We start from the raw sequence: 72,089 nt of genomic DNA on the forward strand, positions 1-72,089 counted from the left end.
AACACACATCTTTCTAGACTTATTTCACTACGCTTTGCCAAATTTCGTGCAAATCGAAGAATATTTAGGGACTTTGGTGCACCATTTACCTAAAATCGGGCAAACCATATATGGGAACATTTAATACACATCTTTCTAGACTTAGTTCAGTACGCTATGCCAAATTTCGTGCAAATCGAATCATTTTAGGGACTTTGGTGCACTATTTACCTAAAATCGGACGAAAATATATATGGGAGCTATATCTAAATCTGAACCGATTTTCTCGAAACATGGCACAGATCATTCTGGACCTAATTCAAATCGAAAGATATATAAGGACTTTGGTGCACCATTTACCTTAAATCGGACGAAAATATATATGGGCCCTATATCTGAACCGATTTTTTTCCCAATTTCAATAGGGTTCGTCCTTGGGCCAAATAAATGAGCTGTGCCAAATTTCATTCAATTCGAATCAAAAATGCGACCTGTACTTTGTTTACAATTTAACATGTACAGACAGACAGACGGACGGATGGACGGACGGACATGCATAAATCGACTTAAAAAGTGATTCTATGCATATTCTCAAAAGGAACCATGTGTCTATCTCGTTTCCTTTTGCCTGTTACAAACATATGCACAAAGACATAATACCCTGTGCCACAGTGTGGTGAAGGGTATAAAAAGGGGGTTATATGGGGGGGACTACCCCAAAAAGGGGGGAATATTAATAATTTTTGGTAGGGAGATTTGTTACCATATACGACTACAAAATACGAGAAAAGGTAGAACGATATCTACAATTTTTAGTAGAGATATTTGGTACCCAATTGGAACCCAATGTACAAAATTTAAGTTGAAAAATCGTGCTCAAGAACACCAAAATACCGAAAATTGGGGGATTACCCTTATATGCGAGCTATGTCTAAACGTGGACCGATATAGCCCATCTTCGAACTTGGCCTGCCTGCAGACAAAAGACTCCAGCAAAATTTTGCCCATATATCTAAATTCGTTGAGAGATTAGAGTGATTACAACAGAAAGACGGACATCGTCGTAGAATTTTACGTTGATCAAGAATATATTTACTTTATAGGGTCGGAAATGATTATTGCGATGAGTTACAAACTGAAAAACAAAATTAATCTACCCTCCATACTACGGTGGAGGGTATAAAAAGGAAAATAGTAATCCACATTACCCGAAGTTCCACTAACAGAACAAATTTATCGATGTATATATAAATAGGTATCTGCCTCTTTGCTGATATTTTACAAGTTTTATCCGCATTTTCCACCGATGTTGCTGAGTTTGCTATTCGAGCTTTTTTTGTGGGTTTTAGTAAGTAATATTTTTAACAAATATAGATCATACTTTCAGATACAGCCTATCTGTCCATATCCCCTAAAAACCAATGCGTGATTTTTATTAAAATTTGAAATGAGTCAAATTGGGACCGCCAGAACTTATTTCAAAATGTTTATACCCTACACAATTATGTTGTAAGGGTATTATAGCTTTGTGCAGCCTCAAGAGTTTGTAACGACGCGAAATATTGGTCCTACACCCACCTTTAAGTATACCGATCGTCATATCTCGACTTGCTGAGTCGATCTAGACATGTGTGTCCGTCCGTCTGTCCATTATAATTTGTAAACACGATTCTGGCCACAGTTATGGACCAATCTTCACGAAATTTTCCATGTGGGATTGGTTCTATTGTTTGGGTAAAGATCGGTTAATATTTAGAAGATGAAATGGACCAAAACCTTTATTATTTTGCGGAGCGACCAGATGTTTGCGCTTTTTTACAAGGAGAAGGAGTTCGGGCCAAAGGAAAACCATGCCTGTTTTGATAAACATCGGTCAATATTTAGCGGGTCAAACGGACCCTGACTTTTGTGTGAAAAATGACAAAATACGTATTGTATGGCATATATATTTACCCCTGAATGGCATAGACCCGAGAAGTTGATAGTATATCCAAGAGGAGTGGTTGACCTTTAAATTGATACCATTTATAGGTCGTATGTACACAGATGTGAGAGTTACACTTAAATATTTACAGGTGCTTAGGTACTGAGATATTATTTAGTAACCCATTACCACACTAGAGGGCGGAAATATAGCCTGATCGCTTTGAAATGTTCCGTGAGGTTCCTGTTATGGTCAAGAACAATGCCTATAATTTTCGATGATGATCAGTTAATAATATTGCGATGAAGTGGACCGAAAACTTAATTTTTTGTTGTTTTTCGAGTCGATTTATAGGCCACAATTGAAAATCGAACATCACAACACAACCCACGGTGAAGGGAATCTGGACAAGTAATTACATGGGGTGTACTATTACTACTATTTGATGACATCTAGTTTGTCAAGAGGGTGCAAGTTGTGTAGGGTAATATATGGTCGGCCCCGTCCGACTATACTGCTCCACTCACTGGTTTAAAGAATAATATTCAGTTAATCAAGGAAGCTTAGGCAGATGTTTTATAGAAGTCAAAAAAATTGGAACAAAAATCGATTTGTTTTTTAACGAATGTTTTTAAGGATCATTAATAAGAAGGATATTTTTAGGGACCATTAAAAAGGCGTCGATTTTTTAACAAATTTGTTCACGGTTTTATAAGAGCCCTAGATTTTTATACCTTTCACTACACTGTGGTACAGGGTACTATGTCTTTGTGCATATGTTTGTAAGAGGCAAAAGGAAACGACATAGACACATGGTTCCTTTTGGGAATATGCATAGAATCACTTTTTAAGTCGATTTATGCATGTCCGTCCATCCGTCCGAATGAAATTAAATTGCAGAAAGACATGAGTATGTTCCTTTGAGGGAACATTGACATACAATTGTAAGATTATATATGTACAATATACCCATAGTGGTAAAGGGTACCTTACTGGTTTTATACTGGCGTTGTGGCATCCTTGTAATTCGTTTTTATTTGATGTGTTATAGCCTGTCTTACGTAATGGGGCTGCCATCTATCGTTGCCTAGAAACAACGTACCCTTGAATTATTGTAGTGGTTGGAGCCGTTGCTTAACTAGTGGTGCCATTTTCCTCTGGTTGGCGCTATTTCTCGTCATTCATTTTGTTCTGAGGTTGGTCAATAGAGTATCAGCGGCTACGAACGCATGCCATATGGAGGGGGGAAGTATTCCTCTTCTTACAAATATCCGAAAACAACTTCGCAATAATCGATAATTTTACATTATAGAACATGTTGACATGTACCGCCAAACCAAAGCTCCGCATTCACCAACCGAAGTGACTGTTTGTTGGCATTTCAGAGGATAAATACATTCCGATTTTTTTAGGGACCTACACAAGCGTGGAATTTTTTACATTTTTTTTTTTTTTTTTGATACACAAATAAGCATGACTTGAATTTTGAAAGAGTATTTTAAGTGACCTATACAAGCGTGGAGTTTTTTAAATATATTTTTTAGGGACCAATGAATGCGTAGGTAGTTTTTTAATGAATCGTTTAAAAAAAAATCAAATAAGCGTGGATTTCTTAAAAAATAATTTTTAGTTAACCAAGAAAGCTTAGGCAAACATCTGCCTATAGGATCTTTTTAGGACCCAAATAAGCCTGAGCCTAAAAAAATTGGAAAAAATCGATTGTTTTTCTAACCAATATTTTTAAGACGTCGATTTTTTGAAGGACATTTTTATGGGACCACTTCTTCTTAAAAAACTTTCAAGGTCTACAAGAGTCGTGGATTTTCTATAAGAGGCGTGGATATTGTAAAAAATATTTTTCAGGGTCTACAGGAGGCGTGGATTTTCTAAACCATATTTTTCAGGGGCTAGAAGAGGCGTAGGTATTCTAAACAATATTTTTCAGGGTCTAAACAAGGCGTAGGTATTCTAAACAATATTTTTCAGGGTCTAAACAAGGCGTAGGTATTTTTCAGGGTCTAGAAGAGGCGTAGGTGTTCTAAACAATATTTTTCAGGGGCTAGAAGAGGCGTAGGTATTCTAAACAATATTTTTCAGGATCTAAAGAGGCGTGGACTTTTTAAAAAAAGCATACATTTCTTTAAATTATATTTTAAGGACCAATTTTCTAAAAAATATTTTTCAGGGTCTATAAGGTGATTTTTTAGGGTCTACTAGAGGCACAGATTTTTTTAAAACACATTTTTCAAAATAAACAAGATGTGGGTATTTTTTAGAAAAGGATTTAAAAAAAAATTCAGATTCTATGATTGACGTGGGTTATTTAAAAAAAAAAGTTTTTCAAAGTCTACGAATAAATTCCAAAAATATAAAGTTTAAAACTTCTAGTTAACAACCAACATAATAACGATTAATGATCCCAATTAACTTTAAATAAAATCTACTCAAAAAATAAAAGCAGATTTTAAAACAAGTTTGTCAGCAAGCAGCTGAGCATGCGCATCTCTTTCGAACACAAAACAAATAGTGTCCACATTATGTCTGCGCTAACAAGCGATTCCAATGAAAACTGTTCTCGGAATCAGGCAGCAACAAAAACCATCACAACAAATTTAATTTTTTGTCATCAAGCGAGGCGATGACATTAATTTTGTGGTTGGGTTTAAGGTGATTTTTATTAATTTTTGTGGTAGGATGAAAAAAATAAATAAATAAATAAAAAATAAAAAAAAGTTTTGAAACTCAAAACTCTACAAATAAAGTCAAAATTAATTTAATGTAACACTTTAACACAAACATTTTTTTTTTGATTAGCATTAAATTAACATTTAAATGTTGTTAAAGGAAATGTTGTGATTTTGAGGAATGTGTTGCTTTTCGAATTCAATATCCAAAATAAAAAATTAAAAAAAAAAAACAATAAAAACAACAGCTGTTGTCTGTATATTTGAATTTGAACTAAATTCAAATATTGCCAATAATTCACACAAGTTCAAGTTTTATTTTTTTCAGAGTTTTTTTTTTCATTTTGTTCGAAATAAATTAGCCAGCCAAGTTGATTTGAAATAAATCGTTCGATTTTTATAGCCACTGTTTGGGTTTTGTTGCGTTGGCGAACGTTGTTGGTGGTCCGCTTCGTTGGTAATGGGGCGATAGAATAGCTATTTTTGTGGTCATAAAACAACAGTTTGTTTTTTAATCGATGACTAGATGGAGACCAGATAACACATGACATTAAAGTTATTTAAATGGCCAAACGAGTGCCGCCACAACCAATCGGACCGGTATTCGCGGACCGGTATTGAGAACTCACCAAATAAATCGGCGACCTAATACAAGGGGGTTGATTTTTTTAAAAAAATATTTTTAAGGACAAACACAAGGAGTGAATTTTTAAAAAATATTGTTTCAGGGTCTATAAGAGGCGTGGATTTTTTAAAAAATATTTTTCAGGGTCTATATGGGGCGTGGGGTTGGCGTATGGGATGATAAATACCAAGCAACGGCTCTGATTGGCATTAACATTGCGAAGTCCAGGCTTATCTTGGTCCCTCTTTCATCTCAATTGTGGATACTGACCTCCCCGCGGTGCCACCTGGGGAGCTATTTCCATCACCCGATGAAATAGTGAGTTAATATGTGCAGCTATAAAAAAATGGGTTGAGGTGTCGGGTTAGTTGCCCACACTCGGAAAACCCCACCTACTATGAAAATGCAACGAAAAAGAAAACAAACATATGAAGGTCCGCGATCTGCGAATCTGCACTTGAAATGTGCGCACGTTGTACAGAACAGGCGCATTGTTCGCTTTGGCGGATGTACTTAAGAAGTACAAAGCCGATATTACTGCCTCAGAGGAAATGCGATGGAAAGGGACTGGTGTAAGTAAATCAGATGATTATGCCCTGTATTATAGCTGCCATGAAACGAGACATGAATTTGGATGCGGATTTATGGTTAACAGGAGAATTAAAGACTTGGTCTCCAGATTCACTCCAGTTGATGAGCGAATTTCTATAATCCGTATAAAAGCGAAATTCTTCTACATCAGTCTTATTTGCGCCCATGCTCCGACCGAAGACAAAGGTGAACAGACCAAAGACATTTTTTACGAGCGCCTAAAAACAGCATTACATTAAAATTCTGCTAGGAGATTTTAATGCAAAAATCGGAAGGGAAAATATCTTTGGCCCCACCGTCGGAAAATTCAGCCTCCATGAAGAAACATCAGACAACGGCATGAGGTTGATTGACTTCGCGGCAGCAAAAAACATGGTAGTAAGCAGTACCAGATTCAAGCTTCTCGATATACACAAGGCCACTTGGAGTTCTCTCGATCGATCAACGAGAAATCAAATTGACCATGTTGTGATAGACGGAAGGAGCGAATATCGATTCGGACCATTACCTTGTGGCAGCCAAGGTACTCACCCGTCTTAATATAGCAGAAAATGTGCGATCTAATCTAACACGGAAATTTGACGTCGATTACAGAAGCCTACTCCGCTCAACTTACCCAACTGCCTGACGAAAGCACCCCTTGTCCCGATAATAATATATAAGCACAATGACAGAGAATTGGCCCACTCCCTACAAACTGCAGCAAAAGCAACCCTTGGGTACCAAAGACCACCATCAAGAAATCCATGGTACGATCAGGAGTGTCGTAATGCTACTGATATGAAAAACGCAGCGTATAGGGCAACCCTGCGGACAATAGCAACACGTAATGCCATGGAGAACTGTCGGGAGAAAAGGAGAGGGGAGAAACGTATTTTCAGAAAAAAGAAGAAAGAACAAGAAAAACGTGAGCGTGAGCAAATCGAGATGTACAGGAGTCAGAATGAAGTCCGAAAATTCTACCAACGGGTAAAACACCAAACCGAAGGCTTTGGTGCAGGCACATCCTCTTGTAGAGATAAAGAAGGAAACCAGGTGACAGATACAGACAGCGTGCTGAGGAAAAACTTCTGGTATCAAATAGTAGCGGTGAAGTGGATAACCCACAACCTATAATATATGCCGGTGTAGAGTGTATACCACCTAGCCAAGATGATGTCAGAATAGCAATCAATCGGCTGAAGAATAATAAAGCAGCAGGTACCGATGGGTTACAATCCGAACTATTCAAGACTGGAAGTCAGATGCTGGTAAGGAGCATGCACCAGCTGATTAGTACAATTTGGCTAGAAGAATGCATGCCCAATGATTGGAACCTCAGCATCCTGTGTCCCGTGCACAAAAAAGGAAACAAGACGATATGAGTCGACTATGGAGGAATAAGTCTCCTTCCCATCGCATATAAAGTACTACCCAGCATACTGTGTGAACGACTGAAGCCAATGGTCAATGACATTATTGGACCATACCAATGTGGCTTCAGACCTGGCAAATCCACCATTGACCAGTCTGTCTCAAATCCTGGAAAAAACCCATGAAAAACACATCGACACATTCCACCTATTCGTCGACTATAAAGCCGCATTCGACAGCCCTATCCGTTCAGAGGTGTATAAGGCCATGGCTGCGTTTGGCATTCCTGCAAAATTAATACGGCTATACTGGATTACTTTAAGTGGCACAAGGTCAGCAGTTAAAGTCGGAAAGGACCCCTCGGAGCCCTTCAATACCCAACGAGAATTCAAACAAGGTAATCTTTTGCCGTGTGACCTTTTTAACATCCTGCTGGAAAAGGTCATACGAGATGCAAATGTGAACAGAAATGGCACTCTATACACCAAACAACACATGTTACTCGCCTACGCCGATGACATCGATATAATGCGTCGAACATTGCGAGCGGTTACAGCCACCTTTGAACAAATTGAGAAGGAGTCTGTCAAAGTGGGTCTGGCAGTAAACGGCGGGAAGACCAAGCTGATGGTATCAATGCGCAAGACGTCCAGTAGACTCGGACCACTGTGGAACTTGAGAACTACAGCTTCGAGGTAGTCAAAGATTTTGTATACCTTAGTACCGCCATAAATAAAACGAATGACATCAGCTGTGAAATTCGGAGAAGGATAGTGATGACCAACCGATGCTACTATGACCTGAGCAAACAACTCAAAAGCAAGGCCACCTCCCGCCAGACCAAAATCACAATCTACAAGACGCTTAAACTACCCGTGCTGTTATATGGATCTGAAGCATGTGTACTTACGCAAACAGATGAGGCAGCTCTTGGAGTGTTTGAGAGAAAAATTCTCCGAAAGATCTATGGACCGATCTGCGTTGACGGTGGATATCGCCGTCGAATGAACCATGAATTATACCAGCTATTCTCAGACATCGACATTGTTAGACGTATTAAGCTGCAGCGACAACGTTGGCTAGGTCATGTTGTGAGAATGGATGAAGATGCTCCAGCCCAAAAGGCATATAATAGCGAACCAGCTGATGGTTCACGCAAATTGGGAAGGCCAAGAATACGATGGAAAGATCAAGTCGAAGACAACATTGCCGAAAATGGTCTATCAAATTGGAAAAACTGCGTAAAAGACCGACGCCCCTGGAAATCGTTTTAAGCATATGGCATATGGAACGAAAGTTCTGTCACAAGCCAGTTAAGTAAGTACATAAGGCGTGGATTTTTTAAACGAATATTTTTCCGAGTCTACAAGAGGCGTGGGGTTTTTAAAAAATATTTTCGGAGTCTACAAGATGCGTGGATTTTTTAAACAATATTTTTCCGAGTTTTTCGATTCTACAAGAGGCGTGGATTATTCCGAGTTTTCCGAGTCTACAAGAGGCGTGGATTTTTTAAAGAGGATTTTTTAAAAGTGGATTTTTTAAAAATTATTCTTTCGAGTCTGCAAGGGGCGTGGATTTTTTAAAAATTATTTTTCCGAGTCTGCAAGAGGCGTGGATTTTTTAAAAATTATTTTTCTGAGTCTGCAAGAGGCGTGGATTTTTTAAAAATTATTTTTCCGAGTCTGCAGGAGGTGTGGATTTTTTAAAAATTATTTTTCCGAGTCTGCAAGAGGCGTGGATTTTTTAAAAATTATTTTTCCGAGTTTTCCGATTCTACAAGAGGCTTGGATATTAAAAAAAAAATATTTTTCCGAGTTTCCGAGTCTACAAGAGGCGTGGATTTTTTAAAAATGTTTTTCCGAGTTTTCCGAATCTAGAAGAGGCTTGGTTATTAAAAAAAAATATTTTTCCGAGTTTTCCGAGTCTACAAGAGGCGTGGATTTTTTAAAAATGTTTTTCCGAGTTTTCCGAATCTACAAGAGGCTTGGATATTAAAAAAAATATTTTTCCGAGTCTACAAGAGGCGTGGATTTTTTAAAAATGTTTTTCCGAGTTTTCCGAATCTAGAAGAGGCTTGGTTATTTAAAAAAAATATTTTATAGAGACCTACAGAATTATTTGCTTTTCTCCAAACCCAGAAATTACGAATCGCCCACCATATCAGATTACCCACCACAATTTCCGCTGATTTGCTGTGACCATTATCCAGTGGCAACATGCTGTGGTATATGTTGTGGGTATTTTGCTTATTGGCAACAAACTGCGGTCGCCCATCCGAGATACTGAAGCGATCGCTGCTGCAACACACACACAACCAAACATCTGTTTGGTAGGTCTGTTCGAAAATTTGTCAAAGTGTCAACCCGAAATTTAGTGCGATGTCCATGCTGAGAAAACAACAAATAAAACATAACTACTGACTGTGCGATCCTAACTTCAGATCAAAACAGCGGCAGCAGCACCAAGCGTGGAAGGTAGGTTGGCTGGCTGGCGGGTTAGTTGGTTCTTTGGTTACATCGATTCGACTTTTCAGCACATTGGTGTGTCAACTGGGCTGTGATCATTTCTTATGGTTGTTGTTGCTGTTCTTATTAGTATTAATGTTGTTGTTGTGGCTGTTGATGCTGGCTGCCTTTTTCTGTAAAACAAACCATTAGCGGACATTTAAGACATTAGTCATACTCAATTAACGGCCATAACTGCACGGGCAGAGGAGTTTTGAGTTAAACGCGCGGTGACATGGACAGTGGTATTAGAAGGGGAAAATATATGGTCCCTTAAAAATCGATTTTAAAAAATCCACGCCTTGTTTAGCTGCCCAAAAATCGATTTTAAAAAATCCACCCCTTGTGTAGCTGCCCAAAAATCGATTTTAAAAAATCCACCCCTTGTGTAGCTGCCCAAAAATCGATTTTAAAAAATCCACGTCCTTGTTTAGCTGCCCAAAAATCGATTTTAAAAAATCCACGCCTTGTTTAGCTGACCAAAAATCGATTTTAAAAAATCCACGCCTTGTGTAGCTGGCCAAAAATCGATTTTAAAAAATCCACGCCTTGTGTAGCTGGCCAAAAATCGATTTTAAAAAATCCACGCCTTGTGTAGCTGGCCAAAAATCGATTTTAAAAAATCCACGCCTTGTTTAGCTGCCCAAAAATCGATTTAAAAAAAAACCAAGCCTTGTTTAGCTGCCCAAAAATTGATTTTAAAAAATCCACGCCTTGTTTAGCTGCCCAAAAATCGATTTAAAAAAAAACCAATCCTTGTGTAGCTACCCAAAAATCAATTTTAAAAAATCCACGCCTTGTGTAGCTCCCCAAAAATCGATTTTAAAAAATCCACGCCTTGTTTAGCTGCCCAGAAATCGATTTTAAAAAATCCACGCCTTGTTTAGCTGCCCAAAAATCGATTTTAAAAAATCCACGCCTTGTTTAGCTGCCCAAAAATCGATCCTAAAAAATCCACACCTTGTTTAGCTGGCCAAAAATCGATTTTAAAAAATCCACGCCTTGTGTAGCTGGCCAAAAATCGATTTTAAAAAATCCACGCCTTGTGTAGCTGGCCAAAAATCGATTTTAAAAAATCCACGCCATGTGTAGCTGGCCAAAAATCGATTTTAAAAAATCCACGCCTTTTTTAGCTGCCCAAAAATCGATTTTAAAAAATCCATGCCTTGTTTAGCTGCTCAAAAATCGATTTTAAAAAATCCACGCCTTGTTTAGCTGCCCAAAAATCGATTTTAAAAAATCGACGCCTTGTGTAGCTGGCCAAAAATCGATTTTAAAAAATCCACGCCTTGTGTAGCTGCCCAAAAATCGATTTTAAAAAATCCACGCCTTGTGTAGCTGGCCAAAAATCGATTTTAAAAAATCCTCGCCTTTTTTAGCTGTCTTGTTTAGCTGCCCAAAAATCGATTTTAAAAAATCCACGCCTTGTGTAGCTGCCCAAAAATCGATTTTAAAAAATCCAAGCCTTGTTTAGCTGCCCAGAAATCGATTTAAAAAATCCACCTTGTCCCACTGTGCATCCCCAAACAAAACAAAATGATTTAGTAAAAGTAATTAAATTTGTTATTCCGACATTGTATCACAAAACAGTTTCGTAGAATTTTGCTTCCACTCTTTTCACATTTCATATTGTTGTTGTTGTTGCTCTTGTCGATCCACAGCATCAAATTCGGTAAACCATCTATGTTTTGTTGGTGCTACAAATTTTGAAAATTTTAATCTTTCAACTTTAGTATTGAAATTCGAATAACAACGAAATAAAAAGTAGCCCGAGCAGTGGTAATAGGTAACAGGTTAAGATTTATGCCGGTGATCAGGTCAAACGAAAATGTTTCTGATCATCTGAATTTGGGTTTTTGTTGTACAACAACAACATCAAGAGATATTAAGTTAAATGAGCAAAATTTAGTTCGGTGAGGCCAAGCAAATCAATCACAGCTGTGGGAAAAGTAATTCAAATGCTAAAGTTTCGGAACGAATATTTTTCAAGGGCCAACTGAGGCGTGGATTTATTAAAGAATATTTTTCAAGGGCCAACTGAGGCGTGGATTTATTAAAGAATATTTTTCAAGGGCCAACTGAGGCGTGGATTTATTAAAGAATATTTTTCAAGGGCCAACTGAGGCGTGGATTTATTAAAGAATATTTTTCAAGGGCCAACTGAGGCGTGGATTTATTAAAGAATATTTTTCAAGGGCCAACTGAGGCGTGGATTTATTAAAGAATATTTTTCAAGGGCCAACTGAGGCGTGGATTTATTAAAGAATATTTTTCAAGGGCCAACTGAGGCGTGGATTTATTAAAGAATATTTTTCAAGGGCCATTTTTCAAGGGCCAACTGAGGCGTGGATTTATTAAAGAATATTTTTCAAGGGCCAACTGAGGCGTGGATTTATTAAAGAATATTTTTCAAGGGCCAACTGAGGCGTGGATTTATTAAAGAATATTTTTCAAGGGCCAACTGAGGCGTGGATTTATTAAAGAATATTTTTCAAGGGCCAACTGAGGCGTGGATTTATTAAAGAATATTTTTCAAGGGCCAACTGAGGCGTGGATTTATTAAAGAATATTTTTCAAGGGCCAACTGAGGCGTGGATTTATTAAAGAATATTTTTCAAGGGCCAACTGAGGCGTGGATTTATTAAAGAATATTTTTCAAGGGCCAACTGAGGCGTGGATTTATTAAAGAATATTTTTCAAGGGCCAACTGAGGCGTGGATTTATTAAAGAATATTTTTCAAGGGCCAACTGAGGCGTGGATTTATTAAAGAATATTTTTCAAGGGCCAACTGAGGCGTGGATTTATTAAAGAATATTTTTCAAGGGCCAACTGAGGCGTGGATTTATTAAAGAATATTTTTCAAGGGCCAACTGAGGCGTGGATTTATTAAAGAATATTTTTCAAGGGCCAACTGAGGCGTGGATTTATTAAAGAATATTTTTCAAGGGCCAACTGAGGCGTGGATTTATTAAAGAATATTTTTCAAGGGCCAACTGAGGCGTGGATTTATTAAAGAATATTTTTCAAGGGCCAACTGAGGCGTGGATTTATTAAAGAATATTTTTCAAGGGCCAACTGAGGCGTGGATTTATTAAAGAATATTTTTCAAGGGCCAACTGAGGCGTGGATTTATTAAAGAATATTTTTCAAGGGCCAACTGAGGCGTGGATTTATTAAAGAATATTTTTCAAGGGCCAACTGAGGCGTGGATTTATTAAAGAATATTTTTCAAGGGCCAACTGAGGCGTGGATTTATTAAAGAATATTTTTCAAGGGCCAACTGAGGCGTGGATTTATTAAAGAATATTTTTCAAGGGCCAACTGAGGCGTGGATTTATTAAAGAATATTTTTCAAGGGCCAACTGAGGCGTGGATTTATTAAAGAATATTTTTCAAGGGCCAACTGAGGCGTGGATTTATTAAAGAATATTTTTCAAGGGCCAACTGAGGCGTGGATTTATTAAAGAATATTTTTCAAGGGCCAACTGAGGCGTGGATTTATTAAAGAATATTTTTCAAGGGCCAACTGAGGCGTGGATTTATTAAAGAATATTTTTCAAGGGCCAACTGAGGCGTGGATTTATTAAAGAATATTTTTCAAGGGCCAACTGAGGCGTGGATTTATTAAAGAATATTTTTCAAGGGCCAACTGAGGCGTGGATTTATTAAAGAATATTTTTCAAGGGCCAACTGAGGCGTGGATTTATTAAAGAATATTTTTCAAGGGCCAACTGAGGCGTGGATTTATTAAACGAATATTTTTCAAGGGCCAACTGAGGCGTGGATTTATTAAAGAATATTTTTCAAGGGCCAACTGAGGCGTGGATTTATTAAAGAATATTTTTCAAGGGCCAACTGAGGCGTGGATTTATTAAAGAATATTTTTCAAGGGCCAACTGAGGCGTGGATTTATTAAAGAATATTTTTCAAGGGCCAACTGAGGCGTGGATTTATTAAAGAATATTTTTCAAGGGCCAACTGAGGCGTGGATTTATTAAACAATATTTTTTAAGGGCCAACTGAGGCGTGGATTTATTAACGAATATTTTTCAAGGGCCAACTGAGGCGTGGATTTATTAAAGAATATTTTTCAAGGGCCAACTGAGGCGTGGATTTATTAACGAATATTTTTCAAGGGCCAACTGAGGCGTGGATTTATTAACGAATATTTTTCAAGGGCCAACTGAGGCGTGGATTTATTAACGAATATTTTTCAAGGGACAACTGAGGCGTGGATTTATTAAAGAATATTTTTCAAGGGCCAACTGAGGCGTGGATTTATTAAAGAATATTTTTCAAGGGCCAACTGAGGAGTGGATTTATTAAAGAATATTTTTCAAGGGCCAACTGAGGCGTGGATTTATTAAAGAATATTTTTCAAGGGCCAACTGAGGCGTGGATTTATTAAACGAATATTTTTCAAGTCAAAAATACAGTCATGCTTGGTTATGACGACTAAGAAAAGTTTAGAAGAGGAGATTGAGAATATTGCCACATGGCCTGGTAGACATAGACTTTTGTCAGAGTAGGTATTGTGTATTGGGCTGCAATGGTGTTATCCTTGCACTATGGTGGTTATATCATCGATATATGATAATGAAAATATTTACTCCCACTTTATCCAGGTTTGACTGTAGTTTACAAAATAAAAATATTGAATGTACCACAATTTAACTGACATGGTTGTGTTTTTTCTCAATTATTTTTTTTTTTTATTTTAAACATTATTTTTATTCTTCGTTCGTTTCTCTATAATTAGTTTTGTTGTGGTTTCACATTTTAATGAAAATGAAAAAAAGAAAGCTTTGTTGTTATTATTGTAAATAGTTGTTGTTTTGTTGTTATTATTTATTTTGATACCTTGTATGAATTATTTTAATGCTGTTGTTTTATTATTATTATTTTTTTTTTTGACTTGATATATTTTTTTCTTTTCTTGTTAAAAGCGAGTTCTGTTGTTGTTTTAATTTAGGGATCTATTCGGTTTTTTTTCTTTCTAAATATTTTCTAAATTTTTTGTCTTCTTCTTTCTAAAGATTTGTTTTTTTTTTCGTTTTTTGAGTTTGAAACATTTGCAGCAAATGGAAGGAACAATGGACGATTTCTCAGATAACAACGCAATGAGGCAGGCTGAAGATATTGGAATTTCATGTTTGAGTTTTTTTTGGTTTTGGGAAATTCCATGTGATTTAAAATATATTTGTTTATATTAAAATATTAAGCAAATAAAATTAGTAATGCGATTTGAAGATAATAATTATCACATTGTTTTTTTTTTCTTTTTTGAGGTTAATGTAAATATATTATTTGGTATTTTAGCAAATCATATCAAAAATATTTTTCGTTTTGAGTTTTTTTTTGTAGTTTAATTTTATAGTATTTATTTATTTTTTGTATTATATATTATAAGGGGTGGTGAGAAAATGTAAGAAAAAGAAAACACAACGAATGGATTTTTTAAAACACATTTCTTAGGTGCAGCACAAGGCGTGAATTTAAGAAAAATATTTTTTAAACAACAGCACAATGTGTGGATTTTTAAAAAAAATATTTTTAAGGACCACCACAAGGAGTGATTTTTAAAAAAAGATGTTTTAAGGATCAGCACAAGAAGTGGATGTTTTAAAAATATGTTTTAAGGACCAGCACAAGGCGTAGATTTTTTAAAAAAATATTTGTAAGGGCTAACATATGGCATGGATTTTTTAAAAAATATTTATAAGGGCAAACATAAGGCGTGGATTTTTTAAAAAATATTTATAAGGGCTAACATAAGGCGTGGATTTTTTAAAAAATATTTATAAGGGCCAACATAAGGCGTGAATTTTTTTAAAAAAAATATTTTTTTAATTTTTAGGGACAAACAGAAGTCGTAGTTTTTTATTGTAATATTTTTAAGTGTCAACACAAGGCGTGGATTTTTTTAAAAAATATTTTTTAAGTTTTAGGGCAAACAGAAGTCGTAGTTTTTTAATATTTTTAAAGACCAAAAAAGTCCTGGATTTTAAAACAATTGTTTTGAGGGCCAAACAAAGCATGTATTTTTTTAAAAATATCTTTTAGGGAGCAGCACAAGGAATAGACTAGGATTTTTTAAAAAATATTTTTTAAAGACTAACTGAAGCCATGGATTTAAAAAAAATAACGAACAACACAAGGCTTTGATGTTTTAAGAACTACTTTTTACAATGCGTATTGTTTAAATCGGAAGCTTAAGTTCGCATGACATTATAAAAAAAATAATTTTCCTCAATATTTTGACCATTTATTGGTAGATGCACCAGAAGAAGTGGACTGATATTCCGAATATCCCAATTTGTTTTAATTTTGTAAGAAATATTACGATGTGCAATGTTTAGATGAAATCGGTTACCGTCTTTCGAGAGTTATTGTGAGCACCAGACAGACAGACGGACGGACATTTTTAAATTGGCCCACAATTGTCTGTCTGCCATAAGGCCGAGGGTATAAACATTGTCCTACGATGAACATTTTCTGGATAGCAATTTTTTCTAACCAAGAAAACGTTGCAAATTGAAGTCAATTCAAAATTTCCGAAAAGAGATATTAGACACCCTTCAATAACCTTACACCTATTACGGGGGTAAAATGGGATTTAGTCCCAATAATAGGTGTAAGGTGCAAGGAAGGGTGTCTAATATCTCTTTTCGGAAATTTTGAATTGACTTCATGTTATTCATTTATGTTACCCCCTTGTCCCATTTTCCAATTAAAATATGGAAAATGGGACATGACCTTTATGATGTCAAAACTTCGACCTATATACATCCACCCCTTGCTGAACTCAAAAAAAAAAAATATTCTTTAAAAAATACAACCCTTGCTGAACTCTAAAAATTGTTATTTAAATTCTAAAAAAATATTCCTTAAAAAATCCAATCCTTGATGATCTCCAAAAAATTTTTCTTTAAAAAAATCCACGCCTTGTATTGAATTCTAAAAAAAAAATCTTTAAAAAAATCCACGCCTTGTATTTCTAAAAAATATTCCTTAAAAAATCCACGCCTTGTACTAACCTCTAAAAATATTCTTTAAAAAATCCAACCCTTGCTGATCTCAAAAAAAATTCCTTTAAAAAACTCACTCCTTGTGTTGGACCCTAAATGATATTCTTTAAAAAATCCATGTGTTCGGTAAGTCCCTAAAAATATTTGTTAAAATTCCTCACCTTCTCTCAGTTTGTCTGGCTGGTTGATAATAATTTTTAAGGGTTCCCCTAATCCCATTATTTAAAAAAAACTGTGTTTTTCGGGAACCTGGATTTCTCTTAAGACTATATTCAGGTTCTGTATACTCCAAATCCCATTATTTAAAAAAATTGTGTCTTTAAGGAGACTTGATTTCTCTTAAAACTATTTTCAGGTTCGGCATAATCCGATTTTTCGAGGACCTCAAAGATCTCCATTATACTCAAATTATTATAAAGAGTTTCTTGGGACCCCCACAAGCGTCAGATACTTTAAAATGTTTTTTAAAAATCTGTTTTTAGGAAACTCTAAAATAGTTTTTAAGGGCCAACATAAAAAATATTTTTTTTTTTTTTTAAGAACCATCAGAATAGTGCTATTTTATTTCAGTCATCACGATATCCGACGAATTAAACACATGTCTTAGGTTTAATATTGAAAAATTTGTAATTGTTTCATGAAGCAACATGTGCCTAGAATTTTTAAAAAAAGATTGTAAGTGCCTTTATTAGTCTAAAATTATTAATAATATATTTAAAGGCCACTCAAAAGTCTTGAATTCTAAAAATACCTTTTTTTTCAAGGAATCATTTCCCCTTAATTAAGAAAATAGAAAGTTTGTAAATATATATCATAAGTGCCTTCATAAAAGTATACTATTTTCAAGAGTCTTCATTAGCCTGAAATGATTATAAATATTCTTTAAGGTCCATACACATATCAGGGAGATTATTACAAATATTTTGTTCAAGTGTCAGCATAAGCCTATTATTTTAAATAACTGTTTTCAATGATCAGATATTTTTTTTAAATTAAAAATTTTAAAAAATTGATTTTTTTTAATTTTTGATTCCGCAAAAAAAAAAACTCTCCACCCATATAATATATAATACACATATATAATTTTTTATTTTCTTTTTTTTAATCAATATCAATATATAACAGTATGTCTAGTTTCTGCGCAGCAACATAAATTTCAACTTCAAAGAGTTTTTTTGTAATTTTTTGTTTTGTGTTTTTTTCTAAATCTAATTTTTTCTATTACTAAAAAATATAAGTTTCGTTCTTTTTTCCACTTCAACTATAACTAAATTTAAGTTAGTTGTTGTAAGTATTTCTAATGTTGTTTCTATATACTATGTAATTTATTTTTTTCTCTCGTTATGTTGTAGTAAGTGGTTGTTAAGAAATGTTTTGCTTAGTTAAACACTTAATATGTAGTAGTGTTGCCATGTATGTTTGTGTCTTCGTTTGTATTAGTAAGTCACTTTATGTTGTTGTCTTTTTTAGTATTTTTTCGAATTCAGAATTTTGAAGATAATGATGAAGAAACTTCGAAAATGTTGAAAAAATTATGAGATTATTTAAAGACCTTTAATGGGTCTGCTGTGATTTGAAAACCTTACTCAGGAGGGACCTATATGTATAGAATAGTCAACTAGATACGTCTGGGTGAACTCACGGCTGATTTTATATAGTCAACGGCGACTACATGATTTCATAATATCGACTGCATGGTCAAAATGCAGTCCACACCGAGGCCATGGAGTCAGAGAGTACAGCACCGCAATAAAATTAGATTTCATGAATTGGGATGAATCTGCAAAAAATATACTCCGATTTCGTAAATTCGAAGGAAAGGTAATAACAAGACGGCATTCAAGGGCTAAATGGGGCCTATGTATAGAATACCTTCGATATGGCTTCTAACGATACAAGAGCAGCAGTTGATCCTCTACGGACGGAAGAACTTCTATAGGTCTTCTATGAATAGGAGAGGAAGTTCACTGTGGATAGAAGAAGGATTGTTATGGATATAATACCTTCGATAGTCCCTCTATCAACCTTAATGAGATCTTCTATGAATAGAAGTACTTCAGGACCTATAGAAATGCAAAGGTGAACTTTAAAAAGTCTATGGATAGACTAACTTCAATAGGTCATCTAAGGATAGGAGAACTTCAATATGTCCTATATGGATGGAAGAACTTCAATATACCATATATAATCAGAAGATATTCAATAGGACCTATATGGAGAACTTAATTATGTTTTCCATAGGTAGGAGACCTTCAATAGTTCCTCTATGTATAAAAAAGCTTCAACAGGTAATTTATGGATAGAATACCTTTTATAGGCCTATATGTTCTCTATGAATAGATGACCTTCAATAGGTTATATATGAATAGAAGTGTATATATGGGTTATGTATAGAAGAGCCTAAATAGGTCTTAGAATACCTTTTGTAGGTCATCAATGAATTTTAAACCTCCAATAGGTCCTCCATAAAAAAATGCCTTTAAAAGTTTCTCTATGGGTAGAAGGGCTTCAATAGGTTCTCTATGTATGAAAGACTTTCAATAAGTCCGCTATGGACAGAAGACCTTTTATAGGTCATCTATGGGTATAAGAACTTCAATAGCTTCTCCAATCGCCCTCAGTAGGATATGTAAATTATCAGTTCTAATGTCGTAATGTCAGAGGGAAGTATATTTGTCCGATGCTAAATTCAAGGATTCTATTCCTTGTAGTGAGATGTGACTTTGGGGAATTGGGAAAGCTCATGACTGACTTTATATAATCAGCGGCCATCACATGAGATCATAATGTCGACTTCATGGACAAAATACACTTCATGTCGGCGTCATAGAGTCTGAGAGTAATGAGCCACAGACAAAGTCGTTTTCTTACTTTCCCAGGAATTTATAAGGGATCAACTCCAAGTTAATGATGGATAGAAGAACTTAAATATGTCCTCTATGCATAGCAGAGTTTCATTAAGTCCTCTATGTATAGAAGTTTTGATGATGTATAAATAGTAGACCTGTATAAGGTCTTCAATGGATAGAAGTCCTTCTATTGGTCATCTATAGATAAAATAATATACACTACTATATGTCTTCCATATATATGAGAGATGCTATAGATCTTACGAGACATAAAAGTCTTGATATAAGCCTCCATAGAGATAAAGGACCTGCTATTGGTCTTCAATTAATAGAAGTCCCGCTATATATAGGAGACCTGCTGTGGTTAGAAGACCTGATTCAATAGACAGAAGATCTGCGTAGGTCTATTAGGATCCTCTTAAGGTCCTAGATTTTTTTTTCAAAAGTTAGAAAAATTAAAATTTTGTGATTCAGATCGGATGGTCAGCGATAAGGTTATGGTTAGCCTTTCGATGGTCTTCTAACTTAAATATTTTGGGTGCTCCATTGTATTTTTAAGGATCCAAGACATCTTTATGGCCTTCCGCCTCTTATATTTTTTTCTTATAGTTTATTTACAAAAACAATAAATCTCCGATATCGTTCGCAAGGTTGCTGGATAAAACATGTTATTCATTAGCTTACAAACTAAATCTATAACAAATATGTATGTATACATATATATGTATTTATGTGTGTCTTATGTATATATAGTTGTAATGGTTGTATTTTGCATTTTTAAAAACTACCCGATGCCGATCCTGGCGGCTGATGTTGTTGCTGCTGTTGTAAATGGGCAGCGGCTGCTGCCAGTAATGCCGCCGATGTGGAGGATGATGATGTCGTTGTTGAGGTTGTTGTATTCGCATTAGCATTTGACGCGTTGGAGAACGCCGACGACGAGGATGCACCTGCAGCATTGGAACCTGATCCAGCAGCTCCAGTCGTATTACTGCTACTCGCAGAAGGTGGTGATTTCAACAGGGGTTTTATATCTTCGATTTGTATCAGCTGTTCGATGGGTATCAGGGAGAGTTCACCACCGGGTTGTGGTAGGGGCGGTAGTTTTGCTAAAGCCTAGAAGGAAAAAGAGGAAGAGAAGGGGAGAATTTGTAAATACTATTTTCTAAAGAAACGATTTTCATGGGAGCAGCTGCATGAATTCTATGTCGATTTTATGTACAAAAATGCTAATGCGTGGCAGCCAGGGAGTCAGAGACTACTGAACCGCATTAAATGCTACTTCGACAGGGGTTACTACGTGGAAGCGGGGGCTACAGTGTATTAGAAGCGTCTGCATAAGCTCACGGTTGAATTTATATAATCAGCGGCAATCACATGATATCATACTGTCAACTTCATAGGCAAAATTCAATCAATATGGACGCCAGAGAGTCCTAGAGTAATGAACCGCAGTAAAAACGAAAAATAACGGGAATACTACGCGGCAGCGGGTACGACAGGTGTTTTGAGGGGACTATGTGACCTCACGACCGACTTTATATAATCAGCGGCAATCACATAATATCTGAATGTCGTTTTCATAGGCAAAATACATTCAGTTATCACATCAGGGAGTCAGAGAGTACTGAACCGCAGTTAAAGCTAATACGAACGGGATTATTACGGGTCAGCGGGTACAACAGGGGTTTTGAGGGGACTCACGACCGACCTTATATAATCAGCGACTATCACATGACATCATACTGTCGACTTCATATACAAAATGCAGTCAATATGACCGCTAGGGAGTACGAGAATACAGTTAAAGCTACTACGAACGGGACTATTACGCAGCAGCGGGTACAATAGGAGTTTTGAGGGAACTATGTGTCTTCAAGACCGACTTTATATAATAAGCGGATATTACCTAAGATCTGAATGTCGTTTTCATAGAAAAAATACCTTCAGTTATCACATCAGGATGTCCGAGAGTACTGAACCGCAGTAAAAGGTACTATGAACGGTGTTATTATCGGCAGCAGGTAAAACAGAGGTTTTGAGGGGGCTATTTGATTTTACGACCGACTTTATATAATTAGCGACTATCACATGAGATCATACTGTCGACTTCATATACAAAATACAGTCAATATGGCCGCTGCTACGAACGGGACTATTGCGGTTCAGCTGGTACAACAGTGGTTTTGAGGGAACTATGTGGCCTCACGACCGACTTTTTACAGTCAGCGGCGATCACAGAAGATCTGAATGTTATTTTCAATTAAGAAATACCTTCAGTTATCACATCAGGGAGTCCGAGAGTACTGAACCGCAGTAAAAGTTACTACGAACGGTGTTATTACGCGGCAGCGGATACAACAGGGGTTTTAAGGGGACTAATGATCTCACTACCGATTTTCTACAGTCAGCGACTATCACATGAGATCATACTGTCGACTTCGTATACAAAATGCAGTCAATATGGCCGCTAGGGAGTCCGAGAGTACTGAACCGCAGTTAAAGCTACTACGAACGGGACTATTACGGGTCAGCGGGTACAACAGGGGTTTTGAGGGAACTATGTGACCTCACGACCGACTTTTTACAGTCAGCGGCGATTACATAAGATCTGAATATCGTTTTCATAGAAAAAATACCTTCAGTTATCACATCAGGGAGTCCGAGAGTACTGAACCGCAGTAAAAGCTACTATGAACGGTGTTATTAAGGGCCAGCGGGTACAACAGGGGTTTTGAGGGAACTATGTGTCTTCAAGACCGACTTTTTATAATCAGTGGCAATCACAGAAGGTCTGAATGTCGTTTTAATAGAAAAAAAATACAATAAATTCTTACATCAGGGAGTCTGAGAGTACCCACCGCAGTACATGTTCGCATTATATATTCTGAGGCATTTCGAAGAGTTCTATTAATTTCAACTTACCTTGGCATGCTCTATTGCTATCGTGGCCGCCTTTTCAGCCTCTCTCTGGCGTCGTTCTTTTAACTTCAATGAGAAGATAGCCACAGATCGAGCACTTTTCACCAACTTCTGTTTGAGGCGATTTTTTCTCTCTAGATAAAGAAAATATAATTTTTTCGTGAACAAAAAAGGAGTATTCAGAAAATTGTGTGCACTCCCACCTTTGGCCTCCTCATCTGTGGTATTGCCACCGGATGTTGTGCCTGTCGCTGCTTTCGTTGAGGTTGTAGCCTGATCCTTGTCGTTCGATTGGGATGCCTGTTGTTCCTTCTGTTGCTGTTGATTTAATTGAAATGAAGAGGTCGATGTTGTTGATATGGCCCCAACACTGGGTCGTGAGGTCTCCACGCGTGAAGCTCCACCACCACTGGATGAAGAGGAAGATGAGGCGACAATGTGCGTTGCCTGGCCCGCGGAAGAGCCTGGAGTTACGGCAGCCAGGGGTTGGGCTGCAACAGCTGTTGTCGATTTGATGGCCACATTTGTCCAGGATGGTGCTGGCTTTAAAATATCCATCGTGTCAGTATTGCTTTTAAGCTCCTTTTTTTGTTGTTATTGTTTATTTTGTTTTTATAACAAGGAATCACAGGAAAACCCAAACGAAAGGATGTGCCAGAGACGGAAACGGATATAATAAAAACCACCATACAACCACACGCATAGAAGGGGGAACAAATGAATTTATGGTGGATGAACAGTTGTGCAGGTCCAAGGAGAAAAGTTCACATTTGCATCCGGATTTTTTGCATTTGTAGTGGTAGTGTTGTTTTTGCAGGATAGTTTTGCCATAGTTTATCGCGGATTTGTAACACCATGTTGCACGCATTTGTTTTGTGGTTGGTTGCACAGACACACACCAATGCAGGAAAAGTTAACAGGTTCCCGGAATTGTAGAAAGAATTATAATTAAAGGATTTGGATAGAGATTAGTGTGTATATAAATATTTATGAATAGTTTTGAACAGAACAGAAAACAAAAAATTCCAGTGAAAAGAAAAACACCAACAACAGAAACATTTAAAGCTTTTGACTTAATGAGGATGAAGGATAACTTGCTGGATGGATGGATGGCTAAAACGAGTCAGCATAAATTTGGTTTTTTATTCATGCAGAGCCAATGGTGGATAACACAGACGCACACACATATATTGATATATATTTTTTATAATCTTATACTAATTTTCTAGAACATCTATCAAGCAGAATTGTGGAGTTCGAAGTGGCATCACCGAGTCAGAGGTTCATCACAGAGGTAGAAGCCATTTGAGGAGAAAAAGGAGCTACAACGTGGCAGTGGGGATTCAGGAGATTTAGAGGTGACTACCTGGAACCCAAGCTGACTTTATATAATCAGCGGGAACCACATGAGGTCTTAATGTTGTTTTCACAGGCGGAGTGTATTCAGTAATGATTGCATGAAGGCAGAGACAACTACAATGCAGTAAAAGTTGGTAGCAAGGATTGAGAGTCATCTATGCGGTATCAAAACTAATTAAGCGAAGTCGAAGGAAAGTAAAAGTATTAATGGAACATTTCATAGATTCACAGACGAGTTCTCGAGATTAAAATACGACTTCTACTTCTTGAAGTCAGAGGTGGATTTTTGCATTTTGAGGTAACTGCATTTATTCAATGTTTATTTCATACGAACAAACGCTACTTCGGAGCATCGGGTATTGAAGGGAGTTAGATGCGAGAATGTGGACTGTTTATAAACAGCGGGGAACACACATCGTCAGAATATCGTTTTCATGGAAAATATTCATTTAATACTAACGTTATGGGGTCTGAGAGTACTGAACCGCAGTAAAAGTTGATATCAAGGAGTCAGAGGCATCTATAAGGCATCGAATCTGCTTTTATGAAGTGGGAGGAAAGTTAATGTATTAAGGGGACCTTTAGATTTGCAGACGACTTCTTGATATTAAAAAAATATGACTTTTACCCCTAAAAGTCAGAGGTGGATTTGTGAAACTTGCAGCAAGTACTAGAATTCGATGATGATTTTAGGGAAGCAGATGTTAATACGAGGCAGCGCAGATTGCGGGGATTTAAAGGCGAATATGTGGCGGTATATTGACTTTATGTAAACAGCGGATACCACATAAGGTCAGAATGTCGTTTTCATGGACAAAATGCATTCCATACTAACATCATGGAGTAAGAGAGTACTGGACCGCAGTAAAAGTCGATATCATGGATTCAGAGACATATACAAGTGATCGAATCTGGTGTTATGAAGTGGGAGGAAGGTAAATATTATAAGGGAACATATTTTAGATTCAGAAAAGACTTCTAGAGATTACAATGCAATTTTTACCCCTTTAAGTCAGAAGAGAATTTGTGAGGTTTGAAGCATGTATTCAATGGTGACTTTACACAGCAGCTACTACGTGGCAGCGGGCATTACGGGGATTTAGAGTCGAGTATATGGACCGAATACTGACTTTATATAAACAGCGGACACCCCAGGAGTTCATAATATCGCCTTTATAGGCAAAATCCATTCAATGCCTACGTTATGGAGTCGGAGAGTAATGCACTGCAGTAAAAGTCGTTATCATGTATTCAGAGGCATCTATGAGTGGTGGTATCTGATTTTATGAAGTGAAAGAAAAGGAGCGTTTTTTAGATTCGCAGGCGAGTTATAGAGATTAAAATACGACAGCTACTCTTAGAAGACGGAAGTGTATTTGTAAAGATTCAAGCAACCACATAGATTCAATGCACTCTAGTCAAAGTCGACATGATAGTTTCAGAATCATATATAAAGGATAAAAGTTCATTTTATGGAGTGGGAGGAAAGAAATTGTGCTAAAGGAACATTCCACAGATTCAAAGATATTTCAATGGGAATTTTACTCCTTGAAGTCACAGACTCCTAGAGATTAAATAACGACTTCTATTCCTTGAATTCCGAGATGAATTTGTGAAGCTTGAAACAACTACATGGATTCAATTATGATTTTAGGGGAACAGAAGCTAATACGTGGCAGCCTGTATTACAGGTGTTTAGAGGCGAATATGTCGACAGAATGCTTAGTTTATGTAATCAGCGGAAACCGCATAAGGTTACAATATCGTCTTCATGGATAATATACCTACCATACTAATTTTATGAAGTCAGAGAGTACTCCACCGCATTAAAGTTGATATAACAGATTTATAGGCTTTTAAAAGGGATCGAATCGGATTTTATGAAGTGGAGAGAAAGAAAATATCTTGAAGAACATTTTCTAGACAACAGTCGTTTTCTAGAGATTAAAATACATGTACAACTCCTTGAAGTCAGAGGTGAATTTGTGAAGTTTGAAACGACCACATTGATTAAATGATAATTCCATGGGAGCAGCGGGGATTACAGGAGTTTAAGGCGACTATATGGATCGAATGCTGACTTTATGTGAACAGCGGGAACCACACAAGGTCAGAATATCTTGTTCATGAACAATATATCAGTCTATGATGATTTTATAGAGTCGGGGAGTAATGCGCCGCAGTAAAAAAATCCATAACATGGGAATAGAGACATGTAACAGAATTCGACTTTGATTTTATGAAGTCAGAGGAACCCTTCCGTAGTCTAAAATTCATCTTCTTGGGGTGAAAATCTACTGCTTGAAATCGGATTCTCTAATGGACTAAAATTCATCTTCCTGTTTGAAATCAGATACTTTGATATTTTGAAACGTCTAAAGCAGATACATGAATTTGAATTCTGATTTTATGGAAACAGAAGCTACTGCGTTGCAGCGGGCGTTACGGATATTTAGGAGCGAATATGTAGATCGACTGGTGACTTTATGTAATCAGCGTTGACAGCTAAAGATCGGAATGTCATTGTCATGGACATACTACATTTCATTTTGATTTCATGGAGCCAGAGGGAACTGCATCGCTGTAAAAGTCGATATCTTGGATTTATAGGCAACTATAAAAGATCGAACATGATTTTATGAAGTGGAAGGAAATAAACTTTTTTAAATGAAGATTTCATAGATTCACCGAGGACTCGGAAGCGATTACAAATTGAATTTTACTACTTGACGTCAGATGTGATCTTGTGATGTTTGAAGCATTTACATGTATTTATTCAATTAAATGTTCATGTGGTACTGTGTGGCAGCGGGGACTTCAGGATATTAGAGGCAGCTATGTGAACTCAATGCAGACTTTATATAATCAGCGGTATCTACACAAGGTCTAAATGTCGCCTTCATTGACAAAATGCATTCAGTGCTAACTCCATGAGGCCAGAGGTAACTGCACCGAGGTAAATGTCGATATCATATTGGAACCTAACCGTATTTGACACCTAGATGGACTAAAAGGCAACTTTCTGTTGTGAAAATCTACTCCTTGAAATCTGAAGAAAAAATTCATTTGAATTCTGATTTCATAAAGGCAGAGCCTACAGCGTGACAGCGGATATTACAGGGATTTATAGGCCTCCATTTGGGTAGAATGCTGATTTTATAAAATGAGCAAAGTCCACATAAGATCATAATGTCATTTCCATAAACTAAATTTATTCAATGCTGACCTTGTAGAATCAGGGATTACTGCACGGTACTATGAAAACAAAGGCATATAAAATAATTTAACTCTGATTTTATCAAGATAGATGAACCTAACTATAGTCGACACTTAGATGGATTAAAATACAACTTCTTGAAATTAAAATCTAAACATTGAAATCAGAGCATATTTAAAAAGTCTACAGTAATTACAAGAATTCGGATGCTGATTTCATGGATACAGAAGCAACTGCGCGGCAGCGGATATTACAGGGATTTAGAACAGAGCATGTTTACTGAATTGTGACTTTATTAAATCAGCGGAGACCACATATAGCTTGAATGTCGTTTTCATGGACAAAATGCATTCAGTGCAGACTATATGGAGTCAGAGAGTAATGCACCGGAGTCCAAGTCGGAATTATGGTATAAATTGCGGACAAGTCGAAGGAAAGAAGCAAACATTATGACTTCAAGGACAACTTCCAGGAACTAAAATGTATCTTACATACAAATTTATTTTCGATTTCCCATAAGTTAAATATGATTCTTTTTTGACTTCGATGTTCGAAGAATTCACCCAAACTCCACAATACTGCTATAAATATGCACAACCACATCGCTGACATTTATTTCCATACAATTTTTTAAGCAACTCGATTTTATTTAACTCAATGATACATAAGGCTAAATAACAATCCTAATTTAATTTTTAATATATATATATTTGGGTATATAGTAACACACTCTGACATAAAAATGCAACATGAATTTTTATGAATGATTTTTTCTCATTGATAACATTCAGGAATGAGATTACATTTAACATCTAAATTTTCTCCAACAAGCTAATATTTTTTGCATATTTTTTCAGTAACTTGGGCTAATAACACTGATCTATAATAAACTAGACTATTAACACTCATTACTATACAGTGACAAACAAAAGTGAAGGCAAAAAATTTAATTTAAACATTTTCAAGAAACCACAGAAGCGTGGGGATTTTTTAAATAGAATTTTTCAGGGACCAATTAAGGCGTGGATTTTTTAAATGCAAAATACTCAGAGACCAATTAAGGCGTGAATTTTTTAAATAGAAATTTTCAGGGACCATCACAGGCGTGGATTTTTTAAATAGAAATTTTCAGGGACCATCACAGGCGTGGATTTTTTAAATAGAATTTTTTACCATCACAGGCGTGTATTTTTTAAATAGAAATTTTCAGGGACCATCACAGGCGTGGATTTTTTAAATAGAAATTATCAGGGACCATCACAGGCGTGTATTTTTTAAATAGACATTTTCAGGGACCATCACAGGCGTGGATTTTTTAAATAGAAATTATCAGGGACCATCACAGGCGTGGATTTTTTAAATAGAAATTATCAGGGACCATCACAGGCGTGGATTTTTTAAATAGAAATTATCAGGGACCATCACAGGCGTGGATTTTTTAAATAGAAATTATCAGGGACCATCACAGGCGTGGATTTTTTAAATAGAAATTTTCAGGGACCATCACAGGCGTGGATTTTTTAAATAGAAATTTTCAGGGACCATCACAGGCGTGGATTTTTTAAATAGAAATTTTCAGGGACCATCACAGGCGTGGATTTTTTTAGAAATTTTCAGGGACCATCACAGGCGTGGATTTTTTAAATAGAAATTTTCAGGGACCATCACAGGCGTGGATTTTTTAAATAGAAATTTTCAGGGACCATCACAGGCGTGGATTTTTTAAATAGAAATTTTTCAGGGACCATCAGGCAGGCGTGGATTTTTTAAATAGAAATTTTCAGGGACCATCACAGGCGTGGATTTTTTAAATAGAAATTTTCAGGGACCATCACAGGCGTGGATTTTTTAAATAGAAATTTTCAGGGACCATCACAGGCGTGGATTTTTTAAATAGAAATTATCAGGGACCATCACAGGCGTGGATTTTTTAAATAGAAATTTTCAGGGACCATCACAGGCGTGGATTTTTTAAATAGAAATTTTCAGGGACCATCACAGGCGTGGATTTTTTAAATAGAAATTTTCAGGGACCATCACAGGCGTGGATTTTTTAAATAGAAATTTTCAGGGACCATCACAGGCGTGGATTTTTTAAATAGAATTTTTCAGGGACCATCACAGGCGTGGATTTTTTAAATAGAAATTTTCAAGAAGATAGATTTCATTTGTTTTGAATTCGAAGGGGTTTACCAGGTCGAACAAAACGACGTTTTTATTTCTGATATTTTTATCCAATAAATATATTTTTGAATCATTAAAGGCCGCAGTTTGAAGGTCTCGCGTGTGGTTTTATAAAACTTAAAATACATTGCGGTTGTATGGTTCTCTAAGTTCTGACTACGATCAGCATGGCATGCTGACAGTTTTATAGAAATCTTAGAAGTGGTTACATTTCCGTAAATGAGTATTCCTTATGTCAATGAAAAATGGTCGGAATTCAAACGCTGATGTTGGCTTTAATTTTAATACCGGTTCGGGTATATGCAGGACCAAAACATTGTACCCGAATTGGAGATGTCGTTATTAGAACCACTTTAAGTAAGATTTGAGTGAAAATCAAAATTTTGAAATTTTTATAATTATTTTCCCTGATTTTGTTTCCAGCTACCTTCTACTGTGATCAGATCCAATGCCCGAGGGCCACAACATATGATTGTTTAGTTTACAAGGAAGTGAATCCGGCAAATCCCTCGACAATTCTACGTTCGAATATTTGTCGTTTTATAAATGGAGGGCGGAGTCGTTATTCTACCAGGTTACAAAACCAACAGCTAAACACCGGTGAATGGAAATTATATATAAGAGCCAAACCGGGCGAGGAAGTCGAGGTGATAAGGAATTAAATTTAAATTCGAATAAAATTCAGAATTTCAATTCAATTTTGTTTGTCACTGTAAAATATTTTTTGGCAAAGGATTTTTTTCGCTACCTTGGATATACAATCAATACTCCTACGTAGATTAACATTATCGTTGACTTTTAAACGTGACATCCATTCGGGTGCATGGGTTTTGTTATTATAATTATCCTGTCGTAATTGGATAAGGATTTTAATATTTTACATGGGAAAGAAATTTTAATAATAATAATATATATTGTTGTTGTTGTGGGGTGAAAGGGTGTGATTGAGTAGAGTGAAAGTGTGTGAGGTGTTTTATATGTCAGACATTGAAAGGATCGATTTTGATTTTCTCGAAATTTCATGTGAAAATTTCAAATGTATATGAAAAATGTATTCATAAGAAAGTTTTATAAGAAAGTTTCATATGAAAATTTCATATAAAAGTTTCATAAGAAAATTTCATATGAAAGTTTCATATGAAAGTTTTAGATGAAAGTTTCATAAGAAAATTTCATATGAAAGTTTCATAAGAAAATTTCATATGAAAGTTTCATAAGAAAGTTGTATATAAAAGTTTTATACGAAAGTTTCATATAAACGTTTCATAAGAAAGTTTCATATGAAAGTTTCATAAGAAAGTTTCAAATGAAAGTTTCATAAGAAAGTTTCAAATGAAAGTTTCACAAGAAAGTTTCAAATGAAAGTTTCACAAGAAAGTTTCAAATGAAAGTTTCACAAGAAAGTTTCATATGTAAGTTTCAAATGAAAGTTTCACAAGAAAGTTTCATAAGAAAGTTTTATATGAAAGTTTCATAAGAAAGTTTCATGTAAACATTTTTCAAGGACCAATTAAGGCATGGATTTTGGACAAAGGTTTTTCAGGACCATCAGAGGCGTTGATTTTTTAAATAGGATTTTTCAAGGACTAACAGAGGCGTGGATTTTTTAAATAGGATTTTTCAAGGACTAACAGAGGCGAGGATTTTTTAAGTAGGATTTTTCAAGGACTAACAGAGGCGTGGATTTTTTAAATAGGATTTTTCAAGAACTAACAGAGGCGAGAATTTTTTAAATAGGATTTTTCAAGGACTAACGGAGGCGTGAATTTTTTAAATAGGATTTTTCAAGTTATATCAACAAATTTTATATGAAACTTTCATATCAAAAAATTTCATATGAAACTTTCATATCAAAAAATTTCATATGAAACTTTCATATCAAAAAATTTCATATGAAACTTTCATATCAAAAAATTTCATATGAAACTTTCACATCAAAAAATTTCATATGAAACTTTCACATCAAAAAATTTCATATAAAACTTTTATATCAAAAAATTTCATATGAAACTTTCGTATCAATAAATTTCATATGAAACTTACATATAAAAAAAAAAAATAAAATAAAATAAAAATGAAACTTTCATATCAAAAAATTTCGTATGAAATTTTGATAACAAAAAGTTTCACATACGAAAAAAAAATTCAAATGAAACTTTCATACCAAAAAATGTCATATTAAACTTTCGTATCAAAAATTTGCATATGAAACTTTCACATGAAACTTTCACATGAAACTTTCCCGTGAAACTTTCCCGTGAAACTTTCACATGAAACTTTCACATGAAACTTTCACATGAAATTTTCACATGAAATTTTCACATGAAATTTTCACATGATATTTTTTACATGAAATTTTCACATGAAATTTTCACATGAAACTTTCACTTGAAACTTTCACTTGAAACTTTCATATAAAAAATTGCATATGAAACTATCATATGCAAAATTTCGTATGAAATTTTTATATATATAATTTCTCAATCCTCTTTCATTTCAATATCTGACAGTGTTTTCAAATTTTTTGGGTGAAAGTTCGTGGTGTTTCTATGTGAAAAATTACAACTAAATTTTGGATACAAATGTTATTTATAGGACTCCATAGACAAACTAGGGAGAGGAGGATAGTAGTAGTAGTTGATCCCAATAATAAAATCATAAAAATAAAAATTTTGAAAATTTATGTTCTTTTTTTAAAATATGTATTCAAATATTGATGTCTTACGCTTATATTCAAATTCATGGTACTCTCAGCGGATATTTTGCGGGCATTAAATGGCGGTATTTCCGATAGCTTCGATATTGTGGGTAATTTCTTTTCTTGTGTTATTGTTGTCTGTGGCTGGGAACTGGATGATGATGATGACGTGGCTGAGGCAGCGGCGGGGGGTGGTGTCGATGCGGCTGAGCCAATTAGCGACTGTGATGTTAATTGCGATGGCTGTTGTTGTTGTTGTTGGTGGCGGGAAATGTTACTAGCATTATTATTATTGTTGGAATTGATGGCAATGCCGGTAGTCCGTTGGGGACTACTGCTGGCACTACTGCCAGTTTGCTCGGCCGAATCCGTGGATTTCTTCCGGAAGGGTGGTATTTCTGGTAGATGCATACATTGACGGGTATTTAAGGCCAAGGAACTTGCAGAAGCTCTAAATGTATTTACAGGAGGTTCGATTTTTTTTTTTTTTTGATACAAGAAGAAGAAAGGAGAAGGAGAGAAAAAAATAGGAAGCCAAAAATATAGAGAGAAAGAAAAGAAGCAAAATTGAGTGTAAAGGAAAAAAAGAAACAAAAATGCAAAAGGATAGTTGGAGGAGGAGTATAGATGAAAGGGGAATATGAGACAAGGGACCAAGGCAGGGCGTTACAAAAATATTTCGAAAAAATTGTGATTTTTTTAAAAAAAAAAGTGTGTGAAGAGAAAAAATATTTCGAGAGCAAAATTTCGTGAAGAGAAAAAATTTGAAAAGAGATAAGATATATGGTAATCAAGAAAAAAATCATTAGCAATATTTTCATAAGAAAAATGTAGGTGGAAAATACAACAACTAAAAAACATTTAAAATTAGAAACAATATTATTATTATTTTTTTAATCTGAAACATGCGTTCGTTTGGAAGTTTTTTTAAGTTTTGAAAAAATATCTCTTTAAAAAAAATTAGAAGTTCTTGTAACTATTTGTAAAAAGAATTGAAATCCTTTTATATATATATATATATTTTTTTTTTTTTGAAAAAAAAAATTATCTAAAAAGACAGAAAAAAGCTATTTTTTATTAGAAACAAATCTATTCTTTAAAATATTTTTTATTTATTTATTTTTTTTTAAATAAATATTTATTATATAAATATTTTTATTATATAGGGGATGATAGATACCAAGCAACGGATCTGATTGGCATTAAAATGGTGAAGTCCAGGCTTATCTTGGTCCCTCTTCCATCTCAATCGTGGACACTGACCTCCCCTCCCACCTGGGGAGCTATTTTCATCACCAGATGCAATACTGAGCTAATATGTGCCGCGAGTTCACACATAAGAATGTGCGCACGTCGTACTGAACAGGCGCACATGTACTCGCTTTGGCGGATGTACTCTTCTTGAGTACAAAGCCGATATTATTGCCTTACAGTAAATCAGATGATTACGCCATGTATTATAGCTGCCACGAAACGAGACGTGAATTTGGCTGCGGATTTATGGTTAACAAGAGAATAAAAGACTTCGTCTCCAGATTCACTCGAGTAGATGAGCGAGATGCTATAATCCGTACAAAAACGAAGTTCTTCTACATCAGTCTCATTTGCGCCCCTGCTCCGACCGAAGATAAAGCGCCTAGAAACAGCATATGATTGTTGCCCTGGCCATGACATTAAAATTCTGCTAGGAAATTTTAATGCAAAAATCGGAAGGTAAAATATCTTTGGCCCTACCGTCGGAAAATTCAGCCTCCATGAAGAAACATCAGACAATGGCATGAGGTTGATTGACTTCGCAGCCAGATTCAAGCATCTCGATATACACAAGGCCACTTGGATTTCTCCCGATCGAACAATGAGAAATAAAATCGATCATGTTGTGATAGACGGAAGGCATTCATCCAGTGTTCTAGACGTCCGATCGATCCGGGGAGCGAATATCGATTCGGACCATTACCTTGTGGCAGCCAAGGTTCGCACCCGTCTTAATGTAGCAGCAAAGGTGCGATCTAATGTAACACGGAAATTTGACGTCGAAAAACTGCAAACACATCAGATGGCAGAAGCCTACTCCGCACGACTTACCCACCTGCTTGACGAAAGCACTTCTTGTCCCGATAATAGTATAGAAGCACAATGGCAAATAATTGCCCACTCCCTATAAACTGCAGGAAAAGCTACACTTGGGTACCAAAGACCACCATCAAGAAATCCGTGGTACGATCAGAATATGAACAAGTAAAAAGCGTTAAGTTCTGCCGGGCCGAACTTTGGGTACCCTTCACCATAGATATACTGACAGGTACTAGCAATGAAAATAATGGGAACATACCAAAAAGTGGACCTATACCGACATTTCTAAAAAGGGATTATGTAAACCATAACAAAAAATTCAGTAATTTTTAATGGATTATAATACACTGTGGCTAATTGAATTATCGATTCTAGACCCCATGTATCTTTGGACCAAATGCGCTTCAAAAAATTTAGATTTCATCCAAACTTTGTCCATCTTATTATTTCTTACAATCTTAGTTCAAATTCGAAGATGGGGAATATCGGTCAACTTTGTCTGGAACCTCCATACAGCGACTATGTCTTAATGCGGGTTATAGTCCATTATCGAACGTTCTACTTTTTTATCTCGATATCCTCCGCAGGTGAAATGATTACATCAGAGTCTTAGAACCAAACTCAAAACGCGGAACAAGTCAGATAACCATTTTAATATAAAAACGGGGTTATATGGGGACTACCCTAAAATGGGGGCGAATATTAATAATTTTTGGTAGGGAGATTTGGTACCATATACGACTACAAAATACCAATTTGCAACAAATTCGGCTGAAAAACGCGCTCAAGAACCCTAAAATACCGAAAATTGGAGGGTACCCTTGTGTGGGGGCTACCCGAAAAAATGGACCTATATTCATATTTTTTTGTGGAGAGATTTGGTACATATTAAGAACTCAAAATACTAAATTACAGCCAAAATATTGAAAATTAGGAGGTACCGTTATATGGGGGCTACCAGAAAAAGTGGACCTATACTTTTAATTTTGGAGACATTTAGTACCCAATAAGAACTCAATGTACAAAATTTCAGCGTATTCGATTGAAAACCACGCTCAAGAACCCCAAAATACCGAAAATTGGGGTGTACTGTTATATGGGAGCTATGCCTAAACGTGGACCGATAAATCACATCTTCGAACTTGACCTGTCTGCAGACAAAAGACGACTCTATGCAAAATTTGGCTCTATCTCCATTCGTTTAGACGCTAGAGTGATTACAACAGACAGACGGACATGGCTATATCGTCATAGAATTTTACGCCAATCAAGAATATATATACTTTATAGGGTCGGAGATGATTATTTTGATGAGTTACAACCGGAAAAACAAACTTAATATACCCTCCATACTATGGTGGAGGGTATAAAAACGCAGCGTGTAGGGCAACCCTGCAGACAGTAGCAACACGTAATGCGTTGGAGAACTATCGGGAAAAAAGGAGAAACGTATTAAAAAAAGAAAGAACAAGAAAAACGTGAGCGTAAGAAAAACGAGATGTACAGGAGTCAGAATGAAGTCCGGAAATTTTACCATCGAGTAAAACACCAAACCGAAGGCTTTGGTTCAGGCACATCCTCCTGTAGAGATGAAGAAGGAATCCTGGTGACAGATACAGACAGCGTGCTGAGGATCTGGAAGGAACATTTTGAAAAACGTCTGGTATCAAATAGTAGCGGAGACGAGGATACCCCAGAACCAATAATAGATGACGGTATAGAGTGTATACCACCTAGCCAATATGACGTCAGAATAGCAATCAGCAGGTGCCGATGGGGCGGCTACAAGCCTCACTATTCAAGACTGGTGGTCAGATGCTGCCAAATTGTAAGGAGCATGCACCAGCTGATTAGTACAATTTGGCTAGAAGACTGCATGCCCAATGATTGGAACCTTAGCATCCTGTGTTCCGTGCACAAAAAAGGAGACAAGGCGATATGTGTCAACTATAGAGGAATAAGTCTCCTTCCCATCGCAAATGAAGTGCTATCCAACGTACTGTGTGAACGACTGAAGCCAATGGTCAATGACATTATTGGACCATACCAATGCGACTTCAGACCTGGCAAATCCACCATTGACCGGATTTTCACTCTGCGCCAAATCCTGGAAAAACCATGAAAAAAACGTCGGTACATTCCACCTATTTGTCGACTATAAAGCCGCTTTTGACAGCCCTATCCGTTCAGAGGTGTATAAAGCCATGTCTGCGTTTGGCTTCCTGTAAAATGAATTCGGCTTTGCAGGATAACTTTACATAAGATCTTTCGTTCTCGTTCGGTATTAAAGGGCTCTGAGAGGTCCTTTCCAACTTTAACTGCTGATCTTATGTCAATGATCTTTGCAGGATAACTTTACATGAGATCATTGACATAAGATCAGCAGTTAAAGTTGGAAAGGACCTCTCAGAGCCCTTTAATACCGAACGAGGATTCAGACAAGGTGACAGTTTGTCGTGTGACCTTTTAAACATCCTGCGGGAAAAGGTCATACGAGATGCAAAAGTTAACAGAAATGGCACTCTGTACACTAAACAACACATGTTACTCGCCTACGCCGATGTCATCGACATAATGGGTCGAACATTGAGAGCGGTAACAGCCACCTTTGAACAAATTGAGAAGGAGTCTGACAAAGTGGGTCTGGCAGTAAACGGCGAGAAGACAAAGCTGATGGTATAAACGCGCAAGACGTCCAGTAGAACTTGAGAATTACAGCTTCGAGGTAGTCGAAGATTTTATATACCTTAGTACCGCCATAAATAAAACGAATGGCATCAGTTTTGAAATTCGGAGAAGAATAGTGTTGGCCAACAGATGCTACTATGGTCTAAGTAAGCAGTTTTTTTTAATCAAAAAAATTTTTTTTGAATTTTTTTGTGTTTTAAAATTTCCGTTGGATAAAAATTAATACAAAATACCTAACCAACATTTAATAATGCAATTTTCTGTCTTTTCATTTATCCTTTAAAAAAATTATTTAAAAAATATTTTTTTTTTTAATTTTTACAATTTCAAACTATAAACAAAAACGATTTTTTAAGATATTTTGATTTTTTTTGTAATATTCTTTTAAAAAATATTGATTTTTATACCCTACACAACTATGTTGTCAGGGTATTATAGCTTTTTGCAGCCCCAAACGTTTGTAACGCCGCGAAATATTGGTCCTAGACCCACCTTTAAGTATACAGATCGTCATATCTCGACCAGCTGAGTCGATCTAGACATGTGTGTCCGTCCGTCCGTCTGTCCATCATGATTTGTAAACACGATACAGGCCACAGTTATGTACCAATCTTCACGAAATTTTGCATGTAGGATGGGTTCTGGCCAATGAAGACCCCTATTGTTTTTGGAAAAGATCGGTTAATATTTAGGGGATGAAATGGACCAAATACTAAATTTTTGTCGGTTTTTCTGGTCGCTCCAGAGGCCGCAATTATGGCCCAAACACCGCGAATTTTTGCATGGAGAAGGGGATCGGGCCAGAGAATAAGCATGCATGTTTTGATAAAGATCGGTCAATATTTAGCGGGTCAAATGGACCCTGACTTTTGTGTGAAAAATGACAAAATTTGTATTCTATGGCATATATATTTACTCCTGGAGGATGTAGACCCCAGGAGTTGATAGCATATCCAAGAGGAGTGGTTGGCCTTTAAATTGATACCAAATATAGTGATGTATCTACTCAGATGTGGGAGTTACAGTCAAATATTTACAGGTGCTTACGTATTCAGATATTATTTAGTAACCCATTACCACATTAGAGGGAGAAATATCGCGCTGATGGCTTTGAAATTTTTCATGAAGTTCCAGTTATGGTCAAGAACAACGCCTACAATTTTCGGTGATGATCAGATTAAAATTTTGGGATGAAATGGACCGAAAACATAATTTTTTGTGTGTTTTCGAGTAGAGTATAATCCGAAAATCACAACACAACCCACCGTGAAGGTAATCTGGACAAGTAATTAGAAGGACTGTACTGAATATTCGAAAAAAGTAAGGAAGAGGTGTTGTTAACCTCTAATCGGACAAGAGATCGCAAATATCACGAAATATTACTCAGACTCGGAATAAACATCCTCAGAAAGTTAGAGTTCGTGGTAGTTGTGTAGGGTATCGCATGGTCGGCCCCGTCCGACTATACTGCTCCGCTCACTGGTTTATTTATAGATTTATTTTTTGAAAAATAAATACGAAAATATGAATTTTTTTATAATTTCAAAAAGAAAATAAAATCCATTGCACACACACTCTTTTGAACATCTATTTACACACACACATTTATATACATATGTATCTATAGTTATGACTTTACCCCGTTAAAGCGTGCAATCTTTGTATTGGTATGGAGCTTAAATTACGAACTGAATATCCATGAAATGGGGGTATTTCCGGTATTTTCTTTTTCTGCTTACAATTTTTGCATGCGCTTTTATTTTCGAAAAAAAATTACGAAAAATTGACAAAAAATTATAATTTTTAAAAATTTAGAAAAAAAATAAATGTAGAAAAAAAATATTAAAATTTTTATAAATTGTAACCCATTGTGTGTAAGTGTTTTTTGGTATTGTTTTTGTACTTAAAAAAGTGCAAGAAAATTAAAAAAGGAGAGGAATAGAGGAGATTTCTAATTAAAATAGAAATTTGAAAGGATTCAGATCTAGCCTTTTATTTATAAAAAATATATTGCCTTTACATTTTTACTACTCTAATGATGTTTGGAAATGAGTATGGAATATATTGTACCATGTTTTGTTTGGTATAGCTACAAGTTTGGTATACTGCACCAATATTCGGCATATTGGATAATTTTCCTAGAGAAGTGGCTATAATTTGATATTTTGGGGGTCTAATTAGGTAGCAAACCTCCCTAGCAAGAATTATGAATAATGGTCCATTTTTTCAGGTCGCCCCCACATAAGGATATTCCTAAAATGTTAATATTTGTAGGAATTTGGAGATGTTTTTTTTTATCGAAGTGGCTGTTATTTGGTACCAAACCTCCGTACCAAAAATTATAAATATTTATATATTTAATACTCGGCATTCGCAATCTAACAACCTAAAGTCTTTGCTGCACCAATCACAAAAATCGGCTGAATATATATATATATATATATATGGGGTCTATATACGTCCCAATATGTATGGAGCCGAAAAATTCAATGAAGCCCCTTGGATGATTCTATGGACAATTCTAAGCAATTTTGGCGAAGGAACCATAGGTCTGTCTCGATTTTCGAGTCTTCCACTTTTCAAAAAATGTTTTTTTCCTTATAACATCATTTTGATTCAAAATTTGATTTTTTTTTATCAATCTGGCGGTGGTCATAAGTAAAAATAAAGATCAGAAATGAATATTCTACATATCTATGTCTTCTAAAAGACGTCACCTTTTCGAAGAATATTGACCAAACTTGAACAAACTCGAATATGTGATATTTATGTCTTTCTGGAACCTATTCAAAATTTCATTTCATTTCGGCAAGTTTAGATTCGTTTTGCATACAATGGAACAAATTTCTGTAAATCGATTTAGAGCAAACTTGATACACGCTATTCTGCATCTGCACCAATTTCAACAAAACTCAATAACGTCATTCTAGTGTCTCAATTCGATACGTTGTGCAAAATTTCGTGTCATTCGGTGCACCATTTACCTAAAAGCCAACGAAAATATATATGGAGCTATATCTAAATCTAAAAGGACTTCCACGAAACCTGCCAGAGATTAATTTATATTAACTTCAGTACATTGTACAAAATTGTATACCAATCGGACAAACTTTAGGTCCTTAGTGCACAATTTGCATAAAATCGGAAGAAAAGACATATGAGAGCTATACCTAAATTTGAACCGATTATGACGAAACTTTACACACACATATTTCTAGACTTAATTCAGTACATTATGCCAAATTTCGTGCAAATCGAGGATATATATAGGGACTTTGGTGCACCATTTACATAAAATCGGACGAAAATATATATGGGAGCTATATCTAAATCTGACCCGATTTTCTCGAAACTTGAAACACTTCATTCTAGACATAATTCCATACGCTGTGCCAAATTTCGTGCAAATCGAAAGATATATAGGGACTTTGGTGCTCCATTTACTTTAAATCGGACGAAACTATATACGGGAGCTATATCTAAATCTGAACCGATCTTCTCGAAACTTGACACACATCATTCTAGACATAATTTAGTATACTATGCAGAATTTCGTGCAAATCGAATGATATATAGGGGCTTTGGTAGTCCATTTACATTAAATCGGGTGGAAATATATATGGGAGCTATATCCAAATCTGAACCGATTTTCACGAAACTTAGCACACATCATTCTATACCTAATTCAGTACACTATGCCCAATTTCGTGCAAATCGAAAGATATATAGGGACTTGGTACACCATTTACATTAAATCGGACGAAACTATGTACGAGAGCTATATCTAAATCTGAACCGATTTTTCCCAATAGTGTTCACTCTTGGGTCAAATAAGTGACCTATGCCAAATTTCATCCAATTCGGATCATAAATGGGACCTGTACTTTGTTCACAATAATACATGGACGGACGGACAGACGGACATCCGTAAATCGGCTCAGAAAGTGATTCTATGCATATTCTCAAAAGAAACTATGTGTCTATTTCGTTTCTTTTTGCCTACTACAAACATATGCACAAAGACATAATACCCTGTACCACAGTGTGGGGAAGGGTATAAAACATTAAAAAAATCAAAATTATTTTGAAACATTTTTTTTTCCAAATTTAATTTTTATACCCTACACAACTATGTTGTCAGGGTATTATAGCTGTGTGCAGCCCCAGAGTTTGTAACGCCGCGAAATATTGGTCCTAGACCCACCTTTAAGTATACCGATCGTCATATCTCGGATAGCTGAGTAGATCTAGCGTGTCCGTCCGTCCGTCCGTACATATTCAGATACTATTTAGTAACCCATTACTAGAGGGCGGAAATATAGCGCTGATCGCTTTGAAATTTTTCATGAGGTTCCAATTATGGCCAAGGACAACGCCTATAATTTTCGGTGATGATCAGATAATAATATTGGAATTAAGTGGACCGAAAACTTAATTTTTTGTGTTTTTTTTTAAGTCGATCTACAGGCCACAATAGAAAGCTTAACATCACAACATAACCCACGATAAGGAAAATCGGGACAAGTATAGTCCTCGTCTACTGAATATTAGAAATATTTGTTGACATATAGTGGGTCTAGAGGGTGCAAATATCGCGAAATATTGCCCAAGCTCTGAATATAGAACCACAGATAGTTAGATGTTCGTCGAAGTTGTGTAGGGTATCATATGGTCGGCTCCGTCCGACTATACTGATCCGCTCACTGGTTTAGAGTAATTTGTTTACTATTTTTTAAAATTGTTTAAACGACCTTATAAACTGTGATATTCTATTAATTTAACTTCAGACCTCTACCCGATTAAAATTTCGATGGCCAGGTCATTCTAATGTGTTCTTCCGATTTTGACTGGGGATTTCAAGCAGGATAATGATTTATATTTCAAAAATATTTATATCTTAAAATTAAATAAGCTTAAAAAAGATTGTGAAACAAATACATACAAAGAAATAGCAAAAATGTGTTTAAGTATTAGAAATGTAAAGAGGAAATGTATATGTGTGTGAATGCAGAAGGCATATATGTGTTAGGAAATTTAAGTAGAGTGTGTTTGTGTGTGTTTGATTTATTCATTTTAAGGTAAATAAAAAATATTGAAAATCTGTTGACCTCTAGTAACAAAAATTCATTAAAAATATAATACATACCCGCTGTGAGAACGGCCAACATCCTGATTAAGACTTGTCAAGGAGGCACCACCCATGGGTGGTGTGGACTCAAGCAGGGGGCGTATGAGGATTGTGCTTGTCTAAAAGTAATTAAAAAAATTTATTATTTTTTTTGAAAAATACATTTCAAAAATATCCTTTACCTGTGATGGTGGTGAATCCGGTGATGAGTCACGATTCTCAAAAACATTTACATCCGCCTCGATATTACGCTGCAAACCAAATCTGGATATTTCATCGACATAGGGTTCAAATTCACGCTGCTTCAGCAGCTCTTGTTGATACAGTAGATCTTCGGACAATTGCCGCTGTATGGACTGTTGATTGGCAGCAGCTGCAGCAGCCGACACAGCGGCACCACAACTATTAACATCGGCTAAATTCAAGGCGGCCAATTCATGATCCGGTTGGGTGGAGGTGGTACTGGGCGGTGTTGGTGGTGTGGGTCGTGGCGAGGTGCCCTTACATTGCATTTCACGGCGGCAATGTTCGGCTCGGGCTATTTCCGCTGCCAACCATGATGGTAACTCTGGCAGTAACCAGGTTAAAGCTGAACGTAGGCCCAACATGATATGCTACAATGAGAGAGAGAGATAGATTAATACCACTCCCCTTCCCCTCCCACATCATTGAACCTACCTCTAGTGTCACTATCAAAATAATCGTTTGTGCCGTTGTTAGGCCCGGCCACAAACGTGACACTTGACCGGATAGGCCAATCAATGCACAATTCACAATGACCGCAGCCAGTGACAGCAGGCTGAGGGCATTCTGCCAGGTTCCAATGTTGGCAACACGTTGACCAAATGGCCTCTGATGTACATGGGCCAATTTAAAGGCATCGGAACGAATTTCCATTAGATTGTTAATGAGGGCACATATTCCGGCCAGGGGGAAGGCGGCCGAAAATAGCACAACATAACCCATTTGGACAAGCATTTCCAAATGATCCGAAAAGGTGCCGTCGTACTGGAAATGAATGAAAAAATTAAAGCCAAAAATATTTTTTGAAAAAATCGACGCCTTGTCTGAGCTCCCTAAAATATTTTTTTAAAAAATCGACACCTTGTCTGAGATCCCTAAAAATATTTTTTTTAAATCCAGGCCCCATGTAGGTCCCTAAAAATTAAATATTAATTCTTGTCCTATGTGGCGTATGACTACTGACACAACTCATACGCACCCCCGCACCTTCCTTACCTTATACAATGAACTTTCAATTTCCGCCTGTCCAATATTCCGTTTAGTTGCACTCGTAGTCGTCGATGGCGTTGAACAACCCGTATCTGTGGATGGTTTCTTGGGTAGCTGCTTCGATGGCGTGCCCGGCTGCATGGGAGTTGAGGTGCCACTTGCCTGTTTGGTTTTCTCAGAGTCCGTAGAACCAGCTGCTCCCGCCGCAGCCACACTTTCCGCAAAGGTGCGATTATTATCCTGAGTTGGACTCAAGGCACCCCACATATTGAAGCTCAACTTGGCCAGACGTACCTGTTCGGCAACATATGGCAGGGCGGATTCACGTAAATTACCAATAATTTGTCGAGAAATCAGCAGGCCAGCCAATTGCTAAAACCGAAGCAATGGTTGAGGTATAAGTTTTTCAATTTTCTTTCTAAATTTTGCTCACCTCTTTAAGCTTCTCTTCATCGCGCAAATAAAACGCTATATAGAATAGCGATAGAAAAGAGTTGACAAATTGAAATAGAGCAACCTTGGCTATCAGATGATTTTCATATTTCGATTGCAGGCGATAATTTTCTAAGAAAACAAATATTTTATCGGATTAAATTTAGGATCGCTTAGAGCCTTCTTAATCCTTACCTTTATCGTTTAGCCAAACGGCCAATTTATAGTACGCCTCATCCATAAGTGTTATGGCGCCGGCCAATAATACCTTTGGTATTACACTTAGACAACAAAGGACGCCAGTTTCGGGTAGCTTGGAATCCCACCAATCCTGTAAAAAGAAGAAGAAGGAAAGAAGTTTAGTGAAGGGTAGTCTTTACTGATGTTACCATAAGGCCTATAAAGAAGGACTATATTCGATTTCATTAATAATTTCTTCAAAATTAAAACTTAAATTTAATTATCAGAGAGAAGGGAACTATATGGCGTATAAGTGTGGTCATTACGTATACGCTCCTATATCCCATAGGAAACAATTGAGGTATAATTGAACTCTAGAGGGCGGCGATTTTTAAAAGAATCATTTTTCGAGGGTCATCCGAAATGTATATTTTTATAGACCTCTAAAAATATTTTTAAAACATACACCCCTTTTGCAAGACTTCCAAAAACTATTTCAAAAAGATCCACGCCTTTACTAAATCTCCAAAAACTATGTGGCAGACCGCCAAAAAATATTCCTTAAAAAATCGACGCCTTTGGCTAGACCGCCAAAAAAATATTCCTTAAAAAATCTACGCCTTTGGCTCGACCTCCAAAAAATATTCTTTAAAAAATCTACGCCTTTGGCTAGACCTCCAAAAAATATTCTTTAAAAAATCCACGCCTAAGGATAGTCCCTGAGCCTTATATAGACCTCAGAAAAAAATTATTTAAAAAATCCAAGCCTTATATAGACCTCTGAAAAAATTATTTAAAAAATCCACGCCTTATATAGACCTCAGAAAAATTATTTAAAACATCCACGCCTTATATAGACCTCAGAAAAAATTATTTAAAAAATCCACGCCTTATATAGACCTCAGAAAAAATTATTTAAAAAATCCACGCCTTATATAGACCTCAGAAAAAATTATTTAAAAAATCCACGCCTTATATAGACCTCAGAAAAAATTATTTAAAAAATCGACGCCTTATATAGACCTCAGAAAAATTATTTAAAAAATCCACGCCTTATATAGACCTCAGAAAAAATTATTTAAAAACCTCAGAAAAAATTATTTAAAAACCTCAGAAAAAAATTATTAAAAAAATCCACGCCTTATAAAAACCTCAGAAAAAATTATTTAAAAAATCCACGCCTTATATAGACCTCAGAAAAAATTATTTAAAAACCTCAGAAAAAATTATTTAAAAACCTCAGAAAAAATTATTTAAAAAACTCAGAAAAAAATTATTTAAAAAATCCAGAAAAAAAAAATATTTAAATAGGGAGCCTATGTAGATTTGAAAAAAAAAATAATTTTTACTTACATTGCCATTAAGATCGCCACCTACTCCAGCTTCCGGTTTCGTTTCAATTTTTATTGTACTAACATTACTTCGAACCGATCCGGCACGTTCCTCGTCACCATCCAATGATTTACGATATTCACCAGGAATCGATGTGGTCGATGCATGACGTGACGGTACATATGCCAAATTTACAAAGGCACTGTGCCCATCGTTAGTGCTGGCAGCCATACCGGAGCAACAACACTTTCAAAGGCAAAGTCAAATTCGCCAAACGACAATACTTAAACCAGTTAGACTTTTTTGCTATGCTCCAACAATAATAAAATGTTTGTCAAGGACAATGGCATGATCTGCAACAAGAAGTAAGAAACTACATTTTCAATATTGACAACCAAAAAAGTGAATGAAAAATCAAACTTGTTTTTATTTGACCGACCAAAATGTATGAAATTGTTGTTGTTTGGTTTGAAATATGACAAAATATGTGAAGAAAACCTTGCACCAGAAGTGGTGTTCCACTACACTCAAATAAAAATGTTAACTGAATGTGCTATGGCGACAACCTAAGGCAATTCGAAAATGAAAGAGGCCCACACACTTTGAAAGCAACCAGGTGTTAAAGTTATAATTGAAATTGCGGTAATTTGTCGAAAGCTTATAAATTGTTTTATTTTTTGCAACACGACGATCTGACATGCATAATTATCAGAGGTAATTGCACCCAAATTGTTATCGTTATTTGTTGTGACAAATAGCAAGAACTATTTGATTTATTGCTAACGAGGGACATCTGGAATGCCAAGTAAAGAATTACTATAGGTATTGTGGGGGTATTATAGTTTAGGTTAGTTTCAAGAGAGGGATGTTTTCCACCATTTGGATACGACACCTAACTATTGCCCTGATATGGGAAACACAACAAATTTTAGCTAACAGTTCCCTAAATTTGCAACCTTGCTGGAGTTGAAAGGTTGCAATCTTGCTGGAGAACTATTAAAAACAATCCATGTTGCGGTCCTACTGCTTCTACACAATGGGTTGAGGTGACAGACCGAGTAAGACTAGGGTCGTTTCGGATCGACAGATGGGTCTGTCGTGGAAGCGACATAATCCATATATTTTTGTTGCTACTACAACAAGAGAAAATATTCTAGAATAGCGGGTTCTATGATGCGAAACTACATGAATCGTACCTGGCCAACTGTCATCGAAGTCCATTCCATAAATAAGGCAGGGCTGCTACTACAACAACAGATCTGTATTGACTTTATTAAATTTTTAGAATAAATCTTGAAATAACTTGGGCGCCAAATGATATCTACTTTCTCAAAAAATTTGCACTTTTCCGCAAAAACGATATTTTAAATACGAAGTTGCAAACAGTTGTGCGCCAAATTGTAAAATGGTTCGAGGCTATTTTCTTCTGTAGAATATGACCAAGATACACTAATTATAGCAAACATCCAAATTTCAGTTGGCTTGAAAGGACGCCTGGTTTATTTTATTATATGTCCGTAGTTGGATAGCCACTTAAGTCAGTCAGGGTCTGTTGTGCGCTCTAGAAACATTTTGAGATTGATCCCTCTATACTTCTACAAATTCTCATGTTATTTACGCCATGAATGGAAGTTATAGTATCTAAAGCTGTGATCTGCACCGGTTGTGTCCGAAGTGAAGATGGGGTTATGTAAGAAGGTCAGATATTGTCCACCGTGTCACCAATTCCTGCCCAATATGAATTGTGACAAAATCACTCCGGTTTGTCGCGGTAGCTTCTGCTATCTCTGGCAGGATTGAATATTTTTTCATTGTGTTGCACTAATGTTGGTGGATCACACCAACACATCGCTGTATGGGTTGTTAACAACGTTTCTTTATCAGCTCTCCAAGTGCTGCCACCTAGTAATTTGAAAACCTCCTGACTTTATCGTAGATAGCTGTGTGATGTATGCACGAATGTGACCCATAGAACCTTGGGGTAGGTTGTGGTTGGAAGTTGTTGTCTTCCCCGCATGATCTACACCTGCTGCTTCTTACACATTCATTATCGTAAAAATATTGTCAATATGCTGATATCCTTTTGGTTTAGCAATAAGATTTACATGGTTTTATGCGCGCATTTGGATCTCTTAATAATACTGAAAGATCGTTTTGGAATCTGGCAGGGAAAGTGAAATTTATTCCCCGGTTCTTCAATAACAAGCCCTCGCCCATCCTTTGTATCGTATAAAAACCGATACGATTTTCCGTATTCTGAGTTTTTTTTTGTTTTTTGGAAAAAATTATTTAACAAATCTACGACTTACATATACCTCAGAACAAAAATATCTATTTAATAAAACATCTACGCCTTATATACGCACCAATATTTAAAAAATCTATGCCTTAGAAAAAACACATTTAAAAAAATCTAAAAATCTAGACCTCAGAAAAAATTATTTAAAAAATGTACGCCTTATATATACCTCAGAAAAAAATTATGTAAAAAAATCTACTACTTATACAGACCACAGAAAAAATTATTTTAAAAATCTACGCCTTATATAAATCTCAGAAAATATAATTAAAATCTAAAATTACTTTTTTACTTAAAAATATGAAAAATAATTTAAAAAAATCTACGCAAAAATTATTATTAAAAAACCACGTTTAATATAGACCTCAGAAAAAAAAATATTTAAAAATTCCGCGCCTTAAATAAACCTCAGACAAGTTATTAAAAAAATCAACTCCTTATATAAACATCAGAAAAATTATTTTAAAAATCCTCGCCTTATATATTTTCAGGAAAATATTATTTAAAAATTTAAAAAAGAAAAACAATGTTTAACCAGTATAGTCGGACGGGGCCGACCATATTATACCCTACACAACTACCAGGGAACTCTAACTTTCTGCGGAAGTTTATACCGAGTCTGGGCAATATTTCTTGATAATTACTCCATCTAGCCCGATTAGAGGTCAATAGCACTTCTTCCTTACACTGACATATTTTCCGAATATTACCAATATTCAGTACAGCGCTTTTAATTAATTGTCCAGATTGCCTTCACCGTGGGTTATGTTGTGTGTTCGCCCTATTATTGGCATCGACTCGAAAAAACATAAAAAAATATGTATTCGGTCCACTTCATCCCATAATTATAATCTGATCATCACCGGAAGTTATAGGCGTCGTCCTTGACCATAACTGGAACTTCATAGAAAATTTATAAGCGATCAGCGCTATATTTCCGCCCTTTAGTGTGATAATGGGTTACCTAAATAATATGTGAGTACGTAAGCACCTGTAAATATTTAAATGTAACTCCCACATCCGAGTACATACGACAACATAATTGGTACCAATTTAAAGGTCAGCCCCTCCTCATGGATATACTATCAACTTCTTGGGACTATGTCCTTCAGGAGTAATTATATACGCTATAGAATACAAATTTTGTAGTTTTTCACACAAAAGTCAGTGTCCATTTGACCCGCTAAATATTGAGCGATCTTTATCAAAACACGCATGCTTATTCTCTGCCCGGATCGCCTTCTCCATGTAAAATTTCACGATGTTCGGGCCATAATTGCGGCCTCTGGAGCGACCAGAAAAATCGACAAAAATTTAGTATTTGGTCCATTTCATCCCCTAAATATTAACCGATCTTTAGCAGAAACAATAGGGGTCTTCATTAGGCAGAACCCATCCTACATGCAAAATTTCGTGAAGATTGGTACATAACTGTGGCCTGTATCGTGTTTACAAATTATAATGGACAGACGGACGGACGGACACACATGTCTAGATCGACTCAGCTAGTCGAGATATGACGATCGGTATACTTAAAGGTGGGTCTACGACCAATATTTTGCGCCGTTACAAACTTTTGGGGCTGCACAAATCTATAATACCCTGATAACAAAGTTGTGTAGGGTATAAAAATTCCACGCCTTGTATAGACCTCAGAACAAAATTATTGAAAAATGCCACGCCTTATATAGAATTCAGAAAACATGATTTGAAAAAATTCACGCCTCGGAAATATTATTATATATATATATATATTTTAGAATATATTTTAGAAAAATATTTATAAAAACCCACGCCCTATATATCATTAAATATCTTTCATATAAAAACAAAACTACTCTTTATATAGGACCTCAGGAAAAATATCTACACCTTGGCATGGCCTCAAAAAATATTTAAAAAAAATCTACCTTTTAAATTTTTTTTAACCGAATAGCCTAATTTGATATTTCGGTTCTCATTGTGAATTTGATATTGATCCACTTTGGGTAGAGCTTCCTTATAACGGAACCACAAATTGTCGGAATTTTGAGTATATTGGAAACGTTCTTTGACCGGATTCTCAGCACAATTTCTGGATAGACCCCTTATAACGCTATCTCTTTTTATTCGGTATTTCAAGAATTTTGTGCAAGTTATTCAACCAAATTTAATATTTTCGGTTCTCATTGCGTGTCAAATGTTTTTACAACAATTTTTCAATATCATTCCATGCATTGGTACTACCAACAGCAGTTCGGCCCGGAAGAAAATAACGACATTTTGAATTATTTTAAATTGCTACTAGATGCAATATATAAATGCAATAACCACCTCAATACACCTCTATTATCATACGGTGGGAAAAACTCGCATATCATTGTAATACACATTATCTGGATTATCTCTTACTTTATCACAAAATGATAATGACGATGATTATAAACTTTATGTTTATAGAGATAAACAAAATTGACATGAAAAATATTTAAGATGAAATAGATGATAAGATTAACACTCAGATAGAATTTTATTTGGTTGTCATGTGGGTCATGATATTATGGGACAATACACTTTTTTATAAGTACACTAGCAAAGTGCCCGCTACTTCGTATGCGGAAAGGGAATACAAAAAATATTTCATATGGTATCGTAAATACTGTAAATTTGTTGTACTATAGTTTGCGATTTAGTACTCTTCATACACATAAGCACTATTTTCCGAAATCTCACTTACTTCCATTAAACAGATTAAAACCAGTAAGGAAAGTAATAAAGTAGCAAAATTCCGTGCAAGTCGAATGATATATAGGGACTTTGGTACCTTAAATCGGAGGAAAATATATATGGGAGCTATATCTAAATTGGAACCGATTTTCACGATGTTTAACACACATCGTTCTAGACGTAATTCAGCCCACTGTGCCTAATTTCGTGTAAATCGAAGGATTTATAGGGAGTTTGCTGCACTATTTACCTAAAATCGGACTAAAATATATATGGGAACTATAACTAAATTTGAACAGATTTTTCTCAATTTCGATAGGGTTCGTCCTTAGGCCAAATATGTGACGTATACCAAATTTCATCCAATTCGTATCATAAATGCGACCTGTACTTTGCATAAATCGATATAGAATGTGATTCTATGCATATAATGTGATTCCGTTGCCGAAATCGAAATTTAGTGCATTTGCTATTATATTTACTATTCGTATAAATCAATTCGAGTTTCCATAGTTATCTCTATAGCTAAATACTACACTTCAACAGTAATCTAAATTCCATATCGCAGGATCCAACCAAATCCAAATTGTTCCAAATTTAGTAACATCATACTAATAAGTAAGAATTTCTAAAACTACATCAATCTTACTCTTCAACAGTAATCTTAATTCCACCAATGTCCAAATTTAGTAATTTTTGTACTCATAAGTACGAATTTCCAAATATACCTCAATCCTTATTTCAAATATTAATCGTAAGTCAAAATGTAATAATTCCAGCTCTGTCTGTTCATCGAAAACCAAATTATACCAGATTTTGTACCATTCTGTACTTTTCGTACCCATATTTCAAACTTTATCAAATCTACACTCCCACAGTAAACTAAGTTGCAACATTCGGGATTCGAATTCTACCCGTTCACCAATGTCCAATTTGTACCAAATTTTGTGCTTTTCGTACCCATAAGTACAAATTTCCAAAACTACCCCAGTCATGTTCTCCAATAATAACCTTTAGTCCACATTTAAAGATTCCAGCTCTATCCGTTCACCACACTCCAACAGTAATTTTAATCATAAATTTCAGGATCCCAGCCCTATCCGTTCACATAAATCCAAATTGTAGCATATTTAGTACCATATAGTACTTTTCGTACTTTAAGTTTGAAGTTTCAACACTGTCTCAATCCTGTACTCTAACAGTAATTTTATTTTCAAATATAAGTTGTTTATCTCAATCTAAATAAACATAGTACCATTTAGTACACATAATCATGAATTTTCAAAACTACCTCCATATCTTAATCCTACACTCCACCCTTAATCTTGATTCCAAATTTTAGGGTTCCCGCTACACAAAACGAATTGTGCCATATTTAGTACCATTTAGTGCTTCTCGTATCCAAGAGTACGAAATTCCAATACTACCTTAATTCTGTGATTTGCATTCTAAATTTAAGTTTTCCATCTCTATCCATTCACTCTGATCTAAACTGTACCAAATTTAGTACCATTTAGTACACGAAAAGAAAAATTTTCAAAACTACCGACATATTTCAATCCTGCACTCCAGCAGTAATATTAATTTAATCAAAATTTCAGGATCTCAACCCTATCCATTGGTACCATCTAGTACTTTTTGTTTCTATAATTAAACTACGTCAATCCTACACTTCAAAAGTAATTTTAATTCCAAAATTCTGGAGTCCAACTCTATCCACTTAATCAAGTTGTACCAAATATAGTACCATTTAGTACACATACGTACTATGCTTCCATACCTTAATTCTATATTCTAAAAGCAACCATTATTCCAAATTTTAGGTTTCCAGCTCTCTCCGTTCACCCAAATCCAAATTGTACCATATCTAGTGCCGTTTAGTACTTTTCGTACACACAAATACGAATTTCCACATATGTCTCTATAGCTCAATCTTCAACAGTAATCAGAATTCCAAATTTCAGGTTTTAAACTCATCCGTTTAAGCAAAATCCAAATTGTACTATATTTAGTACTTTTCGTACCAATAAGTAAGAATTTCTAAAACTACCTCAATTCTACACTGCAACAGTTATTTTAATTCCTAATTTTAAGACCCCAACTCTATCTGTGAACAGAAATCCAACTTGCACCACATTTAGTACCATTAAGTACTTTTCGTACACAAAATTACGATTTTTTAAAGCTACCTCAATCCTGTATTCCAACAGTAGTCCTAATTACCATTTTCATGAGTCCATCTATATACACTCAACTAAATGCAAATAGTACCAAATTTAGTACCATTTAGTACTTTTTAAAAAAATAAGTACGAAACTCTTAAACCATTACCATACAACAATAACACTTCCCAACGTGTATTCCATATACAATTTCAACATTTTAGCTATATATGTTCAATATATATACAATTAGAACTAAATTTAGTACTTTTAGTACACTTATAGGTCGAATTTCTAAAAACCATTTTGTACATGTTTCTAACTTTCCATCAGTGACCCACATTCCAAATTTCAGAATTCTAGCTCTTCCCGTTCGCCTAATACAAAGGGTACCATATTTGGTACATTTTAGTACTTTTCGTACCCTTCTAGTTCGAATTTCCAAAAACCCAGCCTTATCTCACGCCTACACACCAACAACAACCCACACACAAAATTTCAAGCTTCTAGCTTCAGCCGTTTCGTCTGGGCGAAGATCTGTCAGTCAGTCACTCACTCACTCACTTAACACTAAGCTCTTTTATATATATAGATATTTACACAAGGTGTAGGAGTAGTATGTTCAGTCAGGTTAGAACCTTTTTGGGCGCAATATTTTTGAAGTTAGCACAAGTCGGCTCAAAAATATTGCTAAGTGGTGTATATTTTGTTTGTGGTTTTTGCTCTTAAACATTATAGAATATTTGACATAATATGCTTTGTAAACTTTTCTAGAAAACCAAGATTTGTATCAGAACCTACATTGACCTTAAACCACTATCAAAACAAAACATCTCATATAGATATCCAGTCGAAATTGGAATAGTCAAAAAAGCAGAGCTTTTGGGGATTTTTAGATTTCGTCGGTGTTGGTCGCTATAAGCGATAGCGACAATAAAAAAGAGTGGAACTCTTCGGAATTTTTAAATTTCGTCGTTCCATTTTATATTGGTTCCATTTTTATTGGATTTTCGCACCACCATTTCAAAATTCTTCCATTGACTTATTAATTGTTACCTCAGCAACATTTACGAAAATTATTTACATACTTTATTTTATTCCGAAATTCCGAAAACATCTCTAAAATAATGACTCACTTCGCCAAAATGTTGCAAATTCTTTGATTGTTGTTGGTTGCATGCATCCCCAGTTGCGAGTATGTGGGAGTTTCTTTCAAAGGTTGTTTGGTGTTGCATGATTTCAAAACCCTGTCGTTGGATTCACATACTGTCGTGAAAAAAAAACAACAACAACAAATAGTACTGGTGGTGTTTATCTCAAATCCATTAACTCTGATAGAGCAATGAGTAACGCTTCTATTGACACCGTGACTTCACAATACCGGCAACTGAAGTTATGCTGACATCGAACATATTTCAGTACTGGAGTTCGGAGATATTGGGGTGTTCCAAAGGAAAAATAATTTACAATATTCCAACAAACCTAGTTAACAATTTATTTAGTATTAAACAAGTAGAAACGTAGTTATGTTCGTGCGGGCTAACTTCTTATAACCTGAGGTGTACATTTTTAGCTGGCTTATGTCAGAACGGGGTTTCCATAAGCCGAGCTTAAAAAGATTTCCAGGCGCGTCGGTCTTGTGCGCATCTCATCCAATTAGAAATACCATTTTTTTCGAGATTTTGTCTTATACTTAATCCTTCCATCGGATTCATGGCCTTCCCCTTCTGCGTGAACCATCGCCTTTTGAGCAGGGGCATCTTTATCCATTCTCACAAGATGGCCTAGCCAACGTAGTCGCTGTAGCTCGATCCGTCTGACTATGTCCATGTGTGAGAATAGATGGTATAGCTCATGGTTCATTCGACGGCGATATTCACCATCGACGCAGATCGGCCCTTAGATCTTCCGGAGAATTTGCTTTTGAGTTGCTTACTCTGACCGTAGTAGCATCTGTTGGCCAACACTATTCTCCTCCGGATTTCAAAGCTGATGTTATTAGTTTTGTTTATGGCGGTACCGAGCTATATAAAATCGTTCAAGTTCCATATATGGTCCGAGCCTACTGGACGTCTTGCGCGTTGATACCGTCAGCTTAGTCTTTTCTCAATTTACTGCCAGTCTCCTTCTCAATTAGTCCAAAGGTGGCTGTTACCGTTCGCAATGTTCGACCCATTATGCCAATGTCATCGGCGTAAGCGAGTAACATATGCTGTTTTGGTGTACAGAGTTCCTTTTCTGTTCACATTTGCATCTCGTATGACCGTTTCAAGCAGGATGTTGAACATGCCACACGACAAACTTTCACCTTGTCTGAATCCTCGTTCGGTATTGAAGGGCTCCGAGAGGTCCTTTCCTACTTTAACTGCTGACATTATACCAGTTAAAGTTATCCTGCATAGCCGTATTAATTTTGCAGGAATGCTATAAACACCTCTGAACGGATAGGGCTGTCCAATGCAGCATTATAGTTGATTTCGTGGCGTTTTCCAGGATTTGCCGCAGTATGAAAATCTGGTCAATGGTGGATTTGCCAGGCCTGAAGCCGCAATAATGTCATTGTCACTTGGCTTCAGTCGTTCATAGCACACTGGATAGCAATGGGAAGGAGACTAATTCCTTTATAGTTGGCACATATCGTCCTGTCACCTTTTCTGTGCACGCGACACAGGATGCTGAGGTTGAGAATGTATTCCTCTATGCAAATTGTACTAATAAGTTGGTGCATGCTCCTGACCAGCGTTTTACCACCGGCCTTGAATAGTTCGACTGGTAATCCATCGGCACCTGCTGCATTATTGTCCTTCAGCCGACTAATTGCTACTATGACCTCATCTTGGCTAGGTGGTATATGCTCTATACCGTCATCTCTTATTGGTTCTGGGGTATCTTCTTCACCGCCACTATTTGATACCAGAATCTTTTCAAAATGTTCCTTCCAGGTCCTCAGCACGCTGTCTGTATCTGTCACCAGGTTTCCATCTTCATCTCTACAGGAGAATGTACCTGCGCCAAAGCCTTCGGATTGGTGTTTTATTCGTTGGTACAATTTCCGGACTTCATTCTGACTCTCATTCTGCACATCTCGATTTGCTCACGCTCACTTTTATCTTGTTCTTTCTTATTTTTTTCTGAAAATACGTTTCTCCTCTCTCCTTTTATCCCGATAATTCTCCATCGCATTATGTGTTATGTCTGCGTTTTTAGCCTCAGTAGCATTACGCTGCGTTTTTCGCCTCAGTAGCATTACGACACTCCTGATCGTACCATGGGTTTCTTGGTGGTGGTTTTTAGTACCCAAGTGTTGGTTTTGCTGCAGTTTGTAGGTAGTGGACAATTCTTTGTCATTGTGCATTGTGCCGATAATAACATATTATCGGGATTCGCAGATCGTGGTCCTTTATACGTTTGTGAGGGTCGTCAACATTAGGCGGGTTTGGTTTTCTTTTTCGTTGCTTTTTCATAATAGAAGAGGTTTTCCGAGTGTGGGCAACTAAGCCGACGCCTTAACCAATTTTTTTATAGTTCTTATGGGTGAAAGCTCACTATTTCAACGGATGATGAAAGTAGCTACCCCAGGTGACACAGCGGGGAGGTCAGTGTCCACAATTAAGATAAAAGAGGAACCAAGATAATCCTGGACTTCGCCATGTTAAAGCCAATCAGATCCGTTGCTTGGAATCTATCATCCCTTACGTCAACATAGGTATATATTCGGAATTTTCTGAGAGAGAGAGAGTATAATACCATCTGAGAACCCTAACAAATAACGACCACTATATTATCTTGTAGAAATATCAAATTATACCCAGTACTGTCGGGAAGAATGCGATTATGATCTTCAATAAAACTATGATGACTATTGTTACAGGTTATTTTGTAAAATAAAACAGCATATACAACAGGTAGCTCAGGAAAAATATGCATCAGTAAAAATTATAATTTGGATGAAAGTACTTAAAATATGAATGCTACGACAAACGCAAAAATTACATAAATTTTTGTATTATGCGAATTTTCTATGCTCGATTCAAAATGAGATAACTCTCCATTTGGAACGTGGCGCATCCGTTTGCCATTCTAGAATTCACATTTCCTTTGGTCTTCGTTACACCCTAATATCGTTCCTCAAGTGTACCTAGCCAAAATGTGTGTACTTCACAAAACACAGCAAACAAATAAGGTTGCAAACGAAAACAAAAGCCATCAGAGAACACACTTTTTGTTTTGCCGAAATGAGGGATTGCACAATGTTTGTCTGTTTGTCAGTTGGCCTTTGGAAGTTGCAATCAGGTGGCACTATTATGCATGCGGCATGGCATGGTGGCACAAAGTAGCAGCAGTGATATTTATATATATATTTTTTGTATTGTTGATTATGAATATGATTTTGTTGCTATATCTTTGTGGTATTCATATTTTTTTTGTTGAGCGCTTCGCATTTGTAGCTGATAATTTAACGACAACAACAAAAAAGAGGAAAAAAGGTTATCGGATAATTTTCTTTTGGGTTACCGACACACTGGATACAGATGCGCAGTATTTATTATTTAATATGGGTTCCAAATATAAGCTTCTTTCAAATAGGATCCGGATTCTACGTTTCGACGTGAAATTGAATCACAAACATTTGGTCAACACTTTTAATATAGTTTCTTTCCGAATGTATTATTATTAATAAACACAAGTTACGAAGTATCTAAATATATTCTAAAAAATTTGCAATATTACCGAAAATATTGTAGACTTAAATCTTATCCACAGCGGAGTTGCGCAAATACTGTCACGCAAGGCTAAATTTGTTTTCGTCGAGACTTTTGGAATAAAAAATTAAAACCTCTATTTGAAGTATTTTTTATAATTATTGAAGGTTTCTATTTGCAATTCTGCAATAAAACAATTTTGCAATGTGAATTCTAACGAGGGCAATAACACAAATAATTTATCGCTTCAATATTTATTTTTGCACTCAGAATTCTTAGAATGATTATTGATTCATTCGCAAGGTGAATGAGAGGTGAATGTCATTTGTATTGTGATAGGTTACCAGTATCGGAAAGAAGTAAAAAAGAGAGGATTTTTTTTTTCAAAAAAAAAAAAAAAGAAACCAAAAAAAATGGTTCTTGTAATATTTCATTGTTAAAAACCAATAAAATTTTGACGCCTCTGCGTGTCCTTTCAAAATATTATCCTTCTAGCGTTTATTTTATTATACCCTTCTGCTTTTCAATTTGAATCGATTTAAGCGTGGATTTTTTTTGTGAGCGTCAACCTCTGAATACAAAAGGGTGAGAGAACTTTCTCTCAATCAGTGTTGGCATTGGAAAAAAATCGCGCGGACCAATATTGAAAATTCAAGCGGAATTCACCCAAACTATTAGCATGAAAATGGACCGAAATGAGAACCATCAGACCAAATTGAAAATTCAAATTGAAATTCGAACATTGGAAAGAAGAACAGCTGTCACATTTACGACGTAAGTTTGAAAGACCCAAAGATGTGCTCTTGTTTTTCTATACCCTTCACCACACTGTGGTACAGGGTATTATGTCTTTGTGCATATGTTCGTAACAGGCAAAATGAAACGAGATAGACCCATGGTTGCTTTTGAGAATATGCATAGAATCACTTTCTGAGTCGATTTATGCATGTCCGTCTGTCCGTCCGTCCTTGTATTTTTGTTAACAAAGTACAGGTCGCATTTATGATCCGATTTGGATGAAATTTGGCACAGGTCACTTAATTGGCCCAAGGATGAACCCTATTGAAATTGGAGAAAATCGGTCCACGTTTAGACATAGCTCCCATATAAGGGTACCCCCCCCCCCAATTTTCGGTATTTTGAGGTTATTTAGCACGTTTTTTAACTGAATTCGCTGAAATGTGGTACTTTGAGTTCTTATTGGGTAGCAAATCTCCCTACTAAAAATTATAAATATAGGTCCATTTTTTCGGATAGTCCCCATATAAGGGTAGCCCCAATTTTCGGTATTTTGGGGGTTTTGATCGCATTTTTGGACCGAATTCGCTGAAATATGGTACTTTGAGTTCTTATTGGGTAGCAAATCTCCCTACTAAATATTATAAATATAGGTCCATTTTTTCGGATAGTCCCCATATAAAGGTACCCACAATTTTCGGTATTTTGGGGTTCTTGTGCTCGTTTTATAACTGAATTCTCTGAAATTTTGTACATTGGGTTCTTATTCGGTACCAAATTACTCGACTAAAAATTATAAATATAAGTCCAATTTTTCTGGTAGTCCCCATATAACGGTATTTTGGGGGTTCTGATCGTATTTTTCGACCGAATTGACTGTAATTTAGTACGTCGAGTTATTATTAGGTAGCAAATCTCTCCACTATAAATTATAAATATAGGTCAATTTATTCGGGTAACCCCCATATAAGGGTACCCCCCCCAATTTTCGGTATTTTGGGTTCTTGAGCGCGTTTTTCAACCAAATTCTTTGTAATTTGGTTTTTTATACCCTTTACCACACTGTGGGACAGGGTATTATGTCTTTGGGCAAATGTTTGTTTCTTTTGAGAATATGCATATAATCACTTTTTAAGTCGATTTATGCATGTCCGTCTTTCCGTCTGTCTGTCCATGTTAAATTGTAAACAAAGAACAGGTCGCATTTATTATCCGAATTGGATGAAATTTGGCATACGTCACTTATTTGGCCCAAGGACGAACCCTATTGAAATTGGGTAAAATCGGTTCAGATTTAGATATAGCTCCCATATATATTTTCGTCCGATTTAAGGTAAATGGTGCATCAAAGTCCCTATATACCTTTTGATTTGCACGAAATTTGACACAGCGTACTTAATTAAGCCTAGAATGATGTGTGCTAAGTTTCATAAAAATCGGTTCAGATTTATATATAGCTCCCATATATATTTTCGTCCGATTTAAGGTAAATGGTGCACCAAAGTCCCTATATATCTTTCGATTTGCACGAAATTTGGCACAGCGTACTTAATTAAGCCTAGAATGGTGTGTGCTAAGTTTCATAAAAATCGGTTCAGATTTATATATAGCTCCCATATATATTTTCGTCCGATTTAAGGTAAATGGTGCACCAAAGTCCCTATATATCTTTCGATTTGCACGAAATTTGGCACAGCGTACTTAATTAAGCCTAGAATGGCGTGTGCTAAGTTTCGTGAAAATCGGTTCAGATTTAGATATAACTCCCATATATATTTTCGTCCGATTTAAGGTAAATGGTGTACCAAAGTCTCTGTATACCTTTCAATTTCCACGAAATTTGGTACAGCGTACTGAATAAAGTCTAGAATGATGTGTGTTAAGTTTCGTGAAAATCAAAAATGCGACGTCTGTTAAGATTCATCTGTTGAATTTACCCAAAGTGGTGAAGGGTATCATATAGTCGGCCCCGTCCGACTTTACCACTTTCCTTACTGGTTTTAACCTGCAATTTAAAGAACACCCTGAAAGTGGCTAAACAAAAGCGAGTGTGATATCTCATATAGACAATAGTACTGAACAGTTACGGAGAATCTTAACCTTTGGAAGGGCTTCGATATCGGCCATGACATTAAAATTCTGCTAGGAGATTTCAAAGCAAAAATTGGAAGGGTCCCACCGTCAGAAAATTCAACCTCCATGAAGAAACATCAGACATAAGGTTGACTGACTTCGCGGCAGCAAAAGCATGGTAGTTAGCAGCACCAGATTCAAGCATCTCGATATACACAAGGTCACCTGGATTTCTCTTGATTAAGCAACGACAAATCAAATCATGGTTCATACTCGTCTTAATGTAGCAACAAAGGTGGGATCTAATGTAACACGGAAACTTGTCGTCACCTTGCCCACTTGCTAATCGAAAGCACTCCTGTCCCGATAATAATATAGAAGCCCCATGACAAAGAATTGCCCACTCCCTACAAACTTCAGCAAAAGCAACACTTGGATACCAAAGACCACCATCAAGAAACCCGTGGTACGAATAGGAGTGTCGTAATGCTACTGATGTGAAAAACGCAGCGTATAGGGCAACCCTGTGGTGGAAAATGATCGGAAAAGGAGAGAAGAGGATGTATTTTCAGAAAAAAAAACAAGAAAAACGGGAGCGGCAGCGAATAGAGATGTACAGGAGTCTTAACGAAGTCCAGAAAGTTTACCAACGAGTAAAACACCAAACCGAAGGTTTTGGTGCAGGCCGAAGGTATTGGTGCACGCACATTCTTCTGTAGAGATTAAGAAAGAAACTTGATGACAGATACAGACAGCGTGCTGAAGATCTCGAAGGAGCATTTTTCAAAGCTTCTGGTATCAAACAGTAACGGTGAAGAAGATACCCCAGAACCAATAAGAGATGGCGGTATAGAGTGTATACCACCTAGTCAAGATTAGGGATAAGTAAATCGACTTTCGACTAATCGATTAATCGACTTTTTGTATTGAAAAGTCTAAAAATCGAAGTAGACTTTTAATATATGAGGAAATCGTAAAGTCGACTTTTCAAGATCCACTTTCGATTTTTTTTCATAAATACTTGGTTTTTTACAACAAAGCTCAAATTGTCCAAAAATTTTACTTTCCGGAACTATACATTATCTGTTAACAATAATTCATATAAAAAAATCAAGTCGAAAGTAAAAGTCGAAAATCGATTTTGAATAGTTTTGACAAATTCTAAAGATCGAAAATTCGACTTTTTAGTCAAATGCGAAAATCGAAAAGTCTAAAAATAGACTTTTTGGTCAGAGGCAAAAATCGAAAAGTCTAATAGTCGACTTTTGTGCTCGACTACGTATCCCTAGTCAAGATGAGGTCAGAGTAGCAATTAATCGGCTGAAGAACAATAGAGCAGCAGGTGCTGATGGATTACCAGACGGACTATTCAAGGCCGATGGTCAGACGCTAATCAGTAGCATACACCAACTGATTAGTTCAATTTGGCTAGAGGAATGCATGCCGAATGATTGGAACCTCAGCATTCTGTGTCCTATGCACAAAAAAAAAAGAGACAAGACGATATGTGCAAACTATAGAGGAATAAATCTCCTTCCCCTCGCATATAAGATGCTATCCAGCGTGCTGTTTTCAGGACTAAGGCAATGGTCAATGATATTATTGGATCGTATTAATGCGGTTTAAGTCTGTCGAATCCATCATTGACCAGATTTTCACACTGCGCCAAATTTCGGAAAAGACCCACAAAAAATACATCGACACACTCAACCTATTCGTCGACTACAAAGCCGTATTCGACTGCCTTATTCGCTCAGAGGTGTTTAATGCCATGTCTCGTTAGATCAAACTCACACTCTACAAGACGCTGATACTACCCGTGCAGTTGTATGGATCTGAAGCATGGCTGCTTGCGCAAAAAATTCTCCGGATGATCTAGGCGCCGATATACCATCTATTATCGGACATCGACATAGTCAGACGGATCGAGCTGCAGCTACTACGAATGGATGAAGATGTCCCAACCGTTCTGTTATAAGCCAGCTAAGTAATGTAAGTAATAGTTCGAATTATTCTCCATTCATTCATTCATATGGAATATCCAATTTTTTTAAGATGAGGACTTTAGCTCCCATATAAAGGTATTGGTTAAAAGGTCAATATAGCCATTATATATACATATATTTTATTTGATATATATCATGTTGTTTTTATTAGATCGTCATTCGTTTATAAATATAGTTTTGTATCTCTTTGTGTTAAATAAAAAAATTATTATCACGTGCTCATTTCATTAAATATATATTGCTGCGCTGTCTGGGGGCTTAACATGAAAACCACAAATGATTATGCCAATATAGGTATTAACGTGTGTGTGTGTGTCAACTTACATACAAAATTCCCCACTGTGTCATTAAGATTTCATAATTTGTTTATTATTATTCGTTTTTTTACTCTCACTTTGTTTTGTGTTATAAAAATTTACGATGCCGGTGTACTACTCGTAGTGAGTAAATACGAAAGCAGAACAAAAGTTTTTTTTCTACTTCGGTTTATCTCTTAAGGTTGTTTGACAAGAGTCTCGAGTCTCGTCAAAATACAATATAATCGTCATAAATGTATAAAATATAAACAAAAAATGTATGTATGTAGGTATGTACATTTGCATAAGACAACAGCAACAACGAAACAACCTAAGACACTAGAATCTCTTAACAATTGCAGTCATTCATAGCTATGACAATGATTATTGAGATAAGTTTTAGTATTTTATACGATTTTTGTTGTTGTTCCTGATGCTTTTTGGTTCTTATTACCGATTAAGAATGTGGGGAATGTTGTTAAGACGATGAAGGTGTTAACGTTAAAGAATAAATGTATGTATGTATGTCAAAATGATAAGAACAATATGCTTAGATTAATAGTGCTGATAGATAGTAGATAAAAGCAGGTTATATGAGTTCAAAGTTTGGAATTTTTGAACATGTCGTAAAATAACTTGGATCAACAACATCTGATTTGCATAATGATTAGATAGAAGCAATCAATCTTTGAATTTCTCTTCTATCTGACATAAAATCGTTAATAACTACATATGTTAGTCTAATTCTGGTTTTGCGAAATGTGTTATGGCGTATTGATGAATGCTCAATGCCATTATTGGACCACACCAATGCGGCTTCAGACCTGGCAAATCTACTATTGACCTGATTTTCACTCTGCACCAAATCCTGGAATCCACGAAAAACACGACGACACAATCCACCTATTCGCCGACAATAAAGCCGCATTCAATTAATGTCTGAAAAGACCTATCGTAACCCTTTAATATCGAACGAGGATTCAGACAAAGTGACAGTTTGTCATGTGATCTTTTTAATATATTGCTGGAAAAGGTCATACGAGAGGCAAAGGTGAACAGAAATGGCACTCTGTACACCAAACAACACATGTTACTCGCCTACGCCGATGACATCGATATAATGGGTCGAACATTGCGAGCGGTAACAGCCATCTTTGAACAAATTAGGAAGGGGTCTGCCAAAGTGGGTCTGATGGTATCAACGCGCAAGACGTACAGTAAACTCGGACCAACTGTGGATCTTGAGAACTGCAGCATCGAGGTAGTCAAAGATTTTTTATACCTTGGTACCGCCATAAATGAAACTAATGACCTCAGTTTTCAAATTCGGAGAAGGATACTGTTGTCTACCATGGTCTAAGTAAGCAGTTTAGAACCAATGCCACCTACGGCCAGACCATACTCACACTGTACAAGATGCTGATACTACCCGTGCTGTTATATGGATCTGAAGTATGGGTAATTGCGCAAGCAGATGAGGCAGCTCTTGGAGTGTTTGAGAGAAAAATTCTCCGAAAGATCTATTGGTCGATCTACGTCGACGGTGAATATCGTCGAATGCACCATGAGCTGTACAATATATTCTCGGACATCGACATAGTCAGACGTATCGAGCTGCACCGACTATGTTGGTTAGGTCATGTTGTGAGAATGGATAAGGATGCCCAGCTCAAAAGGCATATGAAAACGTGCCAACTGATGGTTCACACAGAAGGGGAAGACCACGAATTCGATGGAAAGATCAAGTGGAAAAGAACATTTTGGCACATGGTCATGATAATGAAAGGTAGTCTTATGTTCATATTTGATTCTTATTATTTATGTTCATATTTGATTCTTATTATTTTGCGGTGCCAATAGAGTGTATCAGTCCACAATTATAGACATAGTTCCCTTATAATGGAAGAGCACAATTTAATTTGAAGGATTTAGCCGCATTGTAGTTCGGCATCTATGCAATAAATAATCAATATATGTATTTTAAAGTTTTTGGCCACTGACAAATATCTATGCTGAAAATGATCAACGTTTTGTCATAGCATCCGTAAAAAGGTTATGTTAATTTTCGATATAATATTTAGAAGGTTTTTTGAAACAAAGTTCAAATTATTGATCTTTTTCAGCAGAGATGTATATCACGAAGTGGATGTAATATGTACATTTGACCCGCTAAATACTGACTGAATTTTATCAAAGCCGTATGCTTATTCTTTGGCCCGATCCCCTTCTCCATGCAAAATTTAACGATGTTCGGGTCATTATTGCGACCTCTGGAGCGACCACAAAAACCGACAAAAATTTAGTATTTGGTCCATTCCATCCCCTAAATATTATTTTGGGGCTGCACAAATCTATAACAACCTGACAACATAGTTGTGTAGGGTATAAAAAGGATTGAGAAAAGCCGAGTTGTAAAGGGGAGAAACTTATATGGTAATAAATATATATTGACATTCATTACAGGAATTTGGAAATTCCGTTTTTTTTAAATATAAAATTGCGTAGAATTATTTATGTTATTATTGATTAACCCAACAATTTCTTAAAAAAATTTTGATAATAAATATTTGGTGTTTTACACACACGTATTGTGGTCAAAAATGAATGCAAATAAGCACGTTTTGTTTTTAAATAAATTATTATTGACAATTTTGAAACAATTGAAATTCTTCATTGTGGTTTTTTCATAAATAATTTAGAAATACTTTACTAATAATTTTCTGTGAATTACAGAAAAATGTGTTGAATCTGCAATGCAGTAATTGAATTTTGATAATGGACATGTTGTGCAAGTTCTGCTGACATATACGAGGTCAGATCAGAAAAAAAAAACATTCAAAACATATGCAAATGAAATTGACTATGTCGAAATATATGTAGTAATCTCTTTATTTGAAGTTAAACATGTGAAAAAACGTTAAGTTTGGCCGGGCCGAACTTTGGATACCCCCCCACCATAGATATACTGTCAGTTACTAGAAATAAAAATATAGGGAACTTACCAAAAAGTAGACCTATACCGACATTTCTATAAACGGGTTATGTAAACCACAATGTAAAACATAATACAAATTTCAGAAATTTTTAATGGATAATTTTACCCTCAGCCTTATGGCTAAAGGGGATTATACACTTTAACATGGTGAAATATTAGTTCTAGACCCCATGTTTCTTTGGACCAAATCCGTTTCTGTACCGTTTCATCCAAACTTTGCCCATCTTATTATTTCTTCCAAACTTAGTTCAAATTCAAGATGGGGAATATCGGTCCAATCATTCTGGAACCTCCAAACAGGGGCTAGGTCTAAATGCGGCTATACTTGATTATCGAACCTTACGTTCTAATTTTTTAACTCACTATTCTCCGCAGGTGAAATGATTACAACAGAGTCTTAGAACCAAACTCAAAACGCGGAACAAATCAGATAACTATTTTAATATAAAAAGGGGGTTATATGGGACTACCCCAAAAAGGGGGCAAATATTAATAACTTTTAGTAGGGAGATTTGTTACCCTATACGACTACAAAATACCAAATTGCAGCAAATTCGGTTGAATAACGGGGGCTATTCGAAAAAATGGACCTATATTCATAATTTTTTGTGGAGTGATTTGGTACGGCTAATTCGGCGGAAAATACGATCAAAACCCTCAAAATACTGAAAGTTAGGAGGTACCATTATATGGGGGCTTCCAGAAAAAGTGGACCTATATTTATAATTTTTTGTGGAGACATTTAGTACCCAACAAGAACCCAATGTACCAAATTTCAGCGAATTCTTTGAAAAACGCGCTCAAGAACCCCAAAATACCGAAAATATGGGGGTACCCTTATATGGGAGCTATGCCTAAACGTGGAACGATAAAGCCCATAATCGAACTTGACCTGCTTGCAGACAAAAGACGATTCTATGCAAAATTTTGGCGATCTATCTCAATTCGTTTAGACGCTAGAGTGATTACAACAGACTGACAGACGGACAGACAGACAGACATGGCTATATCGTCATAGGGTCTGAAATGATTATGATGAGTTACAAACGGAAAAACAAAATTAATATACCCTCTATACTATGGTGGAAGGTATAAAAATATGTCAACTTGTTATACCCTACACAACTATGTTGTCAGGGTATTATAGCTTTGTGCACCCCAAAAGTTTGTAACGCCGCGAAATATTGCTCCTAGACCCACCTTTAAGTATACCGATCGTCATATCTCGGCTAGCTGAGTCGATCTAGACATGTGTGTTTGTCCGTCCGTCTGTCCATTATAATTTGTAAACACGATACAGGCCACAGTTATGGACCAATCTTCACGAAATTTTGCATGTAGGATGGGTTCTGGCCAACCAAGACCCCTATTGTTTTTGGGAAAGATCGGTTAATATTTAGGGGATGAAATGGACCAAATACTAAATTTTTGTCGGTTTTTCTGGTCGTCCCAGAGTCGCAATAATGGCGCGAACATCGTGAAATTTTCCATGGAGAAAGGGATCAGGCCAAAGAATATGCATGCCTGTTTTCATAAAGATCGGTCAATATTTAGCGGGTCAAATGGACCCTGACTTTTGTGTGAAAAATGACAAAATTTGTATTCTATAGCGTATATATTTACCCCTGAAGGACATAGACCCGACAAGTTTATATTATATCCAAGAGGAGTGGTTGACCTTTAAATTAATACCAATTATATTGTTGCATGTGCTCGAATGTGGGAGTTACACCTAAATATTTACAGGTATCTCCGTATTCGTATATTATTTAGTAACCCGTTATCACTCTAGAGAGCGGAAATGTTCCATGAGGTTCCAGTTATGATCAAGGACAACGCCTATAATTTTCGGTGATGATCATATAATAATTTTGGAATGAAGTGGACCGAAAACTTAATTTATTGTGTTATTTTCGAGTCGATCTATAGACCACAAATGAAAGCCGAACATCACAACACAACCCACGGTGAAGGGAATCTGGACAATACCTGCACTGAATGCTCGTAATATTCGGAAAATATATCAGTGTGAGGAAGAGGTGCTGTTTACCTCTAATCGGGCAAGAGGGTCACGAAATATTGCCCAGGCTCGGAATAAACATCCGAAGAAAATTTGAGTTCCGTGGTAGTTGTGTAGGGTATCGTATGGTCGGCCCCGTCCGACTATACTGCTCCGCTCACTGGTTATCCACCTAAAATTTCTGAAATTTGTAATGTGGTTTACATAATCCCTTTTTAAAAATGTCGGCATAGGTCCACTTTTTGATATGTTCCCTATATTTTCATTTCTAGTACCTATCAGTATATCCATGGTGGAGGGTATCTAAAGTTCGGCCCGGCCGAACTTAACGCTTTTTCACTAGTTACTTTTCAATTCAGGTTTTCACTTTTCACTAGAAACTAATAAAAATGTTGAACATTTCAAAAAATATATATATATATCTTTCCACTGAAACATAAATATTCTGAAACTTAATACAACATTCCTCTACTGTGCTGATACATCATTGAAAAGCTAAACAGTTATTTCATGGAATCTGTATCGAAATGTCAGTACATTTCCGCTTTAAATGTCAAATTGTTGTTGTCTTTTGTTTACCTGTTCAGAATCATTCAATATGTTTAGGAAGCGTTTAGGAATTTCACTTTTTTTGCACTTTTAATTTTGAAATTAAATGTATTTCGTTTTTACTTTGTCGTTTTTTTTTGTTTTTGATTGGCTTTTGTGTTCAATTTGTTCGATAACAAATAAATCGTTTGTTTCGAACAAATCAAATTGTATGAAATTATCTCGACGTAATTGAAAACAAATTGGATGGGATGATGTTCTTAAAAAACCTTGTTAAAATAAAAACATCACAGTTTTTTTAATTTGTTATTGTTTTTTTTGCGATGTTTTTTTTTTAATACAAATAAAAACGAAACTAGAATGAATGGAAATACGTTATAAATGTTTGTTGTTTAACCGCTTTTTTTCGCTCAGATGCGATTGCTGTTTTTGTTGTTGTTTTGGATTATTAGTGTTATTATTATTTTAAAGCGTTCCACCGTTGTGTTGTGTTTAACGTTAAGGCACAAACTGTTCTATGGGCTTTGTCATTACACCGATGTGACCTAAACCCAACCGAATACCAACCAAGCAACCGACCATCCAACCAGCTGAGAGTTATTTATCGCCCGGCATAGTAGTAGTCAAAACACACCTCGTGCTTCCAGCATAGATGTTGCCGCCATAAACAAAACTTTTAGCTATTAGTTCGCAGCAACATTTTGCATTTGAAGCTGATCTCTGTGGCGGTTTGATGAACTTCAAAACATGCCAATAAAGGAATTTTTGAAATATTAGCAACAAAAATAGTTGTGTAGTTAGTATTCGCCAGTCATAAAGTAATATAGATTTGTGTTTAAGGCGTGATTTTTGGTAGCTTTAGAATTTGTGTGTCTGAATGTTGTTCCTCTACGATGTAGAATAAAGAATTTATAAAACGTGTCACAGAATAAATGTCTGTTTATCAGACTGATAACAACTTTTATGATTGGATTTAGTTTAAATTCTAATATGAGGTTATCATTTATAGCATTTTCGCATTGACATATTCAGGATAGCTTAATTTTATACCCTCCATCATAAGGTGGAATGAATATTAAATTTATCATTCGGTTCGCAACACCTCGAAATGTTCTTCGGAGACTCCATAAAGTATATATATTCTTGATCAGAATAAAATTCTATGTCAATTTAACCAAGATTGTCACAAAAGAGCTCGTGTCGAGTTTTCTGACCGAAAAGGCTATTGTTATGTATTTTGGTATATGTAGTTAAAGTTAGCATTAAAAAAAGAGACCTTTCGTATGTTTCAGATATGGAGTTGCTTCTTACAATGCACTATAGGTCAAATGACCACTTTTTCTGTGCAAAATTAATAGCGGCAACAAAATCATAGTATTCGTCATGAAATTTGGCCCAACTGATTTTTTTGTTTCTTGAATCGTTATTTTTGAATTTGGAAGAAATCGGTTCAGATTTGGATATAGCTCCCATATATATATATATATATATATTCGTCCGATTTTATGTAAATGGTGCACCATACTGCCAATATTGGTCCGATTTAGACAAAATTTTGAACAGAGTATTGAATTAGGTCTAGATTGGTATGTGTGAAATTTTGTTGAAATCGGTTCAGATTTAGATATTGCTCCCATATATAGTTTCGTCCAATTTTATGTAACCAGAGCACCATACTGCCAATATTGGTCCGATTGAGACAAAAGTTTACACAGAGTATTGAATTATGTCCAGATTGATGTATGCGAAGTTTTGTTGGAATCGGTTCTGATTTAGATATAGCTCACATATATAGTTTCGTCCGATTTTAGGTAAATAGTGCACCAAACTGAAAATGTTTGCCCGATTGGGACAAAATGTAGCACAGCGTACGGAATTTAATCGAGTTTGACATCTGTGAAGTTTTGTTGAAATCGGTCCAAATTTATATATAGCACACATATATAGTTTCGTCCGATTTTATGTAAATGGTGCACCAAACTCCCAATAATGGTCCGATTTAAACGAAATTTTGCACAGCGTACTGAATTCAGTCCAGTTTGGCATCTATGAAGTTTTCCTGGAAATAAGTCCATATTGAGATTTTTGGTAAATGGTGCACCAAACTTTCAATATTTATGCGATTGGCATGCAATTTTCTGCAATTGCAATTTTTTTATTGGCTCAAATATCTATGTAGATCACATTTGTTTTTTACCCGATTCCATGTTAATGGTCATCCAAAGATGGTATGTCTCTTCTATCAACAGGATATTGTACACATTATCATTTTTGTTTGTACCCAAAGTGGTAAAGGGTATCATATAGTCGGTCCAGTCTGACTTTTGATCTTTCCTTACTGGTTGTCTTTGAAAACATTCATCTTTCTGTGACATTTTTTCCAAATTTTGCGCTATGTTAAGCAAAATTAATGTACTATTTGCTTTAAAAATTTCTCTCTTTCATCCGAAATGTTGTCGACAGCAATTTTGCTCACTACATGTTTGAAAACAGCATCAGGTTTTTTTTCTTTTTGTTACCTTCTTTTCGCCATATTTCAAAAAGTTCGATTTTTTATACGGAGGTTGCCTAGATAAAAGAGGCATTACTCGTAAAACGCAAAAAATCGCAACATGAAATAAACTTAAATTAACTCATTACTTATCACTTAATTTGTGTGCAAAATTTCAAAGAGGTCATATTGGGTCATTTTTTTAATAGCCTACTGAAGGTCAATCTATCAAATTACATTAACTTTTTAAAGTCTTCATAGACTAAAGGGTTATTTTCAAGTGTAGTGTCGCAAACATAAAAATGTTTTGATTTAATATAAAAATGCTCACTTGTATCTATATTTTCCATTTTACACTAATTATTTATTGTAAACACAATCGAAATAATACGCACTCACAGTTGACTAAGCCCCACAGAAATATAAGCACATTTATAGAATAAATTGTATTGAGCGACTTGCACGGCCAGCTATGTAACGGTACTTTATATTTAGCACTAATAAATATCACGTGTCTCTATTCTAGAGTGTTCTAAATACAAAAACAACAACAACTCGTGAATACCGACACTTTGATTTTCTCCCATTTTGCACAGAAAAACCGGTCATTTGACCTATAGTGCAATGGGACAAAATTATGTAAATAAATTTAAAACAAATATCAATCGGACACCCGTTGATTATTTGCATAAACATAACAAAATTGATGCGCCATTTACTTACGGACGAAAATATATATAAAAGCTATATCGAAATCTAAACCGATTTCAACAAAACTTTCCACACGCTAGTTTATATTAACTTCAGTACGTTGTGCAAAATTTTGTGTCAATCGGCATAATTTTGGGTCTTTGGTGCACCATTTACTTAAAATCGGACGAAACTATATATGGAATCCATATCTAAATCGGAACTAATTCCTACAAAACTTGGCACATGTTAGGCTATACTAATTTCAGTACGTTGTTTAAAATTTTGTAGCAAACGGCCTAAATTTGAGTCTTTGGTGCACCTTTTACTTACAATCGGATGAAACTATATATAGGAGCTATATCTAATTCTGAATCGATTTCAACAAAACTAGCCACACGTTATTGTATAGTAATACGTTGGGCAAAGTTTTATGCCAATTGGACCCATTTGGGGAGTTTGTTGCAGAATTTGTTTCTAACTTCTAGGTCATACTGATATCAATAAGCTGTGCAAAATTTTGTGCCAATTTTTGTAAAATCGGACTAAAATACATATGTAGAAGCTATATCTAAATCTGAACCGATTTCAACGAGACTTTCTAGAGATTAATTTATATTAACTACAGTTCATTGTACAAAATTGTGTAGCAATCGGACAAACTTTGGGTCTTTAGTGCACAATTTACAAAAAATCGGAAGAAAATATATATGGGAGCTATATGTAAATCTGAACCGATTTTCAAAAAACTTAGCACACATCATTCAAGACTTAATTCAGTACGCTATGTACGAAATTCGTGCAAATCGAAAGATATTTATGGGGACTTTGGTACACCATTTACATTAAATCGGACGAAATTATATATGGGAGCTATATCTAAATCGAAACCGATTTTCACGAAACTTAGCACACTTATATGTTCTTTATAGGCTCGGAAACGATTATTTCGATGAGTTACAAATGGAAAAACAAATTAAATATACCACCCATACTATGGTGGAGTATATAAAAAATATATTATTATTGAAATCGAGAATGTGATGTTCCATATTTGGAAGTACTTCGCTCTTTTTATTTTCATGCAATCGCCACAAAAATAAAAAAATTAGTTTCAGAACCTAGTAACAAGCTGTGCCAGAGGACGCCTTTATTTGTTATCGGCCCAGAATTTTGCGACCGTCTGTGGCTGATCACAAACTTATGAGTTATTGCCGATAATATAAAAATAGTCGTTGGAAATTGCAAGTAAAAATGTAATAAAAAACCTGTGAGCGGAGCAGTATGGTGGACGGGCCTATATTCTGAGCTTGGGCAATATTTCGCGAAATTTGCATCGTGTTGACCGACTTGAGGCCAACAAATATTACTAATATT

The 72,089-nt window shown here is 35.8% G+C and overlaps 1 protein-coding gene across 1 annotated transcript; it reads right to left on the reverse strand.

Annotated features, from left to right (window-relative positions):
- Positions 1-20,315: 20,315 nt before the first annotated feature.
- On the reverse strand, positions 20,316-45,215 carry LOC133336217 (uncharacterized). The gene is made up of 14 exons (XM_061544504.1): positions 45,006-45,215; positions 43,668-43,803; positions 43,474-43,604; positions 43,047-43,412; positions 42,486-42,815; positions 41,990-42,421; positions 41,826-41,926; positions 38,319-38,432; positions 32,233-32,369; positions 31,946-32,040; positions 29,969-30,067; positions 22,664-23,042; positions 22,464-22,594; positions 20,316-20,654 (listed from the first exon to the last, which is right to left on the reverse strand). Exons 1-14 carry the CDS (start codon positions 45,213-45,215, stop codon positions 20,316-20,318), a joined length of 3,000 nt encoding a protein of 999 aa, XP_061400488.1.
- Between the last annotated feature and the right edge of the window lie 26,874 nt (positions 45,216-72,089).

Source organism: Musca vetustissima, unplaced genomic scaffold, assembly GCF_032173495.1.
Source record: "Musca vetustissima isolate MV318-11 ecotype Yass unplaced genomic scaffold, APGP_CSIRO_Mvet_v1 utg59703, whole genome shotgun sequence".
NCBI classification, from domain to species: Eukaryota; Metazoa; Arthropoda; class Insecta; order Diptera; family Muscidae; genus Musca; species Musca vetustissima.

Excerpts from the sequence above, each read along its gene's own strand:
- LOC133336217 (XM_061544504.1), bottom strand. The coding sequence starts at position 45,215 with ATGGCTGCCAGCACTAACGATGGGCACAGTGCCTTTGTAAATTTGGCA. Across the intron at positions 41,927-41,989 it reads CGGATTCACCACCATCACAG|ACAAGCACAATCCTCATACG; the intron begins GTAAAGGATATT and ends AATTACTTTTAG. Across the intron at positions 23,043-29,968 it reads GTATTGATTGTATATCCAAG|GAGCTTAAAAGCAATACTGA; the intron begins GTAGCGAAAAAA and ends CAACAAAAAAAG.